Source organism: Haemaphysalis longicornis, unplaced genomic scaffold (assembly GCF_048455015.1).
Source record: "Haemaphysalis longicornis isolate Haplotype H1 unplaced genomic scaffold, Haemaphysalis longicornis Haplotype H1 scaffold_1, whole genome shotgun sequence".
In the NCBI taxonomy this organism is placed as follows: Eukaryota; Metazoa; Arthropoda; class Arachnida; order Ixodida; family Ixodidae; genus Haemaphysalis; species Haemaphysalis longicornis.
This window is the reverse complement of record NW_027526203.1, coordinates 60495206-60567294: the sequence shown is the minus strand read 5'-3', so window position 1 is coordinate 60567294 and position 72089 is coordinate 60495206. Positions and strand designations below refer to the sequence as shown.

The following is a 72089-nucleotide window of genomic DNA, read 5'->3' as shown; positions in this document are numbered from 1 at the left end:
AGTAACTGCCCCTTCTCGTTTCCCCTCGACCTCCTTCCTCTCCTCAGCGAAAACGAGGGTTGGGTCAGCTTTTGTTGCCGCCAATACGAACAAAGGGGCAGTGGCTGCTGTGGAACGCAGAGCGTACAATGCGCACGCGGAGACGTACAATGAGTTGCTCCCCTGCTATACACCATTTTCCATAAGCAGCTGGGAAAGGAGGAAAATACTCTCAAACCAGTTCTCTCGGCGGCCGACCAGCGTTGCCTGAGCGCGCTGGGCTGCTGACATCGCTCGGCGTGGTGTGCTCCACTGCGTAGTTCAGGAGTATTTCGCACCGCGTGCTTAGTTTTTGCGGACCTTTCAACTGTTTTAGCCAATGCTGCGATGCCGTTCAAGGCGCAAACGTCGCCTGGTCAGCACTGCGCGGTGGTGGGTTATTGAACAACCAGAGAAAGCGAGAAACAGTCGCTGACAGCACGCATGTGCACGACACTGCCTGGAGAAAATGCAGTGCGGTTGCGGCGTTATTTTGCGGCATCGCTTCCCAACGCACTCAGAGTTGAGATATCGGTGGATTCCGTTGATAAATCGCAACGACTTTGTACCAACGACCAACTCCAGGGTTTGTTGGGTGCACTTGGACGGCAAGCAGACGGATCAAAATCCATTTATCACACGCAAAGCTGCGACAGGGAACGGAACCCCCTGAAATGTTAGAAGCAACTTTATCCTTTGCAATACAGCATTGATTGGTTGGTTGATTGATTGATTGATTCATTCATTCATTCATTATGGTGTTTAACGCCCCGACGCTTCATGGGTGATGAGGCGCGCAGTAGTGGAGGGCTGCGGGTTAATTTTGACCACTTGGGGATCTTTCATGAGCGCCGATACAATACAACACTACAATAACTTCTGGTTCCTTGTAGTCAATTTAAAATGCCATATATTGTTTGGTCATTACAGCCGATTGGCATTAAACCATCCCCTTTTTATCTAATCTAACCTTTAAGATCAAGGTGTTTTGTTTATTTTTTTTCAGGCCAACGCATTACACTGCCAAACGATTTGAAAGGATAACTTTCTCCATCGCACACTGCTGGTCGATAGCAGGATAAGCAGGCAGCCAAATGTGGAAACGCAGCTCGAGGTACGCGTGAACGCTGCATTTGGAAAATAGCTCAACCTGTTCACAAAGCGGTCAAGGATAAGCTTTTACTCCTTTTGCGTTGCCACGGAATATAAAGTATTACAATTACAAAACAGTTACTGCTGATCGCGTAAAGCATTTGTGGCGAAAGCAGCGGTTTCACAAAGGTGGGCTCCGAGCGACAGGCCACATGCGCTGCGCAGAGTTAAGTCAATCATGATCACGATCATGATCAGCCAATATTAACTCGCCCGAACGTCAACCCTTTTGCTCAACCTTTGAATAGTAATTTGACTGGTTGTGCGGTCGCGTTATTTTTCCGCCCGGGTAATTTCGTTTCGTCAGTAACCGTCATAAGTCTAGTTAAGAAAGATTATATTGCATTACAATGCCAACAGCGTAGCAATCGCCTCGTCGAAAGTCCATCGCGAGCACGGATCACCGTGACCCACATATGCTATGCGCGCTCCGCATTCGACGTCCGCGCTTCCGTAAACATGACTGATCGGTGAACATAACAAGCACGGTGGCATCGAAAACACGTATTTACTCCCCGATATCGATTTCTATGTCAGTCGGTGCCATACCGGTACGTTTTCATCGCGGAACTGCGGAGCACCACCGGCACCACCACCACACTGCTACTGCTGCTGGTCTCAACAGCCGGGGTAGGAATTTCCCGCTCTGGCAGCAAATCACGACCTAAAATCCGTCCGCAGATGATGAAAACAAAACAGAACACACACACACAAGCACTGCAACCGCTAACTTAACGCCAAACCACTACGGCTCACTCGGTAATGCACGGATTCCGAGCAGACGCACGCGAAGAACGGCGCACTTAACAGCCCAGCGCGGAGGTTTCGGCGGTCGCTTCATAGACGGCGCTAAAATAAAAAGCTCGTATCAAAAAATTGCAAAATGTTTCTGCGGCGCAAAGCAGACATACCAAGACTACCCTGCGGTTTTTATTACCGATTTTGCTCTGATCGCATTCCGGGCGAACAGTATTTCCTTTGGGTTCGTAGCGCAGGCGTTGACTTTAGACTCGGTCACCGGTTTTAGCGCGTGCTAACGCGGTCCACTTTGGGAGAGATGTGAAAGCCTGTGGACGAAATGATCCGGGCCGACCAGTCTTGGAGAACTGTCAGCGGCAAATTCGGAAATAAATTATTCTTCTTATTATTTTTATTATTAATATTATTATTATTAATATCATAAAAATTGTAGGGCTACCTAAAAAGGAGCAAAAGTTTTACCAAATGTAGTCCCTGGCTTTTGCTTCTTTCATTTCAGATATCCCACATGCTGTAATAATTAAAGCCGTAGTATTTTTCCCGAGAAAGAGTAACGAAACGTGAAGAGAACCTCAGAGAGAGCAGTTTGCGCCCACTAAAGTGTTTTTATCAATGTTAAAATCAAAATATTTGCCCATTTAGGCGTTCCATAAAATCGTGCCGTTCTGTCGCTGTGCTGTTTTGACGCTGTGCTGTTTTGTCAACGTGCTGCTTCGTCGCGTGCGCTTTTGACGCCGTGCTGTTTTGTCGCGTGCTGTTTTGTCGGGTGCCCTTTTGACGCCGTGCTGTTATGTCGGTGCTCTTCTGTCGCGTGCCCTTTCGTCGTGTGCTGTTTTGACGGCGCCCCGCCATTTTGGTGCCCATGGCTGTGCCGTTAAGTTGGAGGTAGTGGCTATTGTCGAATTCAAAGTGATTGTACTCAAGGACGAGGTGGAGGAGGGTTTTCAGTGTTCCAGGGGTTACGTCCAAGCAAAAGTTAGAGTCACCGTAGCATGAGACTGCGGCAAGGATGCCATCAGAGTGAGGAATGTTAGTGTACAGGGACGTAACATCCATGGTGACGAGAAAACTGCCCGTTGGGACCTCGAGGCCTGAAACCTCGCGGAGAAAGTTACCTGTATCCTTTACGTATGAGGGGAAAGTCTGCGGGATGTCTTTAATTAGGTGGTCAATGAAACTGGATATTTTTTTCGTTGCCGTTTCATTGCTGGATACAATTGGACGACGAGGATTGTTTTCTTTGTGTATTTTAGGTAGGAGATAGAAACGTCCCGGCTGAGAGTTTTGGGGTAGCATCGCTTCATACATCCGATCAGTTATTTTCCCATCACGCAGCAAGGACTTTAGTGCATCCACAATTTCAGCTTCAAATCGCAATGTTGGGTCATCTGTGAGCTTGCGGTAGAATGTCTCGTCAGCTAGCTATCGCTGTCCCTCGGTCTGCAGGTTTTATTACAATGGCAGTGTCCTCACTCAGGCACTTCAGGGCTTCACGCTCGTCACTAGCGAGGTTGCTGCGGATGGGCAACCGTTTTTCGAACTCTTTGATTATATCTTTTTGCACGGCCGAAATGTATAGATTCAAGTGCTTATCCCGTTGCTCATTTGGTGTCCATATTTTGTCTGAAGGGGCAGGAAGTAGATTTTTTGCTTTCAGTTGGACGCCCATGAAGTATTCCCGAAGGCGCAGGTTTCTCGCAAAGTTGTCCAGGTCCTGATAAAGTTCGAATTCATTAACGTTTCCCGTTGAAGGACAGAAGTTTAGGCCCTTTGACAGTAATTTGATTTCCACTGGAGAGAGCTCCCTACTTGAAATGTTCACTACGTTAGAATGCGAGTGCTTGCGCTCAGCGGGAGAGGGCTGTTTATTTGGGAGGTTCAGAACGTTAGAGAATTTAGGGCTGTTTTTTGAGTCGCATAGAGTCTGTTGTCCTCCCCTGGCCTCCACCCCGGCAACCACCATCAGAGCGCCGTCGTCCCCGCGAATTGAAATTTTGTCGCGTTTGCATTTTTTTGCGTTTTTGTTGTCCACAATTTTCTGTTTTTTATCTTCGTATCTTTCCAATTCAGATTGTTCCAGATTAGAGAGAATTGCTTCCTGGCGTTTTAAGAGTTCAGCTAATCTGAGTTCCTCGGCCTTCCGACTGCTCTGCTTCATAACCAATATCATAACCATGCGGCAAACCGCGCTGTAAACTTTGTCCCCACATGGACACCACTAACATTGCCCAGGCCAGCAGGTCAACCTTTATTAATGAAATCAAAGATAACCTCAACTGTGACACCCCTAATGTAATCTACAATCTCCGCTGCCTTGTCTGTGAGGAGGAATATATCGGCCAAACAAAAACATCTTTCCGCAAAAGATTTAATAATCACACGTCACACGTGAAGGGCCTCCCCGACCTTCCGCTGTCGAGGCATCTCCGACTCCCGGGTCACTCGTTTGCAAAAATACAGGCCGTCTTAATTCAGTCCGGCTTCCGCAGTACATACGAGCGGGAACAAAGAGAATCCTTCTTTATACATAAATTTCGGACGTTAGCCGAAGGAATAAATGAGACCAAAGGGAGTTTGAGTTGCTTTCGAATTTGACGTAACCACCCTTAGATGTTTTGAGGGAGGGCGAAACGAATAATCATCCCATAGCAGTTTTTTTCTTTTTTTTTGTTCGTAGAGCACATCTTTCGCCCCTGAGGGGAACCACGTTGTGCCAGCATCTGTGAGACGAGGGGGTCGGTGGTGGGGGGGCGGGGGGGGGGAGGGGCAGACGGGAGGGCGGGTGGCGGTGCGGGACAGTTGGCGTGGCGATGGGTGTAGCACGAAAGAACCCATTCCCATTTGACCCCTTCCCGTTTGAACCCATTCCCGAAACGCCCTTCCCGCTTGACCCGTCCCGTGTGGGCCCGTTCCCGAAACGACCTTCCCGCTTGGGCGCTTCCTGTTTCAGCCCGTTCCCAAAACGCCCTTCCCGTTACAACCCGCTCCCAAAGCGCCCTTCTCATTTGAACCCGCATCGTTCCAACCCATTTGAATTTCTGAAAATATGCGTTACCGTCTTCGAAACTGTTCCCCAAAATGTGCTTACAAGCAATGCGTCACGCACTAAAAACTTGTATGCACCAAATTTTCCGGAATCGACCGATATTTCCGGCCGATAAAAGTTTCTGAATGCCTCATGCCGATACTGCCCTTTTGACACAAAATTTGTAGCGGCGAAAGTGTACTAGAAAGATACCCAATATCTTTCAATGACTTAGTAATGCACGCATTGGTTTTTTCTGCAGTTGGTGTTCGTACGTGCGGCAGAAATTTATTTATCAGCCGCTTGTATGCTCATTGTTTGGAGCGTAGCTTTGTCTTCTGGTTCGAGATATCTATAGATCAAAGATGTCCGTAGGAGAGACTTTAAAAAAGGCAAAAACACCTGCAGAAATCTGAGAATTGGCTACTAATGCCTTTCCTACGTGAGTAATAGGCAGATTTTTTATTTATTTACCGATACTTTACAGCCTGGTCGGGCTCATGCAGGAATGAACATAAAAACACATCAGTATTGGTTGGCATAGTTTAAAAACACCCAACACAAATAAGTAAAAGACATAAATATGTAATAGACGCAAAGAGGTCCGAACGAAAAGGGGTCTGAACAACGATATGCATTCGTAATGTATTCCTATTTTAAAACACGACGATTCAACCAGAACACACATTTCCAATACGTGGGGAAAATTCTTCTAACGATACCGAGTTCACTGTTCGTTCAGTTAACTTATTCCAGTAAGAAATTGCACGAGGAAACAAAGAAAACTTTCGAATAGTAATTCAGCTGATTGGCTGCCGAATATTCTTACTATGATGTCTTCTCGCTAAACGTCGGATAGGCCCTTTGAGGTAGTATTCCCGCGACAATTTTAAGTTTCTGTAGTAAAAAAAATTTAGGCTAGAGACGACCCTGCGCTGCTTAAGTTTCTGAAGGTTTGCTCTATTATGCAAATTGAGTACACTAGAGTGACGGGAATAAACAGAATCAATAAAACGCAAAGCTAAGTTTCTAATTTTCACCGCTTCTCATGACTGCGATTTTTTATAGCTACATGTGGCTATGTATCCAGATACATAGGGTTACTTTATTTTCATACATCTTTTTATCTTTTATAGTTTTCATCTGTTTCTTTTCGACATTTATGTACACTTGCGCTATTATAATGATTAAATGTGTTAGTCCGCGAAATACGATTTCTTTCAAAGTGAGGGTGTTTTTGCCATTTTTTATTTGTGCTTCCGACGCGCTTTTCTGGGCTTTTTGATTTTATAATTTTTGGTAACGGAGTATCAGATAGTTTTGTTTTATTTAGTTCACTTTTAACATTTGTTGTCTTTTCTGGGGGGGATTTCAAATATTGGTTTTTATCAGTTCTTTACTCGTCCTTTGAGGAATATCTTGAAGCTTGAGTTAAAGTTAGCTCTAGAGTGTGGATAAAATATATGTTTGTGCATAAACCTTTGGTTGATCGTGTGTGTTAGTAGTTCGTCCTCACACTCTTTCGGGACACGGCCATGATGGCGTCGTTTTAATGTAATAAAACTTAAGTGCCTGGTGTTTTGGGGGTGGATTTAAAGAAGCTAAAGACGAGAGTCAGTCGACCGAACAAGTGCAAACGAGGGCAGACGCAGGGCGACCCTCGCGACCTAAATACATTTAGTTAAGTGCATTTAGGTATTTTGCTGTTTTATTTTTCATAAGCGACGTGTTTGTTAATTTGTTGTTAACTTGTTTAATGGTTTGTTAATTTAAAATATTTGTTTGTTAATTTGTTAATTGTTAATTTGTTTGTCAGGCTTTGTTAATTTAAAAGGTTGAAAGATTTGTTAATTGGTATGACTTGATGGTAACCAAATGTAAAACAATAGGAAAATGTTTTTATAACGTTTCATAAACCGGGTATGTTATTCCGGGAACGGACTAAATAGGAAAATACGAAACGGGAAGGTTCTTTCGCCCCGGGTTGAAATGGGAAGGAACAAACGGGAAGGTTGAAATGGGATTGGGTTCAAACGGGAACGGGCCAAGTGGGAAAGGGCGAAACGGGAAGGTCGTTTTGCGCCGGGTTGAAACGGGAGGGAACAAGCGGGAAGGGTGAAATGGGAATGGGTTCAAACGGGAACCTCCCGTGGCGACTGCCCCTCCGGCGGCGGTGTGGTGGTAAATCCTTCTCCGCCTGTGGTTCTTTCCAAGGCGTAAATCGTTTTCTACGCAAACTTTCCGGACCGTTTCACTCAGACGGACCCGTACGAGCCTCCGCGCATTGGGGACTCACTGATCCTTTTTTTCAAGGCTGTCTACGAATGTTTCGTTTCCCGATCAGCTTCCTTCGAGCACCTGCGGCCATGTGGTTCTTGTCTCTGTCTAACGACGGTCTCAAACCGCCATTAACAAATCTCTTTTTCGTTCTTTTTTACCATTCATCACCAGTAGGCAGAGGTTGGCATGCTTCTCTGCCATCCACAGACTTCTCGTTCAGGCTTTCAAACTTCGACTCTCCAAATTTTATGTATCTCTCTCTCTCTCTTTCCGCACGCAGACGCAGCACGCCGTTTTCTCTGTAGACACACATTGATTTAACTTTATGCGTCTGTTTCCTGTCTATCAATGCCGCAACTGTGCCTCCTTCCCATTTACAACTTTCCTCTTTCCCTTCCTCTTTTTTTGCCTTTTCCCGCTTTCTGTAGTATAGTTACGACATCTTATTCTTACTCTCCCCCTCTTTTACTCTCCCCGAGAGCTCTCATTGACGAGGATGAGGAGAAAGGGAAGCCCTCGGAGGCAAAGTGTGTATAAACGTTTTTCTGTCTATTCTAAAATAACCCCTGAAGAAGAAAGGTTCTCATTTCGCAACTGTTGGGAACAATAAAACCCTTGTTCAGTGTTTTCCAAGTGTGTGCACCGAAGTTTTGACACACACACACACACACATATATATATATATATATATATATATATATATATATATATATATATATATATATATATATATATATATATATATATATATATATATATATATATATATATAATATATATATATATATATATATATAATATATATATATATATATAAATATATATATATATATATATATATATATATATATTTATATATATATATATATATAGGTAAAAGGTATCAAAACTATGTGGTTAAAATATTTATGACAAATGAGACCAACAGTTTCGAAAGTGGTACTTCCTTCTTTAGGGACAAACTTACAATGCTATGCACACTTTGCATAGGAGGGATTCATGTCCTCTCCCTTGTCAAATATGGGAATAAGCCAGATAAAGTGACCAATACGGTAACAAAACGGCAGTTGGGTCGCTTGGTGCTGAGAGGGAGAGGGCAAAAACGAAGGAGAGGAAGAAAGAAAAGAAAAAAGGGAAGGGAAAAAATCCAGGAGAGGAGGTGGGTTGAAGTGATGAAAGGGCACGGGAGGGCGAAGGGAGCGGGAGCAAAGTTTTGTATCGGCCTGCTGCAGCTGTGATGAAAAGGAAACTGACCAACAAAATACATACAACGCATGTGCACAGATTGGAAGAGCAGGGTGGTGGTGTAACTGAGGACGCGGTCTTGGCCCTGCCCTTGCTGCGTGGGTGAACCCAGGACAGAGCATTAGGCGGAGAGGCATTGCTTTTACCAAGAAACGGGTGATAATTCTACTTTGTTTGCCCTTTGAACGCCCGCGTCACCGCTATAGAAAAAGGCACCCGCGGCAGCCGGCGCCGAGAAGCAAAGCGGTCGGACCGCGCGAAAGACAGGAATCATGTTACACAGGGACGCGGTGAGTTCGGGGAAGGCGCTGAGTGTTCTGTCCGTCCTCGGCGGCGGCGTAGAACAAAGTAAAAGTACACATACGGCGCGACATGCGTGAAGTTGAATGGAGGGCCGTAGACAGAAAACCACTGAATTACGCCGCCGCTATGTCTTACAACAACGCGACAATTTCAAGGTGTACGGCCAGTCTGGCACTCCCTTTCCACATTACCTCCCTCTCTATTCTCAATTGTGCCAACGCGGACAGCGTTTGTCGCGCAGCACGTCCAGTGCGAGGCTTGGGCGGCTTTCTTGGGCGGTGCTCCCCTCGGTATGCGCTCATTGTCCGAGCTAATGGTGGGTGGTCCTGAAGGGGAAGACATCCCTTATATAATACAAGCAGGGTTGAAACAATGCGCATCCGTCGTGTCCAGTTGTCAATCAACGTACGTGGTCCTCCGGAGGCATGGCATGCTGCCAGCGCTATCGTTGATACCATGAGTCAGCGTTTTGAAGTTTTGAGGTGCGGTTCTTCCTGTTCGCTGTCCTATTTGGGTGAAAACCTGTCTCTAGCACAGTGACTTTTAATTGGTCGAATAAATGTTACGGGAGGCTGACATGTCTTTAATGGGCAAGTTCGGTTCTGTTTAGCATGAGAACGGTGGTTCTTAAAGCGTTTACCGAAGGTGGTTTCTCTTTGTCCGATGTACTGCATGCCACAGATGTCACAGTGAAGCTTGTATACGGCATTATGACTGTCGCAGTTTAGATGTGCATTTATTTTGAATAATTATTTAGATGAGCTGGCTTTAGCAGTTGTGGTGGTTGTGATGTGTGAACAGACCTTACAGCGCGCTTTCTTGCATGGCTGGCATCCGCGTTGAAGGCTGTCAATAATACTCGTCTTGGCTCTGACTAGACTATCTTTCAAGCGTTTTCCGCGGCGATAAACCACGCGGGGGTGGGGGTTGTGGAAGATTGTAGATACGCGTCTACTCTTTGGTCGTGTATTGAAATATCTCGAGAGAATAATATTAAGTTCAGGCAAAGCAGATGAGTGGGTGAGGACAAGGTTTGCCTGGCTTTCTTCATTCCTAGGATTTCTTCCATGTAGGATTTCCTCACAATTTAGGTTACGAGCAACAGTTGATGGAGTCCTCAACCGATGCTGCTGGGTACTTTTGATGAATGAGGGCATTTTTGAGTTGTTGGGAGTTGCGGTCAAAGTAGGCGTTATTAGAGCAAATCTGCGGTATCTCCGGGCCGGTGAATAGGGAATGCTCATCCTACAATGCCGTGGATGGTCATTTTCAAAGTGCAGGTACTGCTGCCGATCGGTGGGTTTCTATGTAGTGCTGTGGTGGTGGTCGTGTCCTCTAACCGAATGGTGACGTCGAGAAAATTTACCGCTTCCCTTGATATATTGTTCGTAAAAGATATGGAAGGGTGGGCGGCATTGAAGTTCGAAATAAACTTATGCGAACTTGGTTTATGTTGCGGCGAAACAAAAAAAGATGTAATCCAGAAATCACTTTATGAGCGGGTGATCGGGTTGAGCTTCCAAGAAGGGTCCCTCGAGTGACGCCGTGAACAAGTTGGCGTAACTTGGTGCCCTTTTCCTGCTGTGCCGCTAATTTTGACGGTAATGTTTGTTTTGAATTTCAAAATATTTGTAACGAAGCACCAGGTCGAGTATTTTAGCAAGGGCGTGCTAATTAATCTCTAATGGCATAACCGCGTTCCGACATGTTTACACGGAATACTTGATTCCGTCGGAATGGGGGATCGGAGTGGGCTTGGCAGCACCGCGTATGGATGGATGCTCATGAACTTCTATTTCTTCACCCAGTTTGCCCTGCTGGGGGCGGATTCCATCGGGGGGCGACCGGCTGACATCCCTTTATCGCAAGCAAGTTTCATCGCGCCTGCGCCGGAGTGTTCCTTCGATGGAGCGTCGTCGATGGAGCGGCAGGCTGCGCCTCGAGTGCTGTTTCGCCACCATCTCGCCACCAGTGTGACGTCAGTGGACACTTCCCGGATTTGGCATAAAACTCGGAGCCAGCTTCTGCAGCCTTTCAGTGGGCTTGGCAGAACCGCGTACGGACGGATGCTCATGAACTTCTATTTCTTCACCCAGATTGCCCTGCTGGGGGCGGATTCCATCGTGGGGCGACCGGCTGGCATCCCTTTATCGCAAGCAAGTTTCATCGCGCCTGCGCCGGAGTGTTCCTTCGATGGAGCGGCAGGCTGCGCCTCGAGTGCTGTTTCGCCACCATCTCGCCACCAGTGTGACGTCAGTGGACACTTCCCGGATTTGGCATAAAACTCGGAGCCAGCTTCTGCAGCCTTTCAGTGGGCTTGGCAGCACCGCGTACGGACGGATGCTCATGAACTTCTATTTCTTCACCCAGGTTGGTGACAAATATTCCGTGTATTCAATTAGGGACGATACCTTAACCGTGCTGCCAAGCCCACAGAGTCTGCTTGCTTCGTTGTGTGATTGCTTGCATGTTATAAAATTGCTGTTGTTAAAATCTGGAGACGTAGAGCTAAACCCCGGACCGACCTCGGATTCCGAGTCTGAAGCTAGCGTAAATAGCCAAATTCTGAAGAAAATACTAAAAGAGCAAACAAAAACCAATAAGACGCTCACCGCGCTTTCTGCCAATCTAAAACAGGTTGAATTAACTATAGGTAATGTACATGAAAGGATAACTTAGATGGAAAAGGAGCTTGGTCGTTTAAAAAAAGTGAGGATAAGCTGGCCGAGCACGAGGTACTCTGCAAGGGGACAAAGGAACTGGTAGAAGAGCTGTCAGCTAAGATCGAGAACCTGGAAAATCGTAGTCGAAGAAATAATGTTATAATTTATGGCTTAAGTGAAGAACCAAACGAAGACAACAAATTCCTGCGAAACAGAGTTGAGCAAGATGTATTTAAAGAGTTACTTGGCGTGGAAGTTAAATCAATTGAGCGGATTCACAGGTTGGGTTTCAAACATGCTGAGAAACACCGGCCGGTTATACTGCGGCTTTTTGATTTTTCTGAGAAAATGAAAATAATGGCATCGTGCCCTAAGAACGGAGATTTCAGTATCGGAGGACTTCTCAAAAAGGCTACGTGACTTGCGGGGTAAGCTGTGGCGTTCTGCAGCTGAGGAAAAGGCTAATGGGGCGAATGTTTGCTATCTTTTGATAAATTGAAGGTAGACGACAAAGTTTACACTTGGGACCAGCTTCTAAATTGCCGGGTAGAAGTCACGCGGCCTGCTGCGCAGGAGCTGATTGAACCTGATTCAGCTGCGCCTGCCCGTGTGACCAAGCGAAGGCGCGATAAAAAATGACAGTCTGTAACCAAAGTGCTCAGAGTTGTTTCGCTCAATGCGCGCAGCATCGTGAATAAATCTGGTTTAGTCGAAGACGTAATATCCTGTTATCATCCTCATGTCTTAGTAATTACAGAAACATGGTTGCATACAGGTGCGCGGGATTCGGAAGTCGTACCCTCTACTTATAAACTTATTCGTAAAGACAGGTAATCACGCGATGGGGGAGTAGCCATCGCCATTAAAAACAACATTGGTTTCACTATTTTGGGTGGCATTTGTGACCACGAAAGTGTATGGTGTAAACTTAAATTTCTTGGCAAAACTATACTTCTATGTGGCGTATACAGACCACCTAATGCTTCCCACAAATATTTAGAAGCCATGTTTAGATAACGATCCGAGCCAGGAATACAGCCTAAAAATCCTTCAGAGCGTCACAGATCTGCCATCTACAGAATTAATAACGACCACTCACTTAAATTTCATGAAACCGAATAATAAGCATGCAGGCCGTTTTTACCTCCTCCAAAAAGTCCACAAAGTCCCCGTAGAATTATTGTTCACTGCCGACATTCCTGGCAGACCCATAGTTTCGAATAACAATACCCCAACAGAAGCATTATCTCTGTTTCTGAATCATTACCTATCTGACATTCCGATTCTTCTTCCTTCATTCGTTCAGGACACCCACCACTTCCTCCGCATAATAGAAGAGATAAAGCAGGGTGGGCGCCTACCCAGTGGAACCCTCCTGGTTCCTCTTGACGTTGCCGCATTGTATGCAAACATCCCTTTCGTCGAAGGAATTGAAGCTATTTCAAAAGGTCTATCACAGAACCCGAACCAACATGCGCCAGAAGTGTACATAACTTTGTTAAAACTAGTTTTAACTCTCAACTATTTTGAATTCAACTCTTCTTACTTTTTGCAAGTTTTTGGAACCAGCATGGGTACTCCATCCGCGCCGACCTATGCCAACGTTTTCATGGGGCAACTGGATCCACTCTATTAAGCTCTTTTCCGCATAAACCTCAGGTTTACCTCCGCTACATAGACGACATCTTCATGATTTGGAAACACGGTCGCGCGACCCTAGAAACGTTTATATCTCATCTCAATTCTCCGCATCCGACTATTAAAATACTCCTGCCAGTATTCTGAAAATGAAGTGAACTTCCTAGATACTACCGTCATTTTAGACAACGGTAAACTTAAAACCACGCTTTTTAGAAAACGAACTGACAGGCAGCAGTACCTAGACTATAAAAGCCCTCACCTGAGACACTGCAAGCAAGGGATCTTTGTAGGACAAGCCACCAGGCTTAGAAGAGTGCAGTGATGACAGTGACTACGTAGAGCACCTAGATGAACTGAAGTCCACCCTTATTAACAGGAACCCATCGAAAAGCTCGCTCGATCAGGCGTACCAACGTGCATCTAATCTCAAAAGGGATGACGTGCTCAACAAACAGGGACAAAACGAAAGCGCCAGGCCGCCTGCCCTAATAACTAAATTTTCAAACGCCATCCCATACGTAAACAATATACTGCGCAAGTACTACCCCATTTTAGCCAGTAACGACCGACTTAGAAAGACTTTCACGGACGCCCCAAGGGTTACCTACCGGAGAAACAGGAATCTAAAAGATATTTTAGTCCATGCTAAAACAGGGCCTTCAAAGCTTCCAGTCATAGCCAGCTGCTCCCGCCCCAGATGCAATACTTGCAGGCACCTGCAGACCGACTGCATTGTAAAAAGCACAGCTAGTAATTATGTCCACAAGAATAATTTAAGTTTTACGTGCACTTCATCCAACGTTGTGTATATGTTGCAATGCTCAATGTGCCACAAACACTATATAGGCGAAACGAGTCAACCTATTAGCCTACGTCCTAATGGTAACCGGGCAGATACTCTCAGCAAATCCTCCATAGCTGTACCGCAGCATTTCAACCAACCAGGCCACAATTTTGATGACCTTAAGTTGTATATACTTCAGTCAAACTTCAGGTCTCCTAGGGACAGGAAATACCGAGTATCCTATTTAATTCACAAATTCAACTCCACGGAGCCTACTGGAATTAATGCGTCTAGGGGCAACTTGGAATCCTTGGATATTCACCGGGAATACAGAAATAGCAATGTCTTGCATATACCTTATCCAAAGACTGTTACCGCTCTCTCTGGTCCTTACATGGTCACCGAATTTCCTTTTTTTTTAATTCCTTAGCGTCTAGCTTAATACTCGCCCGCCCCTCAAACCTTTGCTTTTGAAATTCCATTTTATTTATTTTATTTCTCTCTTTTTTTACTCCGCGCCCTATGTCACTCTAACTTTTTCTTTTCGTTTTTGAGTGTCAGGACAGGCCAGTTCCAGGAATGTTGCCGTGGGTGACAGGTGCCATTTCAGTTGCCGGGTCATTGCCTTTTCTTTTGTGTGTGGATTTGTGTAGTTTCCCTCCCTATTTTTTTCTTTTTTTCTTTTTTCCTTTACCTAGTCATTTCCCCCTTCTCTATCTTTTCTTTTGACCTGAGTCTTGCAGATAGTTTGGGATAAGGACCCCACTCTCACCGTCTGGTCTGCTTCCGGCGGTTCGGAGAACCTTTCCGTATGCCCCGCGGCGGGTCAACAAACACCCTCTCATCCTTTCTCTCCAAAAATTCCCCGAATATCAACCACCGGCTGACTTCCCTGTGACCTACTTCGCGGCTTAAACTACACAACCTTCTTTGCCCCTCAATATCTCCCCCGACATACTCCCAAGCCAATCCGCTTTCTAAATTCCACTTTCTTCTTTTTTTTCCCCTCTCACCTGGGGACCTACCCCTAAATAAAGCGTGCCAGCCAGGCGAGAGATTGCCTGACGAAACCAAGTCTCTTTGCTGAAACGTTGGCAACAATCGTGCTTTTACCTTGTTCAAATTTTTATTTTCTTGTGTTCTCTACCGTCTTCAAAAGCTTCAACTTCTCCCTATATATATATATATATATATATATATATATATATATATATATATATATATCAAGGTTGCAGTCGTCATTGCCAGTGCTATTCGGCTTTTGTCGAAATATTTGATAGGGCCGAATGACGTGTGCTTGTCACGTTTCTTTGATTCATTGGTAAATAAGCGAAAATATAAGTCGAGAAAAAATCCGCCGTTTTTTCGGGAGCGGGACTCGAAGCCACATCTCCGCATAACCGGTGCGGTGCGTTCGCCATTACGCTATCCCCACAACGGCTTCTCTCTCGACTTTAAAGCGGGGGTTTATATTTACAAGAGCTCTGAGGCCGGTCAACTAGCGCCGCCCCTCGACTACCGCGTATATATATATATATATATATATATATATATATATATATATATATATATATATATATATATATATATATATATATATATATAAATGTACTTGAGAAAATGGTAGACGCACGATTAAAAACAAAGACAGTGGTGTACTGACGTGTCGACTGGAGTACCAGTCTTCATCTTGAGTAACATACTTTGTTTGAGCACGCGCGCTTATTTAGGTGCAGAGGGTGTGCTGCAGTGTACCCTTTTTTTTAACAACATTGGCGGGTTGGGGCGAGGGAACAGGGAAGGGAGGGCATTATACATGTGGCACTATACATGATGACAAACTCTTTTCTAAAAAGCCCAGCAATATTCAACTTCATCCATTAAAAAAAAGACAGGGTAGGGAGCTGTTCAAAAACACTTTTCATACGAATTACAGGAATAAATGAATGCTGCAGGGAACGTCTCGACACACGAAATGCAAAGTACACGAACAACAAATAAATACAGAACGGAAGCCGCCGGTGACACATCCATTCCTGAAAACACCAATTACCGGCCGCGTCAGGAATGTCAGGGCACTTTACACGTTCACAGAAGTCACAGAAGAGCGCACGTGCCAGCAACGCAAGCAATTATTAAGCCAGGTAGGAAGTAACTAGGTGTGTCCTGCGTGGAAGCAACTATTGAATCGGTCGCCAGTAAGGGTCAACAAGTTTCTGTGTATACAATAAAAGCATGTCACAGCATGATGGAGGCATGCAAATAAGTGAGTAATAATTGACAGTCCAAGAAGCGGAGGGGTGGGGGAACCGCGCAACATCGAAGAAAATGGTGAGTGACCGCGCGGACGGCGCGTTCGCGATAACAAATTTAACCCCCCAAAGGGGGCTGCCAACCCAGGGAGTGTAGGCGTACTTGGAATGCAGCTACTATTCCATGAAAAAAAGGGGAGACAGACAAGGGTGGGGAGGGAGGGGGGGAACGTGTGGTGGCTGACAGTGTTCGGTAGGGCGAATGAAACAAAAAAAAGAAAAAAAAGAAGCGAAACCGGTGAAAATGGCTGAGGTACCCACCAAAGACGATAATTTTCCCAAACTCTCAATGATGCCTGAGGATGCGGATTTGAACTTGTAAATGAGATACGATTCGCGGATTAGTCGATCATGGTGAGAGCGAAACCCAGATTCTAATATCGTGGCTCTGAGGTGGTCAAAAGAGTGCCCAGGAAGGTTAACGTGTTTTGACAACGGGAGAAATGACAGAGTTTTGGAATGTGACTTGTGATTATTAAACCTAGTTCTGAACGACTTTTGTGTTTGTCTGATGTATTGTAGGTGGCACACCGTACACACTATCACTATCACAGTTAAGGTTTCCTTTGATTTTTAGACGAAAGTCAGAGGCTAAACTGACCGCGGTATCCGTTGTGGACATGTGCGTGCATATTTGACATCGAGGCTTCACGCAAGGACTGCATCCGCCGGTCGTTTGAGTCCTTATTTTGGATGAGGTCAGGACATCCCTAATGTTTTTGTTTCTCCTGTACACAACCCGTGGGGGTTCGGGAAAATTATGTTTTAGGCGCTCACTTTGGGTAAGAATGTTATAGTGCTTTTTTAGTATAGACGAGACTTTGGGAACAGATGCGGAATGTGTTAAGACCAAGTTCGTTTGCGGGGTGTCGTGGGAGGTTTTGGTGCCTCTGAGAATGTCTGAGCAATTCAGGTTTCGTGCTCTGTCTATAGCGTTGTCAATTATTAAAACGAGATATTTTTGTTTCAAAAGTGCAGTGCGTAGCTCCTTACAATTATCATTGAAGTCCTCTTCCTTTGAGCAAATTCGACGAAAACGATGAGCTTGGCTATAGGGAATTCCGGTTTTGCAATGTTTGACGTGACTGCTTTGAAAATGTAGGTACTGTTGCTTGTCGGTAGGTTTTCGGTACAGTTTAGTGATCAGTTTGCTCTCTGAGAAGGGGACGTTTACGTCAAGAAAATTAACAGTAGACGGGGAATATTGGTAAGAAAAAGCAATGGAGGGATGCGCAGAGTTGAACGCGTCGATGAAGGTTATCAGGTTCGTCTGCCCGTGGGTCCAAATCAGGAATACATCATCAATGAAACGCTTATAATAAAGTGGCTTTAAGCTCTGGCTATTCAGAAATTCACCCTCTAGGACGCCCATAAATATATTGGCATCGTTTGGCCCTATGCGTGTTCCCATAGATGTGCCACTTATTTGGACGTAGTGTTTTCCATCGAACTCGAAATTGTTAAGCTCTAGAATTAGCCGAAGAAGAGTGCTTAGTGTAGAGCCATCAACAAGTTTGTCAAAGGTTGCTTCCCTGTAAGCGTGAGTTACTGCTCGGATTCCATCGTCGAGCGGAATATTTGTGTAGAGTGACGCAACATCCATTGTAACCAGGAGGGAATTGCTGGGAATATCCAAATCTAAAACTTCCGAAAGGAAGTGGTTAGTATCTTTAATGTAGGAAGGAAAACTAGGCGGTATGATGCTAATTATCGCGTCCACGTACCCCGAAAGGTGTTCCGTGACGGTGCCAATCCCCGCGACGATTGGGCGGCCGAAGGGAAGGGAACGAAGGGACGAAAGTAAATGGTCGTGAATGTACTTAAAGTACGTTCACGACCCCTTCCCTTCCGGACAACATTCACCATACATCAGCTTTCAAAGCGGTGCCAGAACCCATGACATCAGAAAACTCATTGACGCCGCCCCACGCAACATCACTCACTTCATTCTTCACTTTCGCACTAACGACTTAAAGAACAACCCCGCTGAAAGCACCATCGAGGCCATGAAAACTCTTGTTCACGACGTTCAGACCACCAGGCCCAAAGCACAGATAACCCTCACAACAGTACTTCCCAGGATCGAAAACAAGCACAAGCCAGACATGCCCCAGACACACAGACTTCAAGCTCACTCACAAAGGTCAGCTAAGCTTAACGACTTCCTCATGTACCTTGGACACAACAAAAGAAACGTTGACATCATCCACCACGCAAAAATTCACCACGACCCCCTAGGACACCTGGCCAAGGACGGACTACACCCTAACTTCCGAGGCGTCAGACTGATTTCAGAAAACATCAAGTGCAGCCTGAGGAACTCATTTAAGGTGACGCTGCCAACTTCACGCATCAGCCTCCCGTCTCCGGCCAGCACAGAACAACAGAACCAGCCCAACACCCCCAACAGTAGCGAAATGTCATGTGCACCTAAGAACAGCACATGTGACGCCAGCACACAAACCGTGGACGTGGCCGCAACACCAGCTGTACAGCACGCAGGCGAACAACAACCCGACCCACCAAAGACATCACGCTCATGGTTCACGCAGTCCCCAACACGCAGTATAACACAAACAGGCACCCAAACAGGCATCGATGTGGACCTCACCCCAAGCAGCCCCCCTAAAGAACTGACTCCAAGCAAAAAAAGTGTCACCTCGGAGGTCTGCTCGAAACAAACACAAATGACTACCACCGAGTAGACCGGATGCTCCAACCCCTAAATCCCGCTCTTTCCTCAAAGCTCGAAAACTAGCCGGCTAACAAACCAACTACAGATTTCATCTGAAAACGTACTCCTCGTATCTCCAAAGCAAAAAGATCCCAAAAGGCCTCCGCCTAAAAGTTAGTTGTGCCCTTGGTGAGCTCCCTCCTGAACTAGCTGCCAGGTGGCAAGGTATTCTCAGTAATGCTTCGCTTTCCTTCCTAGAAATTCTTAGAGACCACTGTACTAGCCAACTCAGCCTCTTCAACGACCAGATTGACGCTCTTTCGCTAACTGAGCAGGAGAAAATAGATCTCAATATTTTTATAAATCATAAGAAAAATGATCTTAGTAATAGGCCAGCGGTTAAGTTTAAACGTGACCAGCTTCCCTTGCGAATTACAGCTTGCACTGTAGAAAATCAGCCTCTCAATAGCCCGGACAATGGAGTACTAGGTCATGCAATGTTGCCCCTCGATACAGAGATTGCTTTAGTAGAACCTCCTCCCCCAGCCAATAATCCTATAGAAAAAACGAGCTCCCTCGCTACCGGCCCCAGCAACGTCATTGACATTTCCAGAACACTAACGGCCGACAAAAACGGTATCCTAGAACGAGGTCTAAGTTTCTGTTCCACAAATAACCATGTGAATGAATACGAGTTACATAAAGATCTCACTGAATTTTCTCAGAGAATGAGACTAAGCGAGTTTTTTTCCGAAAAGCAGGAGCAACCTGACATTAAAGGGACACTGAAGTGAATTTGTCAAGCTCCCGTTTTTGCTTGCACTGCGTAGACTGGCTCAAATTAGCACACTTTTCATCGTTTATACGGTTGACAAATCGGTAATTATTTTACAAAGCGCGAAAGAAGAAAAACTACCATGCGCGGTTTGCGGCGGCCGCACCAACTAAGGCTGTGACGTTGGGAGGAGGGGCGCCGTGATTGGACGATGCCCAAGGTTAGCAATCACACAAGTTTCGGTTTCGGTTTCAGTTCTGTAAAACATAACCAATGGCTTTGTTGGATGGGCATTCTCAATATCTCAGTAATCATCGTACCGCGCTTCTGCCATGTTGTCGGCTGTAAAATGCACAAGATAAGCCTCCCAGGACGGCTTGTAGTCGTAGCATTCACTAGCCGAGACCTACGCAGTGCATGAACGCCCTCCGCGTACCCGCAGACGCCCAAATGTCATGCGCTTTTCCCCCATATTTGGAGCTTGCCTCCCTCATGCCTGTATCGTAAAAAGCGTGTTCGCACCAGGCCAAGGGTCTGTTCATTCTGGCCTGTGCCCACTGCCTGCAAGCAGTCGGTGCTTATGGCAACAGCACGCCAACGAGAACTCGCTAGCGCGCCAGTGCCAGCCTGCGCGCGTTTTGTGAACTAGTTCGTGTAGCCATGAACGTTGCGGCCCCAAAAAAGGTGAACTCAATATAGAAAACATCGGCGGAAAACAAAAAAGTTAACTTCAAAAAAAAAAAAAAAAAGCACGTACCCGCGGGGATTCGAACTCGTCACTCGCAAAACATTCGCCGTGTATTCCTAGCGCCTCAGACCGCTAGGCCACGGAGCGGGACGCAAATGCTCTGCTAATATAGGGTATATATTGTACAACCGGGTTACACTTTTATTTAGTTTTGGCATTTCAAGCCGCTTAGGTGACTATTTGTTGTACTGCGATCGTGCAGTAAGCGTCGCCCGAGTTTCCACAGTAGCTCACGTCTAGCAATTGCATTTCGTAGACGGAAAAGCGTTCGCAGATGCGTAGTCGTGCTGCTGACCGCTGTGCTTGTTCGCCCAGCGCAAAAAAGTGCTTCCCGCGCCCTAGTTTTACGCTGTACGGTAAAAATATCAGTTGATTTTATTTCCTTACTACCTATATTGACTTCGCTGACTCTTCTCCCGCCTTCAAGAGGCCTTATATTTTCCTACTGGCGTACCAGTCAGCGAAGCGTCGCATGTGCGCTTGTGCAGCACTTGTGTGAAGCGACCTTGACTTGGAGCTAGATACAGTGTACGAACTAACCAAGTAAAGAAAGGCACATTCTTCCATTCACAAACGTGTCCTGGTTTCAACTGAGCGAACGAATTGCGACGACCCGTCGGCGGCCGGCGGACGAAACGCTGGGCCGACTGACTCTGTCGGCCGGGGAGCCGTGCAGTAGCGCAGCCGTGGCGCAGCCAATTGCCAGCTCATCCCCTCCTGACGTCACACGAAAACGCCACAGAAAATGGGCGAGCGTAAAGAGAGGAGGACAGCGTTTTCGAATTAGTTTTTCTACTAAATAAAATCGCGTAAACGCGCCTAGAGTGGTCGAAACATGGCCTGGGGACTCCGGACTACAATTTGCGCTAGTAATCCCACAATGTTTACATATCACTTCAGTGTCCCTTTAAGAAATGCACCCTCCACCCTCCTAGCACTTGGACTCCAGATGTAGATCAATCTCCAGAATTAGATGTGTACTTAAAATCAGTATCAAGAGAAATATTAGCAACAACCAAGCGATCAAACAAGCGCAAGAACCTAAGTCCGTCGGAAGAAGTTACCCTGAATAGCCTATCAGCCAGAACCGACATAGTCATAAAGCCAGCTGACAAAGGTGGTAGCGTAGTTGTTTTACCTATGGGGAAATACAAAGATGAAGCTTATAAGCAGCTCAATAACCCTTGCAACTACAAGCCCTTAGATAACGATCCGAGCCAGGAATACAGCCTAAAAATCCTTCAGAGCCTCACAGATCTACGATCTAGAGAATTAATAACGACTACTGACTTAAATTTCATGAAACCGAATAATAAGCATGCAGGACGTTTTTACCTCCTCCCAAAAGTCCATAAAGTCCCCGTAGAATTATTGTTCACTGCCGACATTCCTGGCAGACCCATAGTTTCGAATAACAATACCCCAACCGAAGCACTATCTCTGTTTCTGAATCATCACCTATCCGACATTCCGGCTCTTCTTCCTTCATTCGTTCAGGACACCCCCAGCTTCCTCAGCATAGTAGAAGAGATAAATATGGGCGGGCGCCTACCCAGTGGAACCCTCCTTGTTACTCTTGACGTTGCCGCATTGTATACAAACATCCCTTTCCTCGAAGGAATTGAAGCTATTTCAAAAGCTCTATCACAGAACCCGCACCAACATGCGCCAGAAGTGTACATAACTGTTAAAACTAGTTTTAACTCACAACTATTTTGAATTCGACTCTTGTTACTTTTTGCAAGTTTGTGGAACGAGCATGGGTACTCTATTCGCGCCGACCTATGCCAACATTTTCATGGGGCAACTTAAAGCCACTCTATTAAGCTGTTTTCCGCATAAACCTCAGGTTTACCTCCGCTACATAGACGACATCTTCATGATTTGGGAACACGGTCGCGCGACTCTAGAAACGTTTATGTCCCATCTCAATTCTTCGCATCCGACTATTAAATTCTCCCGCCAGTATTCTGAAAAAGAAGTGAACTTCCTAGATACTACCGTCATTCTAGACAACGGTTAACTTAAAACCACGCTTTTTAGAAAGCCAACAGACAGGCAGCAGTACCTAGATTATAAAAGCCATCACCCCAGACACTGCAAACAAGGGATCTTTGTAGGACAAGCCACCAGACTTAGAAGAGTATGCAGTGATGACAGTGACTACGTAGAGCACCTAGACGAACTCAAGGCCACCCTTATGAACAGGAACCACCCCAAAAGCTCGCTCGATCAGGCGTACCAACGTGTGTCTAATCTCAAAAGGGATGACGTTCTCAACAAACAGCGGCAAAACGAAAGCGCCAGGCCACCTGCCCTAATAACTAAATTTTCAAACGCCCTCCCAAACGTAAACAATATACTGCGGAAGTACTACCCCATTTTAGCCAGTAACGACCGACTTAAAAAGACTTTCCCGGAAGCACCAAGGGTTACCTACCGGATAAACAGGAATCTAAAAGATATTTTAGTGCATGCTAAAACAGGGCCTTCAAAGCAACCAGTCATAGCCAGCTGCTCCCGCCCCAGATGCAAGACTTGTAGGCACCTGCAAACAGACTGCGTTGTAAAAAGCACAGCCAGTAATTATGTCCACAAGATTAATTCAAGTTTTACGTGCACTTCATCCAACATTGTGTATATGTTGGAATGCTCAATGTGCCACAAACAGTATATAGGCGAAACTAGCCAACCTATGAGCCTACGGCTTAATGGTCACCGGGCAGATACTCTTAGCAAATCCTCCATTGCTATAGCGCAGCATTTCAACCAACCAGGCCACAATTTTGATGACCTTAAGTTATATATACTTCAGTCAAATTTTAAGTCTCCTAGGGATAGGAAATACCGAGAATCATACTTAATTCACAAATTCAACTCCATGGAACCTGCTGGAATTAATGCGTCTAAGGGCAACTTGGAATCCTTGCGATATTAACCGGGAATACAGCATTAGGCATTTTCGCGCGTATACCTCATGCAAAGACTATGACCGTTCACTCTGTTCTGTCCCTGGTCACCTAATTGCTTTTTTGTTCATTCCTTAGCGTCTAGCTTACCACTCGCCCTCATCCCTCCAACCTTTGCTTTTGGACTTCAATTTTATTTATTTTATTTCTTTTTTTTTACTCCGCGTGGTCTTGTGTCCCGTATGTCACTCTAAGTTTATCTTTTCGTTTTTGAGTTTCAGGACAGGCCTGTTCCAGGAATGTTGCCGTCCACACTGCAGGCTTTTTGTCTTTTGGCGCGCGTGCTTCTCGAAACGTCGTTCGCATCGAGAACATAGTAGATCCAAGAAGATTATTCTGGGCTGTTCACGTCAGATCGGAATGCTCTCCCTATCACAAGAGATAACACATGCGGCACAGACAGAAAGAATAGAACACGCGCTTCCCTTGGCGCAGAGATAACACAGATCGGCGCAGCCGGGCGGTAAAAGCAAAACACAAACAAACAACCACAATGCAAGGTTCGCGGCATCACCCCCCCTCTAAGAGTGCATCGACCCGATGCTAACATAAGCGACAGTCCGAACAAATGAAAATAAAAGTTCGTCATCCTCCGTACAAAGGTTTTAAGCGAACCACGTGGACGACTTCAGGCCGCGTGCGTTGTCGTGCTGTGGCGGAGTCACCATCGGGGATCACTTCGTACGTAAGTCGGCCAACACGTCGTAGAATCTGGTAGGGTCCGAAATACCGTCGCAGGAGCTTCTCACTGAGTCCGCGTCGTCGGATGGGAGTCCAAACCCACACACGATCCCCTGGTTGGTACTCGGCGTCTCGGCGTCAGAGGTTGTAGCGGCCCGAATCCACCAGCTGCTCCGTGGACGTCGGCGTTGAGGTCGTCGTCTTCTACGCGCGGAAGCATGGCGTCGAGCATCGTAGTCGGCCTTCTACCGTAGACAAGCTCGAACGGCGTCAGCTGCGTCGTCTCCTGGATAGCCGTGTTGTACGCAAACGTGACATACGGGAGCACTTCGTCCCAAGTCTTATGTTCAACGTCAACGTACATTGACAGCATATCTGCGATTGTCTTGTTCAGACGTTCTGTTAGTCCGTTCGTTTGGGGGTGGTACGCCGTCGTTCTTCGGTGATCCGTGTTCCTGTAGCGTAATACTCCTTGCATCAGCTCCGCAGTAAATGCCGTTCCGCGGTCTGTGATTAGGACTTCCGGGGCTCCATGTCGCAGCACAACTTTGGTTATAAAGAACTTCGCCACTTCTTGTGCAGTCCCCCTCGGAAGAGCGGCGGTCTCTGCGTAGCGCGTCATGTAGTCTGTCGCTACGACAATCCACTTGTTCTGTGATCGTGACGTAGGCAACGGGCCTAAAAGGTCCATTCCAATCTGTTGAAATGGTCTCGATGGGACGGCGATCGGTTGCAGAAGTCCGGCGGGTATTGTCGGCGGCGTTTTTCGTCGCTGGCAGTCACGGCAGCTCCGGACGTAGTGGGTGACGTCAGAGGTAAGCCTGGGCCAGTAGTACCTCGCCTTGATTTTTCAAATAGTGCGGGCTGTGCCCAGATGTCCGGAAGACGGGTCGTCGTGGCACGCTTCCAAAATTTCGTCACGAAGGTCCGCGCGGATGACGAGAAGGTAATTCGCTCTTGTTCCGGGGCTGAAATTCTTCTTCACAAGGACGGAGTTTCTCAGGCTGAATGCTGGTAAGCTGCATTTGAAGGTCCTAGGAACGGCAACGTTGCATCCCTCGAGGTACTCGATTATGACGCGCAAGTCGGGGTCGGCACGCTGCTGGGCGGCTAGGTCGCTCTCCGTCACGATCCCGAAGAACGCGCTGTCTTCATCAGAGTCTTGTGGTGGTGGGTCCACGGGGGCTCGGGACAGGCAGTCGGCGTCGGAGTGTTTCCTGCCGGATTTATAAGCGACTGTAACATCGAACTCCTGGAGGCGCAAGCTCCACCACCCAAGATGGCCAGAGGGGTCCTTCAAATTGGCGAGCCAACACAGCGCATGGTGGTCTGTTACAACCTTAAATGGCCTTCCATACACGTATGGAGGAAATTTTCAAATCGCCCATATAATTGCCAGGCACTCTCTCTCAGAGGCAGAATAGTTTTTCTCCTCTTTCGACAGACCACGGCTGGCATAGGCGATTACTTTTTCGCAGCCGCTTTGCTTTTGGACAAGGACGGCACCCAAGCCTATATCACTGGCGTCCGTGTGCATTTCTGTTTCGGCATTTTCGTCGAAATGAGTGAGCACGGGCGGGCTTTGCAGGCGTTTTTGCAGCTCGCAGAATGCTTTTTCTTGGTCGTTTTCCCAGCTTAAAGGGGTGCTATCTTTCGTCAAGCGCGTGAGTGGCTCTGCAATGCGTGCGAAGTTTGCGACGAAGCGCCGGTAGTATGCGCACAGCCCGAGAAATCTTCGCTAGCCCTTCGTGTCTTTCGGCCTAGGGAAGTTCGCAATGGCTGAAGTTTTTGCCGGCTCAGGTAGGACTCCCGCGGCGTTGACGACGTGGCCCAAGAACTTGAGCTCCCCGTATGCGAAACGGCACTTTTCAGGCGTCAGCGTCAACCCCGAAGTACGAATGGCCTCGAGTACAGACTCCAACCTTTCAAGGTGTTCGTCGAAAGTCCGGGCGAATACCACTACGTCGTCGAGGTATACGAGGCAGGTGTGCCACTTAAGGCCAGCTAGCACAGTGTCCATGACTCTTTAAAACGTCGCTGGTGCTGTGCACAGCCCAAACGGCATCACCTTGAACTCGTATAGGCCGTCTGGGGTTATAAATGCAGTCTTCTCTCGGTCTCTCTCGTCCACTTCAATTTGCCAGTAGCCGGTCTTCAGGTCCATCAATGAGAAGAACTTCGCGTGGCAGAGGTGGTTGAGGGCGTCGTCGATTCGGGGGAGGGGGTACACGTCCTTTTTCGTGATTTTGTTCAGTCGCCGGTAGTCAACGCAAAACCTAATGTGCCGTCTTTTTTCTTTACGAGTACGACGGGCGCAGCCCAGGGGCTTTTCGATGGCTGTATAATGTCGTCGCTGAGCATGTCGTCGACTTGAGTGCGGATGGCTTCCCGTTCGTGTGAAGAGACGCGGTACGGTGACTGTCGGGAAGGTGGGGCTCCATCTTCGGTTATTATTCGGTGCTTCGCTAGAGGGGTCTGAAGTAGTTTTGCGCTCGACGAAAAAAATTCGCTATAGCGACGCAGCAAAGCAAATAATTTTTTCCGTTGTTCTTGCGGTAGCGCCAGATTCACGTCGAATGGCTGCGGGAGCTTGAAGGTTTCTACAGGTGTGCGTTCAAAGTCGGCGATCGCGATCACGTCACCTGCTTCTTGCGTTTCTTCGAAGAATGCAATTGCCGCGCCCTTGTTTAAATGCTGGTACTCCTCGGTGAAATTAGTAACCCAAAATGTGGGATTGGTGTTCTTTGAAGCGCGCAATGCCTCTTGCGACAGACACACCACGGTCGAGAAGCACCCTCTGATCAGTGTCTACGATAGCGTCGACGTCAGGAGCAGCAGCTTCACAGTAGACTGCGACCACCAAGCTTGCGCGGGGTGGCAGGGTGACATGATCATCAGCAATCCTTACAGCAGCACGGCGTACGGGGTTCGGTTCTGGCGTCATGGAGTGATGGGGTGAAAAGTTATTGACTTAGTCTGCAGATCGATTATTGCACCGTTGTCCATCAAAAAGTCAATTCCAAGAATTACGTCGCGGGAGCAGTTAGGCAGAACGACGAACGCCGCAGGGTACGTTGTGCCGTCTATGGTGACGCGCGATGTGCACGTTCCACTTGGCGTCACGAGGTGGCCTCCTGCTGTGCGTATGTGCGGACCGTCCCCTCTCGTCATAACTTTCTTCAGTTTAGATGCAAATGGTCCGCTCATTATCGAATAGTCAGCTCCCGTTTCCACGAGGGCGACTACGTCAAATCCGTCGATGGACACCTTGACGTCAGATGCGGTCTTCCTCCAGTTCCGGGTTCGTCGGGGCGTCGTATGTCTGCTTGTACGTGTTGATGGTCAGGCACTGTGCATCGTCGTTGTCGTCGTCTTCTCAACGGACGTCTCGGTCAGGTCGGGTACGCGTAGCGCCGTGTAGCTGTCGTCGTGTTCGGGAGTCTCGTCAGGGTTAGGTCGGGTCATCGGGATGAGGGCATGTCGTGAATCACTGTCTTCAGCGCCTCCTTGCGTCGTTGGAGGGTTTCGAGTTTTTCGCCGTAGAGCAACTTCACCTCCAGAAGTTGCCGCCTTTAGTTTCCCCCGCGTGGGCTGGGAGACCTTCTACGTGCGAAGTCAGCACTGCTACGGCGATCCGGCGACTGGTACGGGTAGGGCGACGGCGAACGGTTGAAACGGGCTGGTCCACGGATGGTGTTCGGCAGGTATTCTTCAATCTCAGATGGGTGCTGGCCGGGTCGGGGGCGTGGTGCGTCGACGGAGAAACCACGTAGTCCGAGTCTCTTGTATGGGCAGCGACGGTAGCAGTGGTCGGCCTCTCCGCAGTGGTAGCACAGAGGACGATTATCCGGTGTTCGCCATACGTCAGTCTTCCTCGGCGTCTGGGTTTGTGCTACCGGGGGTCGGGCGGGCGACAGTGGGCGGCGGTAGGGCGGGGCCTCTTGATGACGTGCCTCTTGACGACGTATTGGAGCAGGGCGGGGTTGGTGAACAGCCGCGGAGTACGTCATAGCTTGGGGCTCGCAGTGTACTTCGGATGCCACAGAAGTTGCCAAAGCGTTTTGAACTTCTTCCCGGATCACGTCAGTTAGGCAAGCGACTTGGGGTTGCGGCGTCGTCGGGAAAAGTTTCCGCAGCTCCTCTCTCACTACTGCGCGGATGGTCTCGCGAAGGCTATCAGCCGGAATCTGCATGTTGTCGACGTAGTTCGCACTGGCCGCGCCAACAAAGTTCCGGTCATACTGCTTAGCACGCATTTCGAGAGCCTTCTCAATCGTGCTGGCTTCGGTCACGAATTCAGCGATGGTTTTGGGCGGGTTGCGGACAAGTCCAGCAAACAGCTCCTCCTTCACACCGCGCATCAAGAAGCCTAACTTCTTTTCTTCCGTCATTTCGGGGTCCGCGCGGCGAAATAGTTGTTTCATCTCCTCAACGAAGATCACGACCCCTTCGTTGGGGTGTTGTGTTCGAGTTTAAAGCAAAAGCGCAGCTCGCTCTTTTCTCACAACGGTAGTGAATGTCTTAAGGAACTCCCTTTTGAAGTGAGTCCAGTCGGTCAAAGAACTGTCATGGTTCTCGAACCAAGTTCGAGCAGCATCTTCCAAGTAAAAGAAGACATGCCGGAAAGTTTCTTCGTCGTCCCACCTGTTGAAGATGCGGACGCGCTCCATCTTCTCCAACCATTCTTCGGGGTCTTCAGCGGGGGCTCTCCGGAACGATGGCGGTTCCCGGGGCTGCTGCAGGACGATTGGCGACGTTGTTTATTGAACCATGGTGTTGGTTGCAGCGTTCCTTTTCTTGGGCCCTTCTTGCATCAAACCGAACTCGGGTGGTAAATCTTGCAGGCGGAAGCTGGCTCTTGTTGGACTGGCTTGGCGGCTTCCCGAAGTTGTAGTGGGCATGAAGGGTGCGTACCCCGCACCTCCACCAGATGTCATGAAGACAAGGACGATGCAGTTGTCTTGAATGAGAAACACGCTTATTGGAGCGAAGTTGTGCTCCCCTAACAACTCAAAAGAATATAGAGGCGGCGAAGCAGCGATCAACAAAGTGACTTGCACAGGCGAGTGTCGTCGAATCGCATGCCCCGGCGTCCGCACTGCAGGCTTTTTATCTTTTGGCGCGCGTGCTTCTCGAAACGTCGATTCGCATCGAGAACATAGTAGACCCAAGAAGATTATTCTGGGCTGTTCACGTTAGATCGGAATGCTCTCCCTATCACAACTGATAACACATGCGGCACAGAAAGAAAGAATGGAACACGCGCTTCCCAAGCAAAACACAAATAAACCAACCCAATGTATGGTTCGCGGCATAAATATATATATATATATATATATATATATATATATATATATATATATATTTCTAGAGAGAGAGAGAGAGAGAGAGAGAGAAAGGGACGCAATAAAAAAAACCTAACAACTTTACATCGAAGGCTTCGGACGGGGACCGTCATTTATCAAAAGTAATATTTTAGAGAATGGAAGTGGTTTATGTACAGTTCAAGCCAACACCACCTAGGTGGTGTTGTTCAAGCGCTTGACATGGAAAGCGGTGAGGAAGAGGGAAAAGGGCAATAAAACGTGAGAGAGAAAGCCAGCAGTAAAGAAGGACAAACCTGAAAAGCATAAATAAGTGAGAGAGGGGGATGGAAAGAGGAGAGTAAGGGAGAACTAAACTGAGAGAGAAAGGCGGCGGTGAGGAAAGGCAAACTAAAAAGTTGCAAAGAACCGAGAGGATACCACAGAAAGAAGCTGAGGAGCGAAAGGGGACACATAATTGCGTGGCTGACAGGGGTGGCGAGTTGTAAACGCCCGCGGTCAGCGCTGGCGAACAATATGCATGGCGTGTTATACGTGCGCGCGCTTTGAATACTTCGGGTGCGGGGGGCGCGTGTTTTTGTCGGTTCTCAAAGACGTTCCACCGTCCACCGTCCACTTCCTCCTCCACCTTTCCTCCTCAGCTCGCGCCGGCGCCAAAGCCGTAATGTTTCTACACGTCCGAGAAACCAGGGAAGAAACAGGCCGCCCCCAGTCGCGCCGGCGACAAGAGGGCTAAGCTGTCGGAAAGTTGAAGTGAGAGTGATGATATCTGAGTAGGGAGACATGAATCGCCTTGTATGTAGAGGCAGCGAAAATAGTAAGTCAACACGGAGGGAAAAACAGCAATGGAGGTTTCAGGACTGCTGCCGCCCTTGGGCATAGCGGAGGAAGGGAGATTGAGAGATAAGATGCGCGGGCCGCGGGGTCGCGCGCATTGCCGCCCTCACTTCTCATAATGGCCGCCGCCATAATTGGTTTTTCTTGGGGGGAAAGCGGCTTCCCTTTTTGGATGCCTCTGAATGACGCGCCCTTAAGTGCATCCGAGGTCACCGTGTCACTCTCACGGTGCCTATGCCGGGACTACGTTCTTTGTAAGCGCCACCCCTGCTTCTCTTTGTGGCCGCCGGCCTAGTCCTGAAGAGCCCGGCGCCCGTCTTCAGATGCGCCGATAGGGCGCGGCCAATTAGGGCAGTAAAACGCCGCTTTGGGGTTGCGTGCCTCGGGGCCACCGTGTTACGCTTGGAGTGCGTAAGCCCTGGCAGCGGCTTTTGAAAGTGCCGCGGCGCCTAATGGCCTCCCTGGCCATGTCAAAGCTGCCCCGTACACGTGTACGCGTCCTCCGTCTTGGGAGAGGAGGTAAGTGCACGAAGTTGGGAAGGCGGCGTTTGGCCCGACGATTGGTGGAATTCGAGATGTCGCTCTGACCAATCAGGTGTGCTGCCCGGCTCACAATGGACACGAGGCATTATAATCCCGGGCATAACGGTCAGCGGGAGACTTAGCTGAGACTTAGCTTCGGCTGGGGACCAGCGAGCCGCCGTGCTTAGTGCATGTAAACCTTGCCGTCTAGGGCGTAACCCAGAATCGATCGGTAAGGTATGACACCTAGGGAGTAACTCGGAGTGTCGATCGCTAAGACGGCCATGCATAACCAACCCTGTAATCAACTTTCTGTAACCAACTTCTGTAAATAACCGTAAATACAGTTTTCTTCGTTTTGCTCATTGAATCTGCCGTCGCCGTTTCCTTGTCTCATCCTTGGCCACCACCACCACCGAGCACCCGCAGCGAAGGGCTCCTTCGCCACCGTCGACGAACCATAAATCCTGAAGGAGGGGTTTCTACTGGCGCAGCCACGACAGAATTCGGCACTTCGGAGCGTCAACGACGAACGACTGAACCCGCCCTGCAACGGCCCAGACGAGGAGACAGCAGCCTTGGCAAGCATCCAGTCTGAAGACCGAGGGTCGAAACCCGCCAGCCAACAAGCCATCATCGAAGGCGACCACCACAGCACCAAGCACCGGGCTTCGGGCGACGGACCGTCGAGGCGTCTGCGTCGGGTGAGTGGGGTTTCTTGCGTGTATTAAAGGTTGGCATGGCGTGCGGGTAGGAAGGCGCATAGTTGTGACACGAAGTAAGGGGGCTAGCATGGACAAGGACAGTAATGCGGACGACCCGCCAGGGCCGCAGGAAACAATCGGAAATGGTCCGGAACGGCAGGCGCCCCCGGGCGTGGCAGGAGGTGAGCAGGAGACGCTACTGCCAACAGTAGCAAGTAAATCAGAAGCCATGACGCTGAAGCGTATGGAACTTAGGATTAAAGAATTGGAGCTCGAGTCTGAAAAACTCGCTCTTCGGAGAGTCGAGCTCCAGAGTTCCACCAGTGGGCCACCAAGCACGGGTTCGGAAGGCAGCGATCGCCGGCAGGCGAGCTTGGACCCCGTTTCGCAGTGCTCCAAGGTGTTGAAAGGCTACCAGTTGCCATGCGATGCGGACGCGCAACTGTGGTTCGGTGAGGTGGAAAAATTGTTCGCAACATTTGAGGTGCCAGATAACAGCCGCGTACACCTCACCATGCCGGCGTTGAACGAACGTGTCCGATACCTACTGCGCAACCTCAGCCAGCAGGAGTGTATGGACTATGAGGCAGTTAAGCAAGCTGTCTTGAACGAGCTGCGACTGACACCGGCAGAGTACCTGGATCGGTTCGAGAGTGCCGCTAAAAGAAAAGACGAGACTTGGGCGCAATTCACTTTTCGGGTGAGAACGTATTTTGCGTACTACCTACAGGCGCGGGGGGCAGACTCCAAGGAGACCCTAACTGAACTAATGGTAGTGGACCAGATTAGGGCTAGTCTCAGCGCCGAGGGCCTCGAGTACGTGCGGCTTAGAGAAGGGGAGAGTTGGCTGAAACCAACCGAGGTGGCGAAGGTGCTTCAAACATTCGAACAGGCGAAAGGAAAGGGGCGCGCTTCGAAACCGGGAACCCCTCACGCAGACCCTTTTCCGCCGAAACGGGCGAACGCAGACAGAGGAGTCCCGCGGTGTTACCTGTGCCGCGGGCAAGGTCACATCCCGAAAAATTGCCCCACACCCGCCGCTGGAAAAGGACGGCCACACCGCCCCCCAAACACGCAGGTACAGAGAGTTCCGACAATAGCTGTATCAGCGAGCGGGGGGACGACACGCGCAGATAAAATGCTAACAGCTAAAGTGGCAATGTCGGGCCCGAACCTTAAGCAAGGCAGGTCAAAGCTGCAGGTCGTTCAGCTCGTCTGGGGAGAGCAGCGTTTGGAGGCGGTACTGGATACGGGCAGCGAATCACCGTAATTCGTGAACGTTTCTTGGCCCCTGTGTCGAGCGAACCATCCGGCACGGTCAGGCTGACGTCAGCTTTCAGGAAAGCTGTCGAAGCAAAGCTAGCCGCATTACCCCTGAGCATGAGTGTGCCAGGGGCGGTGAGGGAGCCTGAAAAGGTTGAGATGTTATGCGCTCTTACGGACGAACTAGCCGAAGGAGTCAATTTCTTACTTAGTAAGGAGGACTGGGAGCTTCTCAGGGAACATAACTACGAGCGCGCACCACTCGCGACGGCTGATCCTAGGGCGAAAAGTAGCACCGACGCGTTCGACAAAGAGCAGGAGGAAAGCGGCGAGCTTGCATGCGACGCTAACACCCAGCAAAGGAGCAGCCATCACGTGGAGAAAATCCCCGATGCGTTAGACGCGGCCCATTCAGCCAGCCAGAGAAACGCTCTTCAGACTTCCCAGACAAAGGAGAGCTTAACGAAGGCGTGGGAAGATGCCAAGGTTGGCAAGTCGGGCACGTTTATGGAAGACGGAATCCTCTTTCACTGGGACTCTATAGCTGAAACTAGGGTGAGGCAACTGGTACTTCCCAGAGAGAGACGAAAAGAGGTACTCCAGCTAGCCCACGAGTCAATGTGGGGGTTTCACCTGGGGTTAAAAAAACCAAAACAAGGATAAAGTACAACTTCTACTGTACCGGCATGGAGAGGGACGTGTTGGAGCATTGTAAATCCTGCCACGGGTGTCAGGTGCGGTCAGTTAGACGTCAGAGCGACAGGCTGCCGATTATTTATTTATTTATTTATTTAATACATACTGCGGACCCTAAGGGGTCCAAGCAGGAAGGGCACGTCACGCATACCACAAAAGTAATGACATACATCATACGAAAATGAAACTTTGGTTTACATGGTACAATACACTTCGTTATATATCAACAATGCGTTTCGTTCTATACACCACAATACACTTCGCTATGCGTTGCAACAACACACCTAGTTCTACAACGCTACATTACCCTTTGACAAGAAGTAACGTACGCCAAACAAAAACAATACATTTCATTCTACATATGTTACAATAAATGAGGTTCGCATAACTTGTTCCAGTCCGACACTGTTCGCGGAAACAAAGAATACATAAAGCGTCTCGACTGGGGCCAGTTGGTTCATTCTGATCTTAAACAACAGCGCAAAAGACAAGGACTAAGAAACAAGCACATACAAGCGCTGACCAAAAAATCTTCCACGAAGCGGAACACCTTCACGACGTCTGATTCCTTGAGGGCCTCATCCAGTCTTCGATCAAAGCGGGCCAACAAGAGGTTGCTGAGTGCGGGTGCCAGGCATGAACCGATGCACACCCCATCCTTCTGGATGAATACTTCATTATCGAACTTCACCATCGTGGACTGTAGGTAAAATGACAACATGCTGACGAAGTCATCCGCACTGATGCCAACAGAATTCTGGAACCCAATGGTTCCGCCCTCGTCAATTCCATCCTTGACCGCATCGAGAAGCAGCGTTTGTGGCATCGAATAATAAAGATCCTTCACGTCCACTGAGAAGGTGCTTAGACCTTCCTGGTTTTCCTGGTCGAAAAATTCGGATACCGCCAGCGCTCTTTTTACTTGTTGGCCCGCTTTGGCCCGCTGGAGTACCTCTTTTTACAGCGCTCTTGTTGGCCTGCTTTGATCGAAGACTGGATGAGGCCCTCAAGGAATCAGACGTCGTGAAGGTGTTCCGCTTCGTGGATGATTTTTTGGTCAGCGCTTGTCTGTGCTTCTTTCTTAGTCCTTGTCTTTTGCGCTGTTGTTTAAGATCAGAATGAACCAACTGCCCCAGTCGAGACGCTAATTCAGTTCATTTCATGCCAAAGGGGGGCTGTTTTTTCGTCCTTCTTCCTAAATCCCTCTTTTTGCGTAAGCTTATTAATAGTGGCAACATGCCGTGCCAGGCTGTATACCTTTGCTATCACTCAAGACTACGTCCCTCCGGAGCTGTTGTATCTCGTCGGACCACTTCCGCCGTCCAGTAGGCTGAACCGAGCGTCTGCCGGGCCTTGAGGTCGGAAGCCTGGAGGCAGATCCAGCTGTGCGAGGACAGTCTTCGCACGAGGTGCCACCAAGAAGGACCACCCAGCAAAGGCATCCAGCGGTTCCAGACAGAGCTCAAGACTGCGGCACAGATCTCGGAGGTTATCTGGAGTAAGATGATTGCCTTCCTGCCTAAGCGGAGAAAATCTAGAACTTCAGGTCAGGCCATTCATCACATTGGGAACCCTGTAGTGCCAAGAGAAGTAGAAGAAGTGTTGCAGTTAGGTCCGAACTTCTGCACTCAGCCAAAACTGGACAAGCCTGAACTCCTGTCGCTTGTCAGAAGGGTAGCTGCGAAAGCTAGCTCTGAAGATTTCAGCAGATGCGACCTTGAGAGGGTTGATGGCCTTCCTCAGTCCTTGCAGGGAGGGTCTACTATACGCACCCGACAGGTGGTGGAGTCACTGAGGAGGGCGGACTTGAGACTACTGATGTCAGACAAGGAAGGAGGCTTTGCGGTGATGCCAGCTCAAGAGTATAAACGCAAAACTCGTGAAGCGATGGAAGAAAATTTCCGAAAGGAGGAGAGAAGGAAGCCAGAGAAGCTAAAAAAGAAGGCAATCAACCTTTGTGAAAGTTTGGGACTGGACAGCCTAACAAAGTCAGTTAAGTCGGCAAGTGGACTCAGCTTGTGCGCATTCTTTTCGGCGAAGACCCACAAAGACGGCTGTCCTCTTCGGGTGATTGTTTCTGAAAAGCGGTCGTGGCAAAACGTAATGGGAAGGTACCTGCAAAAAGGCTTGCCCCTCATCCCAATCGTGGACCCCTTTCTTGTAAAAAGAGCGGTGGCGGTATCCGAATTTTTCGACCAGGAAAACCAGGAAGGTCTAAGCGCCTTCTCGGTGGACGTGAAGGATCTTTATTATTCGATGCCACAAACGCTGCTTCTCGATGCGGTCAAGGATGGAATTGACGAGGGCGGAATCATTGGGTTCCAGAATTCTGTTGGCATCAGTGCGGATGACTTCGTCAGCATGTTGTCATTTTACCTACAGTCCACGATAGCGAACTTCGATAATGAAGTATTCATCCAGAAGGATGAGGTGTGCATCGGTTCATGCCTGGCACCTGCACTCAGCAACCTCTTGTTGGCCCGCTTTGATCGAAGACTGGATGAGGCCCTCAAGGAATCAGACGTCGTGAAGGTGTTCCGTTTCGTTGATGATTTTTTGGTCAGCGCTTGTCTGTGCTTCTTTCTTAGTCCTTGTCTTTTGAGCTGTTGTTTAAGATCAGAATACATAAAGGCATCGGTTCTCGCAAAAAATGGGGTTATCAAATGGGGATGATGATGTCGTGTGTTCCTTGTTGCTAGAAAAGATAAGTAAGGCGATGAATCGATGGCGAGTTTACCATTAAGTAATAATTGAAGGAAATCCAGCCGTTGTTCGCGTCTGAGGGATTCAAGGGTCTGAATGTCGTTTGCAGACATCAGCGCGCAAGGTGAATCCGACGGTAAGTATTTTGAATATATAAACCGAACAGCTTTCCTTTGAACTCGCTCAAGTAATATTAAGCTAGTGTAAGTGTCCCATACAACGCTGGCGTATTCCAGTTTAGGTCGTATAAAAGAATAATAACTAATAAGCTTTACATTAGCAGGACAGGTACGCAGTTTATGTCTTAAGAAACCAAGTTTCCGAAAGGCAGCTGAACATATGTTGTCTACATGCAAATTCCAAGATAAATTATTAGTTATAGTTAGGCCCAAGTATTTGTAGCTTGTAACCTCTCTCAGAGTTGAAGACCCAAGCTGGTACATAATATTTAGTGGAACTTTCTTACGTGTCAAACGCATGCAGACACTCTTTTCTGCATTAAGGATCATTCCCCACTCATTGCACCACTGATGAATATTATGAAGGTTTGAGTTAAGTTCATTTTGATCATCGAGAGAGTTAATAACCCGGAACAAAACACAATCGTCTGCAAATAATCTAATTTGTACAGAAGGGGTGATGACATTTACTATATCAGTTATGTATAAAAGAAAAAGCAATGGCCCCACGACGCTTCCTTGGGGTACACCTGATGTGACCGGAAGAGACTGCGAACGGTGTTCATTAATAGCAACGAACTGTTCACGGTTATTTAGATAGTCTGCAATCCAGTTTACAAGAATTTCGGGAAGGCCAATACCCTTAAGTTTTAAGATCAATTTGTCGTGAGGAACCCTGTCGAATGCCTTACTGAAATCCAAAAATATTATGTCAGTTTGCCTATTGTTATCCAGGTTAAGTGCAAATGAGTGAATTATTGTGACCAGTTGTGTCACTGTCGAATATCCCTTTCTAAAGCCGTGCTGAAAATTGGTCAGGATTGAATGTTGTGTCAAGAAATTTCCAATTTGTGTAGCAAAAATGTGTTCTATTAATTTGCAGCAAGGTGAAGTCAAGGATATGGGTCGATAATTTTGAGGCGACAAACGATCACCTTTCTTGAATACAGGACTTACGCGTGCGGCTTTCCAGTCACATGGTAGCTTTGATGACAACAATGAAACACGGAAGATTTCATGCAGGAATTTACCGACATGTTCGGCAAATCTTCTTAGGAACACATTTGGGAGATTATCAGGTCCACACGACTTTTTGGAATTAAGATTCAAAAGCATCGAACAAAAACCAGAATAAGACACGAAGGACGCTTCGCATGGGTCGAACACTTTACCGTTTGGAACATAAACACTAGAGCCAGAAAACACACTGTGAAAATAAGCATTAAAATGATCAGCAATCTTTTTTAAAGCAAAGCTTTCTACCTCTACCCCCCAAGGGTTCTTTCGCGACCGTTGGTGTCACCAGAAAACTCCAGCGAACAAATAAAAGAATTTACTGGCACCGCCGGGAATCGAACCTAGAACCAATCGCCTAACAAAGCGAGAGCCCGTTGTCTTACCGATTCAGCTACGAGCCCACATGAACACGGGAAGACAAATGGTGTACTCACCAAGCACATCTACGGGTTTACCCCCTGCATTCTCGCTGAATGCCACGTGAAAGTGTCACGCGACCACTCACGCCCGTCTAGCGGCCCTGTGCGCACATTTCTCATGTGCTAAGAGTTACAAAAATTAAAGGAAGCTCACACCAATCGATGGCATCTCTCTTCTAGTACGCCAATGTGCTAAAGCCTGTGGCCTCCAGTGTTCACGTAAAAAATCCCAGCTCCTTGTCGTCCGCCCTCACGCCAAATCAAGGAATACATTCAAATACTCCTTGATGACCAGGCCATCACTCCAAACCCCAGCATCAAGATCCTGGGCCTACATTTCCAGGCCAACACCAAGAGTGACGTCTCCTTGCAGCGCCTCAAAAACAGCATTAATCTAATGATACACATGATCAGGCGAGTTGCTACCAAGAAGTGAGGACTAAAAGAATCCGGTACCTTTCGATTAATTGAAGCTTTTGTCGTCTCGAGTGTTACTTACGACAAACCCCTATCTTCTCCTCGACGAGGAAGACATAGAGATGCTTTATATAATGATTAGAAAGGCGGTTGAGCAGGCCATGGGTCTTCTCATGAATGCGTCCACACTGAGGCTGCTTAGCAAGGGCTCCAAAACACGGTGGAAGAGCTGATAGAAGGCCATCTTTCTAACCAGAAGGTCCGACTCAGAACTGCGGTGGGTAACCGCATGCTTCACCAGATTGGCTGGGCAGCCCAGAATGTCACGCCGCTGGACGTACTCCCAGACTCTTGGCGACTAAAACTAAATATGCTCCCTTTGCTTAGAAATATGAACCCCTCGCATGACCAGGGTCAACGAAAAGCACGGGCTCAAGCGCTAAACACCACCCTCGATGGGGCTCATACAGTTATCTACACAGACTTCTCCTAACATCGAGGGCAGCAACACGCCATCATCGTGGCTACCTCCAGAACCAACCTCCTTGTGTGTACCTCGCTTAGGACCCAACAAATGACGGCAGCAGAAAAGGCAGCCATCACCTTGGCTCTCACTCAACCAGGGGTTCGGAGGGTAGTCACCGATTCCCAGCAAGCCTACTGGAATTACCAGTCGGGTTGGGTGTCCTGACCTGCACTGTGCGTGCTAAAAAACCACTCCCCAAACGGTTCCATTCAGTTCATCTGGACACCGCCTCACGCTTCAATGGAGGGCAACAAATACGCCCACCCAACAAGCCTGCGCTTTTACCTCCCGTGCTATGGAGCTGCATGAGGACAGTCACCGGCTTGTCATGTCCAGGGAGATAATCCAGCATTATCGCCTTCTGAGACAGACCGTACCTTCGCCTTACCCTGACCTTTCCAGAGAACAACAAACTACCCTACGGCTCATACAATCCAGGCTCCTTCCCACAGCCTACGCGTCTTCACGTAATGCATCCGAATCGCTAGGACGCTGAATGTAAATTTTTCTCAGAAGTAGAAATACTCCGCCCCGTAATCGGTGTGTGCGACGTTAGCCCTGAGCACCCTTCTCTCTTTCCGTCAACTCCCCAACAAGAGAAATGGGAGATGCTGCTGTCCAGGCCCTCTCTACCTACCCAGCTTCAGTGGGTGGACAGAACACAGGCCGCGCGTACTGCATATGGGCCCCACAGAAGAAGGAACCACTCCCCAAGGCTGCACTCCTGGGCCGTTCAGAAATCTGAAGAGAAGTATTTCTTCCTCCTCCTTCTCAGCCGCAAGTCTCGTCGCCTCCGTCCGCGGCGTAGAGACGGAGAAGTCAGATCGTCTAACACCGGGTAGGAGCTTACTTAGATTTTATAAAAAAAAGTTTCCACTCTTGCTACACCAATACAACTCAACCAAACACCGTTCAAGCATCATGCATTGATGTAACCTTACCAAGAATATCTCTTTGAAGTAATAAATGGTGTGGTTAAGTGCATTTCACTTCTCTCTGGTTTTCCTATCTGTAGAGCGATGTGAGTGATTTTAAGTGACGTCGCATGAGTAATCGTTATGGGTGCCGCTTACAGCTTTGCTTTCCAACCACATTCACGGGGTGGATTGGCGCGATTTTTTTGATCAGTTACAATCACGCTATCAATTGCCATTTCGGTCAGAGGTTTCTTTCTGTCACCAATGTAGTTCCAGAATGTAATCGGGTCAGTTTTCATGAAGTTGGGCAGCAGCGTCCTAAAATAGCGATCTCTGGATGAGCGTATAGACCGCGCAAGGCTGTCTTTGAGGACTGAGAGGGTACGAGTCTGCGCATGCTTCTGTCTTAACCGTTTTATCTTTCCTTTTAAGTCAATTATATCTCGCGTTATCCAAGGAGTTGTTTTGTGCACTTTTTTATGTTTATTCGCTATAAAACGATTGATACAATGATGACACATTTCTTTAAATTGATTCCACATTGGCTCGACATCGCCCACCTCAAAGACAGCAAAACACGACTCCATGTATTCTATTACAGATACGTCATCTGCTCGCGAGTAGTATTTAAAGGTGCGCACTGAAGATTTTTTAGTACTTGGAAAATTGTGAAGAGGAAGAGAAACGGTAACCAATTTATGATCGGACAGGCCCTGTTCTACTGGAACGGTATGCAGCTCGAGTTCGCGGCTTATAAATACTAAATCCAAAATCGAACTAGAGGATCCATGCAGACGAGTTGGCTCCCTCACAACTTGCATCAAGTTATGGGTTAGCATGATGTTCAACTCAATCTCAGTCTCTTTTTTGTACAATGGTCCTGTCGTATAACGCTCCCAGTCAACAGAAGGTAGGTTAAAATCACCTGCTAACAAAATTTTGTTGTTGCAAAATTGAGACATATTCAGCTAACTTTTTCATGGATTCAAACGTAGCCTCTGGGGGTCTGTAAAGTGCATACAAGATAAAAGTGTGGCTCCAACAAGACAGTCTAATGCATACACATTTTAAGTCGTCAATGTAACCAATTAACGAGGCCTGCAGTATTTCTTTCACAAGGATGGCTATTCCACCTCCCCTTGTAGTTCTGTCTTTCCTAAACACCTTATACGAGGGTGGAAATACATCATCATCAGCTATTTCGGGGAGCAACCATGTCTCAGACACAACTGTTACATGTGGATCGTATTGAAGTAAAGCAATTTCCATTAGTTCAGTTTTGTTACTGACGCTTCGGGCATTTACGTTAACCAAGTGAAGGCATTTTTGTTTAACGCCTTGTTGACCGGTGACGAAAAGCTTACTTTTCGTTAAATTATTTTTTGAAGAAAGTGCGAGTTGTTTTCTTACGTTTGATTCAGTGATTGGGCATACCGTCTGGTGGTTGGGCGGGTTTTGAGTCCGTCGTTTTTTTTGCCGGAATTCTTTCGCCTTTATCACTGTCCCAGACATACGCTTGGTTATCGATATACAGTCGAATCCACTTATAACGATACCGCTTATAACGATATATCGGATATAACGATGGACAACGATTGCACCGTCCAATTTTGTATGCTTTCTATGGTAAAATAACCCGCTTATTACGATGCTCCCGAGCCCCGATATCGGATATAGCGATTGAATCCGCTTACCGCGCACGCCGAAAATGCGAGCTGCCGCCGGCGCTGGCGCCGGCACTCGGCGCCGACAGCACGCGACGCGCCTTGCATCCCGTCCACCCCTCAGAAAACGAGTCGACTGCGCCAAGCGAGAGGAGGAGCAGCTTTCTTCCCGACTCCCCTCCCGGAGCCGCTACTTTGGCCTCGTCCGCGTGTCCGGCCCGAACCAACGTTCGGCTGGTTCGGCCAGTTCGGCTCGCACTGCTCGCAGCAAGCTTATTCTAGTAACGTTGGCTCGCAGCTCGGAAGTTTCCCTCGCCTTTTCTGCGCGCCGAACTGAGTGCTTTTTTTTCTCCGCATCTGCCTCCGTTCAACGTTTCACCAGTTTCACTGCGGAGTCGGACTGAACGTTCGGACGTCATGGCCGATTCGCCTGCGGCGCTGCGGCGAGCATCTAATTGCCTGGAGCAATTAGATGCTCTCGAAAAAGATGTGCGTCAGCTTCGCGTGAAGCAGTCAAAGCTGACTGACTATGGCTTTTCTGCAAACGAGTAGTTGCACTACCTCACTTGCATGCTAATAAAATGTTTTGATCTCTCTTGTGGCTTTTTTTTTCTCGACCCGCTTATAACGATTATCGGTTATAACGATGGGATTTTCTTGGCACTTGGATATCGTTATAAGTGGACTAGACTGTACAGCTTGTCAAATGCCAAGTTTACTTTCTCATTGTTATCTCGGTTAGCTTTCGCACTTGCCCAAAGCTTTCTTCTAATATCTCGTATCTTCTGAGAAAAGTCTTCCCCGATAGCTAGCTAGGTATTTTTAAGTTTGGTCCCGTTTTTAGTATTCTAGCTGTGTCTCGCCAATCAAGCAATTTGAAAATGACTGTCCTAACTTTTCCAGTTTCAGGTCTACCTATACGATGAATACGCTCGATACTGACAGGTTCAAGTTCCATGATATCATTTAGAATGTCTTTGTTAACGGCACTTTCAAGTGTTTCGCTGTTTTCATTTGCTGCCTCAGGAAGACCATAAACGATTAGATTCGACCGGCGACTATGGTTCTCCAGTCGATCGATTTTAGTTTCTAGAACACTTATTGTTTTTTCCAACGAGGACAGCTGCTCCTGACAGGCATTTACCTTCCTTTCAAGCCCAGATAGGGCATCAAGCTTGTACTCAATATCTGATAGTCGCTTTTCTTTAATGTCTTTGACATCAACCGCTATGTCTGTTAACATTTTGGCAATCTGTTCCAGATCCGGGCCTGGGTTCGTCTCAATATCGCCACACAGTAACAATAACTTCCGCAGTACAGTTTCTGCGCGGCACAACAAACAACTGAGCCATGGGTACGGCAGCACCAGCAAAAAAGGATCATCAGAGCGAACACATTTTCCATACTGCTTTCTTACCTGTACAATGAACAGGAACGAATTACAGACGGTCCGCATGCTGGTACAGCCGCCGTGCCCAATGGTCGAGATGACCGCTGGGCGCGAACTTATAGCCGCGCTGAATGGTGCTGGTGCCGCCATCTGCCAGTGATCCATGGCGCATGCTGTCGTCGAGTGACGACTCAGGCTCTTCCAGGACGACGATGCTCGCAGTTCAGGCGCATGCCAAACCGAAGAATCACAGTCATGCGCAGCAGGCGTCGTTCCACAGCTTCCTGAGCACCCGGCACGAACTGGCGGTAGTAGGGTGATAATCTGTACAATGAACACGAACGGATTACAGACGGTCCGCATGCTGGCACAGCCGCCGTGCCCAATGGAACACCACTGACAAGGCTCGAACGCCCCTTTCAGGTGGTAAATGTAGATGTGATAGGCCCGACTGACACGCCATCTGCGAGGGGACACCGCTACGCACTACGCCTGGTGGACCTGTGTACCCGCTGGCCAGAAGTCGTATGCCTACGCTCCTTAACCGCGAAAGCCACATGCCATGCCTTGCTCGACATTTTCAGTCGTTTGGGCATTTCGGAGACCATCTGTTCATCTGTTCCGACCAGGGAACCAACTTTAAGTCCCAGCTCACACAGATGATGTTGCAGAAACTGGGATGCACCCTCAGGTTTTCTACCCCAGACCACCCAGAGAGCAATGGGCTGGTAGAGAGATGGAACCGCTTCCTTAAGAATATGCTGTTTCACGTGATTCAAAATGACTCCAAGAACTGGGACAAGCTGATACCATTCGTGTTGTGGGCATACCGCGAGGTACCTCGCGAAACCACTGGGGTAGCGCCTTTTTGATTGCTCTACGGGAGAAACCCGACGGGCCCACTCGCTATTCTCCAGCAAACGTGGACAGGAGAGGTGGCGATACCGGTAACACTGAGAGAAAAGCCGGCGAAGTACCTCGCGCAGCTAAAAGAACAGCTGTAGGGGGCAGCGGATGTCGCCGGGCTTACGAGTGCCACGCGGCACGGCAGTTATGCCGACGCGTATAATCGCACCGCGCGAAACAAAAACTTAAGCGTAGGTGATCAGGTGCTTCTCTTCAACACCGACCGTGTGACAAAGATGGCACCTAGGTGGCTGGGCCCATTCACAGTCTTGGGGCGTGAGAGGCAACATTCCTCCCGTATTCAGACAGGAGAGGGCAAAACCGCCGTTGCGCACGCGAACAGGCTAAGGCCGTATTATGCCCGGGTGAGCCACGTAGGAGTCGCGTTTGACGAGGATAGAGAGTTTGGAGAAGTGGAGTACGCACCGCGGGCTTTCCCTGCGGGTGGGGGAAAGCCCGCGGCGCAAAGCAGCGCGACGAAGTTACCTTGGTGTTCGAGAAACACAGCGGTGTTTTCGACGGGAAGCCGGGAATTGCCAAAATAGGTCAACATCGAATCGAACTGGAGGAAGGAAAGAAACCGCAAAGGTCGTTTCCGTATAGGGTCCCCGAGCTGTTAAGGGAGGAGGTTAGCCGCCAGGTTAAGCAACGTCTTGGACTAGGGCTCATATACGCGGTGGAAAGTGAATGCGCGCATGCCGTCGTGTGGGTCGCGAAAAAAGACGGCACCCTACGCATGTGCGTCGACTACCGGACGTTAAACGCCATTACCCGCATAGACGCCTTTCCTATGACGAACCCCCAGGAACTGATCTACGGCGTCGGGCGAGCACGGCATATTACGGTAGTCGACCTCAAGCGCGGGTACTGGCAGGTTCCCATGGACCCGAAAAGCCAACTTTTCACAGCCTTTGTGACTCATGAGGGGCAGTATGCTTGGCGCGTGATGCCATTCGGGTTTAAAAACGCCGGGGCGACGTTCCAGAGAATAGTAAACAGGCTCCTCTCCAAGCATCAGGCATACGCCACAGCGTACTTAGACGACATCGCAGTCTTTTCTGAGACGTGGGAAGAGCACCTCGCACGCCTAGATACCATTTTGCTGCTGTTGGGCGAGGCCGAGCTTAAAGCGAGTCTGGAGAAGTGTCAAGTCGCTGAAGCCCACATTCGCTACCTCGGACACGTGGTTGGGTCAGGATCCCACGGGCCAGACCCCGATAAGGTAGCTGCAATTCGAGGTTTAACCCCACCGCAGACTAAAAAAAAAAAATCGCGCCAATCCACCCCGTGAATGTGGTTGGAAAGCAAAGCTGTAAGCGGCACCCATAACGATTACTCATGCGACGTCACTTAAAATCACTCACATCGCTCTACAGATAGGAAAACCAGAGAGAAGTGAAATGCACTTAACCACACCATTTATTACTTCAAAGAGATATTCTTGGTAAGGTTACATCAATGCATGATGCTTGAACGGTGTTTGGTTGAGTTGTATTGGTGTAGCAAGAGTGGAAACTTTTTTTTATAAAATCTAAGTAAGCTCCTACCCGGTGTTAGACGATCTGACTTCTCCGTCTCTACGCCGCGGACGGAGGCGACGAGACTTGCGGCTGAGAAGGAGGAGGAAGAAATACTTCTCTTCAGATTTCTGAACGGCCCAGGAGTGCAGCCTTGGGGAGTGGTTCCTTCTTCTGTGGGGCCCATATGCAGTACGCGCGGCCTGTGTTCTGTCCACCCACTGAAGCTGGGTAGGTAGAGAGGGCCTGGACAGCAGCATCTCCCATTTCTCTTGTTGGGGAGTTGACGGAAAGAGAGATGGGTGCTCAGGGCTAACGTCGCACACACCGATTACGGGGCGGAGTATTTCTACTTCTGAGAAAAATTTACATTCAGCGTCCTAGCGATTCGGATGCATTACGTGAAGACGCGTAGGCTGTGGGAAGGAGCCTGGATTGTATGAGCCGTAGGGTAGTTTGTTGTTCTCTGGAAAGGTCAGGGTAAGGCGAAGGTACGGTCTGTCTCAGAAGGCGATAATGCTGGATTATCTCCCTGGACATGACAAGCCGGTGACTGTCCTCATGCAGCTCCATAGCACGGGAGGTAAAAGCGCAGGCTTGTTGGGTGGGCGTATTTGTTGCCCTCCATTGAAGCGTGAGGCGGTGTCCAGATGAACTGAATGGAACCGTTTGGGGAGTGGTTTTTTAGCACGCACAGTGCAGGTCAGGACACCCAACCCGACTGGTAATTCCAGTAGGCTTGCTGGGAATCGGTGACTACCCTCCGAACCCCTGGTTGAGTGAGAGCCAAGGTGATGGCTGCCTTTTCTGCTGCCGTCATTTGTTGGGTCCTAAGCGAGGTACACACAAGGAGGTTGGTTCTGGAGGTAGCCACGATGATGGCGTGTTGCTGCCCTCGATGTTAGGAGAAGTCTGTGTAGATAACTGTATGAGCCCCATCGAGGGTGGTGTTTAGCGCTTGAGCCCGTGCTTTTCGTTGACCCTGGTCATGCGAGGGGTTCATATTTCTAAGCAAAGGGAGCATCTTTAGTTTTAGTCGCCAAGAGTCTGGGAGTACGTCCAGCGGCGTGACATTCTGGGCTGCCCAGCCAATCTGGTGAAGCATGCGGTTACCCACCGCAGTTCTGAGTCGGACCTTCTGGTTAGAAAGATGGCCTTCTATCAGCTCTTCCACCGTGTTTTGGAGCCCTTGCTAAGCAGCCTCAGTGTGGACGCATTCATGAGAAGACCCATGGCCTGCTCAACCGCCTTTCTAATCATTATATAAAGCATCTCTATGTCTTCCTCGTCGAGGAGAAGATAGGGGTTTGTCGTAAGTAACACTCGAGACGACAAAAGCTTCAATTAATCGAAAGGTACCGGATTCTTTTAGTCCTCACTTCTTGGTAGCAACTCGCCTGATCATGTGTATCATTAGATTAATGCTGTTTTTGAGGCGCTGCAAGGAGACGTCACTCTTGGTGTTGGCCTGGAAATGTAGGCCCAGGATCTTGATGCTGGGGTTTGGAGTGATGGCCTGGTCATCAAGGAGTATTTGAATGTATTCCTTGATTTGGCGTGAGGGCGGACGACAAGGAGCTGGGATTTTTTACGTGAACACTGGAGGCCACAGGCTTTAGCACATTGGCGTACTAGAAGAGAGATGCCATCGATTGGTGTGAGCTTCCTTTAATTTTTGTAACTCTTAGCACATGAGAAATGTGCGCACAGGGCCGCTAGACGGGCGTGAGTGGTCGCGTGACACTTTCACGTGGCATTCAGCGAGAATGCAGGGGGTAAACCCGTAGATGTGCTTGGTGAGTACACCATTTGTCTTCCCGTGTTCATGTGGGCTCGTAGCTGAATCGGTAAGACAACGGGCTCTCGCTTTGTTAGGCGATTGGTTCTAGGTTCGATTCCCGGCGGTGCCAGTAAATTCTTTTATTTGTTCGCTGGAGTTTTCTGGTGACACCAACGGTCGCGAAAGAACCCTTGGGGGGTAGAGGTAGAAAGCTTTGCTTTAAAAGCTAAGGAGTTCACTCGGACTATGCGGTTACTACCGTGAGTACGTTCGTAACTATGCCGAGGTAGCAGGTCCGATAACCGTTCTAACAAAACGGGGGATACCGAACTCGATACCGTGGCCAGAAGAGGCCCAGCGCGCATTTGACGAGCTGAAGGAGTCACTCTGCAAGGCGGTCGCGCTCAGCACTCCGAACCCCAGTCAGCCGTACTGGCTTTTTACTGATGCGTCCGCGACAGCGGCAGGTGCTTGCCTTGCACAGATGTCTGAGCACGGGGTAGAGAAGCCAGTAGCCTTCGCCAGCCATCGGTTTGACCCGACCCAGGCACGGTGGTCTACCATCAAGCGGGAGGCGTTCGCCATCATTTGGGCGCTCAAAAAGTTTGATCACTGGCTGTTCGGCACGGAGGTGAATGTTGTTTCGGACCCCAACCCATTGTCTTACCTGACAACTAGTACTCCGCACGGGGCAAAGCTGGCAAGGTGGGCGCTGGCTTTACAGCGCTACAATGTATCGGTGAGACACCGGAAGGGAACCAGCAACGGCAACGCCGATGCCCTGTCTAGGCTCCCCAATGCTGCTTGGGAGCATTAGCACAGCCATGCCGGCCTTGATGAGCGTGAATGTTCCCGCTCGTCCGCGCACAGTGGGGTGTGTGGGGACCCGTCAAGGCTCGGACACTGGTGCCGTGATTGGAGTGCTACAAACGCAGGGCAGTGGTCGACCTAGGATGCCTTTCCGCGGGTGGCAATGTGTGTGGGTGTGCGTGTTTGCCCTATTTTTATAGGTGGACCGACAACGTACTATTATGTGCCACAGTCCGCGGGCATGTTTTCAAATGAATTGGGTGGATCGCCTGCTTACGCCTCACAGACATGGCGAGAATACTTTGTGTTGGTTTTGCGGGCAGGCGCGTGCCTAGGTGTTTCGTTTGCTCTCGACGAAAGTGTTACTGTGCAATGTTATTTTCACTCGCGGTTATGCTGCTGTTTTCTTTTTTTAAAGCAAAGCTTTCTACCTCTACCCCCCAAGGGTTCTTTCGCGACCGTTGGTGTCACCAGAAAACTCCAGCGAACAAATAAAAGAATTTACTGGCACCGCCGGGAATCGAACCTAGAACCAATCGCCTAACAAAGCGAGAGCCCGTTGTCTTACCGATTCAGCTACGAGCCCACATGAACACGGGAAGACAAATGGTGTACTCACCAAGCACATCTACGGGTTTACCCCCTGCATTCTCGCTGAATGCCACGTGAAAGTGTCACGCGACCACTCACGCCCGTCTAGCGGCCCTGTGCGCACATTTCTCATGTGCTAAGAGTTACAAAAATTAAAGGAAGCTCACACCAATCGATGGCATCTCTCTTCTAGTACGCCAATGTGCTAAAGCCTGTGGCCTCCAGTGTTCACGTAAAAAATCCCAGCTCCTTGTCGTCCGCCCTCACGCCAAATCAAGGAATACATTCAAATACTCCTTGATGACCAGGCCATCACTCCAAACCCCAGCATCAAGATCCTGGGCCTACATTTCCAGGCCAACACCAAGAGTGACGTCTCCTTGCAGCGCCTCAAAAACAGCATTAATCTAATGATACACATGATCAGGCGAGTTGCTACCAAGAAGTGAGGACTAAAAGAATCCGGTACCTTTCGATTAATTGAAGCTTTTGTCGTCTCGAGTGTTACTTACGACAAACCCCTATCTTCTCCTCGACGAGGAAGACATAGAGATGCTTTATATAATGATTAGAAAGGCGGTTGAGCAGGCCATGGGTCTTCTCATGAATGCGTCCACACTGAGGCTGCTTAGCAAGGGCTCCAAAACACGGTGGAAGAGCTGATAGAAGGCCATCTTTCTAACCAGAAGGTCCGACTCAGAACTGCGGTGGGTAACCGCATGCTTCACCAGATTGGCTGGGCAGCCCAGAATGTCACGCCGCTGGACGTACTCCCAGACTCTTGGCGACTAAAACTAAATATGCTCCCTTTGCTTAGAAATATGAACCCCTCGCATGACCAGGGTCAACGAAAAGCACGGGCTCAAGCGCTAAACACCACCCTCGATGGGGCTCATACAGTTATCTACACAGACTTCTCCTAACATCGAGGGCAGCAACACGCCATCATCGTGGCTACCTCCAGAACCAACCTCCTTGTGTGTACCTCGCTTAGGACCCAACAAATGACGGCAGCAGAAAAGGCAGCCATCACCTTGGCTCTCACTCAACCAGGGGTTCGGAGGGTAGTCACCGATTCCCAGCAAGCCTACTGGAATTACCAGTCGGGTTGGGTGTCCTGACCTGCACTGTGCGTGCTAAAAAACCACTCCCCAAACGGTTCCATTCAGTTCATCTGGACACCGCCTCACGCTTCAATGGAGGGCAACAAATACGCCCACCCAACAAGCCTGCGCTTTTACCTCCCGTGCTATGGAGCTGCATGAGGACAGTCACCGGCTTGTCATGTCCAGGGAGATAATCCAGCATTATCGCCTTCTGAGACAGACCGTACCTTCGCCTAACCTGACCTTTCCAGAGAACAACAAACTACCCTACGGCTCATACAATCCAGGCTCCTTCCCACAGCCTACGCGTCTTCACGTAATGCATCCGAATCGCTAGGACGCTGAATGTAAATTTTTCTCAGAAGTAGAAATACTCCGCCCCGTAATCGGTGTGTGCGACGTTAGCCCTGAGCACCCTTCTCTCTTTCCGTCAACTCCCCAACAAGAGAAATGGGAGATGCTGCTGTCCAGGCCCTCTCTACCTACCCAGCTTCAGTGGGTGGACAGAACACAGGCCGCGCGTACTGCATATGGGCCCCACAGAAGAAGGAACCACTCCCCAAGGCTGCACTCCTGGGCCGTTCAGAAATCTGAAGAGAAGTATTTCTTCCTCCTCCTTCTCAGCCGCAAGTCTCGTCGCCTCCGTCCGCGGCGTAGAGACGGAGAAGTCAGATCGTCTAACACCGGGTAGGAGCTTACTTAGATTTTATAAAAAAAAGTTTCCACTCTTGCTACACCAATACAACTCAACCAAACACCGTTCAAGCATCATGCATTGATGTAACCTTACCAAGAATATCTCTTTGAAGTAATAAATGGTGTGGTTAAGTGCATTTCACTTCTCTCTGGTTTTCCTATCTGTAGAGCGATGTGAGTGATTTTAAGTGACGTCGCATGAGTAATCGTTATGGGTGCCGCTTACAGCTTTGCTTTCCAACCACATTCACGGGGTGGCTGGCGCGATTTTTTTCTGTCGCGTTTGGTCTTGTGTGTCTGCAGTTCGAATCATAAGGGCCTAAGCGTGGAAGTTGTGTTTCCGGCATGTGCGGCTGCGCAATACCTTATGCTTCGCCCGTGTTTGTTTCCTAGACTTCCCGTTGCCGCCCTGGGTGTAGGCGCAGTGAAGATATCGGAAAACGGAGGCTCGTGGTTCGTAGCGGGTATAGTTAGGGTCAGCAGTCCTTGTGGTTTTTTTTTTTTTCGCATTACAGGCATTGGTTCTCCCCCTGTTATGCTCTTTGGGAGGGACGTGTAGGACTGCTGACGCCCTTGGGCATAGCGGAGGAAGGGAGATTGAGAGATAAGATGCGCGGGCCGCGCGGCCACGCGCATTGCCGCCCTCACTTCTCTTAATGGCCGCCGCCATAATTGGTTTTTCTTGGGGGGAAAGCGGCTTCCCTTTTTGGACGCCTCTGAATGACGCGCCCTTGAGTGCATCCGAGGTCACCGTGTCACTCTCACAGAGCCTATGCCGGGACTACGTTCTTTGTAAGCGCCACCCCTGCTTCTCTTTGCGGCCGCCGGCCTAGTCCTGAAGAGCCCGGCGCCCGTCTTCCGATGCGCCGAAAGGGCTCCGCCAATTAGGGCAGTAAAACGCCGCTTTGGGGTTGCGTGCCTCGGGGCCACCGTGTTACGCTTGGAGTGCGTAAGCCCGGGCAGCGGCTTTTGAAAGTGCCGCGGCGCCTAATGGCCTCCCTGGCCATGTCAAAGCTGCCCCGTACACGTGTACGCGTCCTCCGTCTTGGGAGAGGAGGGAACTGCACGAAGTTGGGAAGGCGGCGTTTGGCCCGACGATTGGTGGAATTCGAGATGTCGCTCTGACCAATCAGGTGTGCTGCCCGGCTCACAATGGACACGAGGCATTATAATCCCGGGCATAACGGTCAGCGGGAGACTTAGCTGAGATTTAGCTTGGGCTGGGGACCAGCGAGCCTCCGTGCTTAGTGCACGTAAACCTTGCCGTCTAGGGCGTAACCCAGAGTCGATCGCTAAGGTGTGACACCTAGGGAGTAACTCGGAGGGTCGATCGCTAAGACGGCCACGCATAACCAATCCTGTTCTCAACGTTCTGTAACCAACTTCTGTAAATAACCTTAAATACAATTTTTTTCGTTTTGCTCATCGAATCTGCCGTCGCCGTTCTCTTGTCTCATCCTTGGCCACCACCACCGCCGAGCACCCGCAGCGAAGGGCTCCTTCGCCACCGTCGACGAACCATAAACCCTGAAGGAGGGGTTTCTAATGAGGTACAACAACGAAAACAGAAACAGGGAGAAGGGCAAAGCCTTTAGACGCGCACATGCACATACAAGCAATAAACATGCACAAACGCACAAATGGCCATGGAAAGAAGTAAAACGACGAATGACTCGGCCGATTAACCCAAACAACAGAATCAACCAAATGGGGAGATAAAACAACAAAATAAACTGACAAGACACTTTTTTTGGTGCGCGGGTATACGGGGCGAGACCAAACATTATCAATGGTCTCAAGAAGAACGACGTATAGAAACAATTATGTGCTTATACCTACACACGTGTACAGGGACAACACCTGAAGAATACAATGTGTACACGAAATTACATTGACCAGATTTTTCACATCACCATCACCGACCGACTCTTACATTGTATGTATCAGTACAAAGGCGACAGATGTGTGTGTTACGGTGCGAAAACAAAAATTTGCCATCTTGTTCATTTATTCCCCCTGCAACTGTGTTGAATTTGGTGATTAGAAATGATTCAACCATCTGTCTTTCTTTCGTGGTGTGTTCTCAACTTCGATTTTAGCATGGTCACGGTAGCATCTATATATTATATATATATATATATATATATTTATATTTATATATATATGTATATATTTATATATATATATATATATATATATATATATATATATATATATATATATATATATATATATATATATATATATATATATATATATATATATATATATATATATATATATATACAGGGTGTTTCAGCGAACACTGCCAAAAATTCTTAAAAATAGGCTCTTCGAGAAAAAAAGAAACCCTCTTCAGAAGGAGATTGCTAGCTGCGGCGGACGCCAGATAGTATCAAGGGTGTGCACATTAGTTAGGTGGGTAATTAAACTCTACTAATTAACTTCTTAATTAGCAGAGTTTGGTGGTTCTTGTCAATGGTGATTTTGTAGCCCCGGGGAAGACGATTTCATATCAGGTTTTAAAACAACGAAAAAGTCGGTGTTTAAAGCCCTGTAGCGCGAGGAAACCTGCGTTTGTTTTGCGCTCAAAAACGAAACTCCCCGCTCGATGAGCGCTGGAAGTGCTGAGCGAACGCAACGTCCGCTGGTGACGTGTTTCAATAGATTTGGCGGCCAATTCGAAATGTAAGTGCAATTTTCCCTAGCTAGGGAGCCTCGATGCGAGGCATAGGCAGCAGTGCATCATGCGCAACTTTTGCTTACTCACTGGGCGGAAGCCAAAGTCTAGTAATCGCCAACTACGTAGCTGCGGATTTTGAAATGCTGTTAGGAGCCAACCTGGGGCTCCGCCAGTGCACTTACCTCCGGAAGCAGCCTTTAATTACCATTTACAATGCACTAGCTTTGTTCAAAGAATAAAGGCACACTTTTGTGCCAGTGCAGAGCTTGTTTTGCGGCGCCGGTATTGCGGAATGCAACACTCGAGTTATTTTTACGTGGTATCGGCTTGACGGCTAAAATCGTAGCTGACAACTTTTTGGAATTGCAGCGCGACATTGTTTTGTACCAGCTTCCGTTCCATTTGTTGTAAGAAGTGCTGACATAGGATTAGTAAATCCTGACCTCATACTTTTTTTAGCTGTTTTGAGTCATGTAACAAATATCAATGAACAAAAATGGTTTATTTCAATGTTTCATTTGGTTGTAGGCCTATTTGGGCGCTCCACAACAGTAATATTTTGGACGACTGCACAGAATATTTTACATGATGTGCTCAAATTGTTTTCCGTCCATTGCAATGCACAGACGAAGGCGCTCTTTCATAGAGTTCATAGTGGATAAAATCATCTGTCTGGGAATGTTGTCGATGGAGCTCCTCACACGTTGCTTCATATCCTCGAGGTTGGCCGGCTCAGTCTTGAAAACCTCATTTTTAACATATCCCCAGAGGAAGAAGTCCAAAGGTGACAAATCGGGTGACCTAGGCGGCCATGGTGTGGTTCCACCACGCCCAATCCACTGGTTGGGAAAGGACTCATCGACGAATTTACGAGCCAGTGAGGAAATAAAAAATTAGCGCCAATCCACACTGTGAATGTGGTTGGAAAGCAAAGCTGTAAACGACACCCACAACGATTACTCATGCGACGTCACTTCAATTCAGTCACGTCGCTCTACATATTGTGAAACCAGAGGGAAGTGTAATGCACTTAACCACACCCTCTGTTACTGTAAGAGATATTCTTGGTAAGGTTAAATTAATGCACGATGCATGAACGGTGGTTGATTGAGTTGTTTGGTGGAACACATGAGTAAAAACTCATTTTTTAAGAAATTATAGCTCAAACCCGGTGTTAGACGATCTCACTTCTCAGTCTCTGCCTTCGCGGACGGAGGCGATACCATCGGCTGCAGAAATGGGGGAGGAGCAAGAGAGGAGGGAGAGCATCAGTAAATGCTTAAATTCAGATTTCTGAACGGCACAGAGTGCCGCCCAGGGGAGTGATTCCTTCTTCACTGTAGCGCATATTCAGTCCGCGCCGACTGTGCTCTGCCCAGCAGCTGAAACTGGGTAGGCAGAGAGGGGCTGGACAGCAGCATCTCACATTGCTCTTGTTCGGTGGTTGACGGAAAGAGAGGAGGGTGCTCAGGGCTACAGTCGCACACCCCGATTATGTGGCAGAGTGTTCCTACTTCTGAGAAAAATTTACATTCAGCGACGCAGCGATTGGGGTTCATTAAGTGAATGCGCGTCGGGTGTGGGAAGGAGCCGGATTGTACGAGCCGTAGGGTAGTTTGTTTTTCTATGGAGAGGTCAGGGTAAGGTGAAGGTAGGGTCTGTCTCAGAAGGCGATAATGCTGGGTTGTTTCCCTGAACCAGAGAAGCGGGTGACTGTCCTCGTGCAGCTCCATAGGATGGGGGGGGAGGAGGTAAAAGTGCAGACAGGGTGGTCGTATTCGTTGCCTCCTATGGAAGCGTTTGCGGGTGTCCAGATGAGCTGAATAGAACCATTTCGTGAGTGGTTTTAGCACGCGCAGTGCAGGTCGGGATACCAAAACCGACTGGTTATTCTGGTAGACTCGTTGGGAATCGGTGACTACCTTACGAACCCCTGTTAGAGTGAGAGCCAAGGCGATGGCTGCCTTTTCTGCTGCCGTCATTTCTTCGGTCTCTAGTGCGGCACCCGCAAGAAGGTTGGTTCTCGAGGTAGCCTCAATGATGGCGTACTGCTAGCCTGGATGTTGGGAGGCGTATGTGTAGATAACGACATGATGCTCACCGAGGCTGGTGTTGAGCCTTTGAGCCCGTGCTTGTCGGCGACGCTCGTCGTGTGAGGGGTTTATATTTCAAAGAAAAGGGAGCATATTTAGTTCTTGTCGCCAAACGTCCAGGAGTATATCAAGCGGATTGGCATTCTGTGCTGCCCAGCTAATCTGGTGCAGGATGCGGCGACCCGCCGCAGTTCTGCTCATTCGGTGCTTCTATACACAAAGATGGCCCTCTAACCGCTTTTCCACCGTCTTGTAGAGCCCCGTGCGAAGCAGCCTTTCGGTAGACGCACTCATGGGAAGACCAGTGGCTTGCTCAACCGCCTTTCTAGTCATTATATAAAGCATCTTAAGTCCTCCTTGCCGTAAAGAAGGCAGGGGGCTGACGTAAGTGATTCGCAAGAGGACAAAGGCTTGAAGTAATCGAAAGGTATCAGATTCCTTGCGGCCTCGCTTCTTGGTGTTAACTTGCCTGATCATGTGTATGATTTTATTGATAGTGTGAGGCCCTGCAATGATCTGTCACTCTTGGTGTTGGTCTGAAGATGTAGGCGCAAAATCTTGATGCTGGGGCTTGGAGTGATGGCCTGGCCATCAAGGGGTACTATGTTCCTTGGGGTGTCGTTTGACGTGAGGGCGGACGACAAGAAGCTGATAATTTTTACGTGTTTACTGGAAGCCACAGGTTTTAGCACACTGGCGTACTAGAAGTGAGGTGCCATGGGTTGGTGTGAGCTTCTTTTAATCGCTATCACGTGGCATTCAGCGAGAATGCAGGGGTTGAACCCGTAGATGTGCTTGCTGAGTACACCCCTTTTCTTTCCTATCTTCGCATGGGCTCGTAGCTAAATCGGAAAGATAACGGGCTTTTGCTTTGTTACCCGGTTAGTTCCAGGTTCGATTCCTGGCGGTGCAGTAAATTCTTTTATTTGTTCTCGGGAGTTTTCTGGTGACACCAACGGTCGCGAAAGAACCCTTGGGGGGTAGAGGTAGAAAGCTTTGCTTTAAAATGCGGCGGGGCTCCGTCGTGCTGGAACCACATTTTTTTCAGCGCAGCCAGTGGCAACTCTGAGGCAAACTCGGAGACGACGCCCTTTAAGACGCACTCTGTGTACTTCTTTCCGGTAAGGTTTCCGTCAATGAAGTAAGGACCAACAATACAGCCGTTATAAATACCACACCATACGTTTACTGACCACCTTACCTGGTGCTTATGCTCACGGAGCCAGTGGGGGTTCTGATCAGGCCAATAATGTGCGTTGTGCAAATTGACATTCGAATTCCTACAAAATTGGGCCTCGTCAGTCCAAAGCACTCTGTTGAGGAATTCCCGATCTTCGTCGCATTGAATAAGGCACCAGTTGCAAAAATCAAGCCGTTTTTGAAAGTCGCTTGGTCTGAGCTCTTGGTGAAGACACACATGATATGGGTGGTAGCTGTGTCTTGAAAGTGACCTCCAAACTGAAGCTGGGCTCGCTCCATATGCGCTGGCAATTTCCCTGACGCTTGCTTCCGGCCTGACAGCGACGTATGCCAGCACATCGATGTCAAAATCTTCGGTTGCACTGGCTGGCCGCTTCCTTCTCTGAGCATGGCCTGATCCAGTGGTTCTAAACCGATTAAATATCGATACAAATGTGGCGCGAGCTGGCACACGACGGCCAGGATGTTGGGCAGCATACAGCATCGATGCCAGTTGCGCGTCCTTTTGCGCGCTCACATAAGCCAGTAAAATGTCCACTTTCTCGGCAACGGAGTACTGGAGTTGAGCTGGCGCAGCCATTTTCACAATAATAACGCGGTGGCTTTGAAACCTTGATCCTCAAATGGAAGAGGTGACACCAGTGGTACGGTCTTGGCTATGTCGCACGCACACTGCGTAAAGAAGCATTTTAAAGCGAAAAGCCGCAAGCACTACGCAAGGCCGCAAGCTATAGCCGCGAAATCATTCCTGGCTCAGCAAACAAGCCTTTCCTTTATCTGAGGCGCTTTCTAACACGCAGCGATTATAAACGAGCAGCAGATAAAGCTAACGAAAAAATGAACGGATGGTGACGTTTCGCACTTTGCACGTCTGGTAGCCACTTAAGATGTGGTCAAGACAATAAAAAAAAATAAAAGCAAAACTGTCGGCAACGTCCACTAGGGCTGCCGAAACGGGCGACCGTGTAGTGGGCGATGGCCTTTGTTTCTTGCGCCTACCAACGAAAGAAATGATAACGCTGAAAAAATACAGGAGGCGATGGCGTTGATATCAGCTGGTTCCCTAGCGTGGGGAATCACCAGCCCCTTCTTGATTTGGGCGACACAGTCACAGCAACACGTCATCAGCGGATGTTGCGTTTGCACTACACTTCCGGCGCACCATGTGCGCTGAGTTTCGGTTTCATGGGGGAAAAATGCTCGATTTTTTGCGGGCTGCAGGGCTTTACAGAGTGCCTTTTTCTTTGCTTTGAAAACTGATCGGTTATCGTCGTTTCCGTGGCTACAAACTCGCCATTGGCAATAACGGCCAAACTTCACTAATTAAAAAGTTAATTAGACAATTTTAGTAAATAACTATGTAATTCGCATGTTTCTTATAACTGCTGACGTCCGCTGATCCTGATAGCTTGTTCCTTAAGAGAATTCCTATTTTTCTTGAAAAGCCTACCTTCAGGAATTTTTGAAAGTGTTCACTGAAACACCCTGTATATATATATATATATATATATATATATATATATATATATATATATATATATATATATATATATATATATATATATATATATATATATATATATATATTTTGTAGAAGAGAGACGTACGGGACGAGGTATTCCGTAAGGACACATATCTAAGTTGCAGTCCTTATTGCCAGTGCTGTTTGGCGCTTTAACAGTGTTTTCATAGTGCCGAATGAGGTATGATTGCCTTTTTTTATGCAGGAATAAATAATTGAAAATTCAAGTCGAGAAAAAATGCGCCGTTTTTTACGGCGCATTTTTTCTCGACTTGAATTTTCAATTATTTATTCCTGCATAAAAAAAGGCAATCATACCTCATTCGGCACTATAAAAACACTGTTAAAGCGCCAAACAGCACTGGCAATAAGGACTGCAACTTAGATATATATATATATATATATATATATATATTGTAATTAACCAACGTCCGATGCCTACGACGCCATCTTTATTCTCTACAAGAACGCGCTCCCCGCTTCTTCTTCCTCCTTTTCCAGTCGGCAGCCGTTCTCTTCGCTCTGTAGGTGGATTGCCCACTGACCGCGCTTCGCGCCTTTACATTCGGCCACACTGAAAAGAGGCGCACCAACAACCTGTTTGTGTGTTCCGCTGGCTCTGGTCTGATGGCAAACCCACGAACAGATGAAAAGCCTCTTGTATGTTTCCTTCCAGTGAATGCTTCTCACGGCTCGTTTCAGGTCTTCCTTTCCGGTTTGTAGCGGGGCTAAGATTTCTTCCATTGACGGGGAATCTACGATGACTTCAGGAACAATGTCTTGTACGTTGAAGGGGCGCGTTATTCGGTTCTTGCAGTAGGTGTCCGTTAGCCTGGTCCTGCCGCTATTTTCTTGGTCGAATTTTTCTCGCCTAAGTGATTCCAAGTTTTCTTCTGCGTCCTTATGATCTCCAAGTTTGTCGACTGCTTCGACCAATGTCACTGGACCATGCCCGTCTAAGACAGGTGGGTTCTCGTTTGCCGCACGCTTTGCGCTATCCGTTTGCAGGCTTGACACGACCCCATCACTGTCTTCCGCCGTCACATCTTTACGTTCGGTCCCATCGAGCGGCTCTGAACCGATTGCTTGTTCTATGCCGAACATATCAGAGACGTTAGCCCATGGGCGGCTCGGGGTGTGGATCTCGTTCTCGTTTTTACTCAGAGTGATGGACGTGAGCGACAACACTTCCGGGTGCTGTTCTGGTGCACCTCTGGAGGCCGACTCAGAAAACTCGGAGCCGCTAGCCTTCCGCGTTCCTTTGTTGCGGTCCAGCAACTTCCCATCTTCCCATCAGAAATTTCCCATTATCTGATTCGGTATATATATATATATATATATATATATATATATATATATATATATATATATATATATATATATATATATATATATATATATATATATATATATATATATATATATATATATATATATTTTTATTGATTGATTTATTTATTTATTTATTTACAAATACTACAGGCCCTATTCGGGCCCAAGCAGGAGTGGGTACATACATAGTACAGATACATTAATTGCAACTACCGCTGACATATATTTGATTAGAAAAAAAGTGCTTCGCAATTCGGAACACGCCAGTAATACAGCAGTAATAATAAAAAAAAAAAATATATATATATATATACAGAAAGAAACGCCGGCAGTCTACAACGCCAAAGAGGGCATAGGGGAATGGTTTGAATATTTTTTTTACCGTTAGTGACGTTAAGTTATTATTTTTATTAATTACGTGAGTGAAGCAGAAAGTGAAGTGAAGCAGAGTGAAGCAGAGAGTGAACCAGAAAGTGAAGCAGAACACAGTCGCCCAGATAGCCGAATTGGTAAGGCATTCGAGATCTAATCGAAAGGCGTGGGTTCGGTCCCCACTCTGGGCGCGTGTTTTTCTTTCTTTCTTTCTTTCTCACGTAATTAATAATAATAATAATTTAACGTCACTAACGGTAAAAAAAATATTCAAACCATTCCCCTATGCCCTCTTTGGCGTTGTAGACTGCCGGCGTTTCTTTCTGTATTTTCTAACGAGCCCCTCATTTCCAAACCCTATTATCGTGCGAAAGCTTATCGAGGGCCTCGGTTCTGGCAGCCTTGATGCCAAGGTAGCATAAGAGGGCTTCCCGCCGGTTACCCGCTTATGACAGGCTGTAGACGTTCGCGTCACGCCCCGGGGGTAGAAAAGAAGGTCCCCTTCTCCCCGTGTAGTCTGAGTGGCGCTGGCTACCACCCTCAAGCGTCAGATACAGTTGTGGTAAATATAAATACCCCAGAAAGTGAAGCAGAACACAGTCGCCCAGATAGCCGAATTGGTAAGGCATTCGAGATCTAATCGAAAGGCGTGGGTTCGGTCCCCACTCTGGGCGCGTGTTTTTCTTTTTTTTTTCTTTCTCACGTAATTAATAAAATAATAATTTAACGTCACTAACGGTAAAAAAAAATATTCAAACCATTCCCCTATGCCCTCTTTGGCGTTGTAGACTGCCGGCGTTTCTTTCTGTATTTTCTAACGAGCCCCTCATATATATATATATATATATATATATATACATATACATATATATATATATATATATATATATATATATTTATATATTGCCGTGAACCATGCGTGGGGTCTGTTTATTTATGGTTCGTTTTTACTGTCCGCTGAGGCAGGCTGTTTTCTCTGTGTTCATTATTTTTATGCCACGCGGGTTATCTCATTCGGATAAGGAGGGCGTTTCGCCCTAATTTCACTCGCCTGGAATAATCTTGTTTGGTCGATAATGTTCTGGATGTAACCCGCCGCGGTAGCTCAGTGGCTAAGGCGTTGCGCTGCTGAGCACGAGGTCGCGGGTTCGATTCCCGGCCGCGGCGGCCGCTTTTCTGATGGAGGCGAAAAGCAAAAACGCCCGTGTGTACGAGATTTCGGCGCACGATAAAGATCCCCAGGTGGTCAAAATTAATCCGGAGCCCTCCACTACGGCGCGCCTCATCGCCTGCGTTGCGTCGGCGCGTTAAACCCTACAATCAATCAATGTTCTGGATGTAAATCAATGGTTCGAGAAACACTCGCACCGAAAGATAATAGCCTGCCGAGCGGACGCCGCCGTATTTAAATCCCCGACGCCTGCCTGCGCACATCACTTTGTTGACTGCTGCTTCGCCGCCTGTGCATTCGGAGTTATTAGGGGAGCAGAAGTTCGCTCCAATAAACTTGTTTTCCTTGAAGACAACTGCGCCATTTTTGGTTCGTGACATCTGGTTGAAGTTCAGGGTAACGCACCCATAATGCTCCCAACGACCTCTGGAAGCCGCCAAGCCAGTCCAACTAGAGCCAGCCGCCGACTTCAAGGTCTGCCACCCGACTTTGGTCTCCAGCCCCTCCCCCCATCGTCATGAAACAGCCCGGGAACCATTTTCGTTCCGCCGATCTCCCTCTGAAGACCCTGAGAACCGGTTGGAGAAAGTAGAGCGTGTTCTTATCTTTAACAGGTGGGATGACGAATAAACGTTTCGGCATGTGTTCTTCCATTTGGACAATGCAGCTCGAATTTGGTTTGAGTACCATGAAAGCTCTGTGACTGTCTGGACACTCTTCAAGAGCGAGTTCCTTAAAACCTTCGCCGTCATCGTGCGAATGGAACGAGTCGCACTTTTCCCCGAAACGCGCACGCAGCACCCCAACGAAGGGGTAGTGATCTTTGTTAAGGAGGTGAAGAGGGTGTTTCCACGTGCGGATCCGGAAAGACAGAAGAAGAGAAACTAAGGTCGGTCATGCCAGGGGTAAACCAGGAGCTTTTTGCTCGCCTTGTCCGCAACACTCCTAGGGCGGTGGCCGAATTCGCGTCTGAGGCAGCCGCGATGGAGAAGACGCTGGAAGTTCGAATGAGGCAGTACGATCGCCCGGTCAATGTGCTGGTTTCCGAAACGAGCGGTGCCGGGGCTACAAGCTCCGACAGACTGCGCGAGACCATCCGAGCAGTGGTCAGGAAGGAGCTTCGCAAACTTTTTCCAACGACGCCGCAACCTCAAGTGGCTTCCTTGACTGAGGTCATCCGCGAAGAGGTCCTACACGCCTTGGGCACTTGGATGCCATACGAAGCCCTTATGAAAATTTCTATGTCCAGTCAAAAGACAGTCTGCGTCCCGAAGGAAACAGACTGCGTGCGTCCCGTGTGTTTCCTCTGTGTTGGAATTTCGCCACCGACTTTCTGCGTCCTCCAAGTGTCCCGTGTGTTTCCGTCCTCCATGCGTTCAGTCTATCTCCCAAAGGCAACATAGACACCCTACGGCCTTTGTGTGTCCCCTATATGTCTTGAAGGCAACAGACCGCATTCGTCCCTTGTGTGTCCCCTGTATTGAAATTTCGCCAGCGACTTGCTGCGTCCTCCAAAAATCCTTTATGTTTCCGTCCTCTACGTATCCCACAAGCTTCCACCTTTTGAGTGCCCTTCGCATGCTGTCAAATAACAGCGCCCAACAGCCAGCTGCATGTGGAAAATGTCAGCCAGCTCCACAGTCACCGTTTCATGCTGCAGTTGTTTCTGTAAGAGCAAGCTGACGAAAATCACATGAATCACATGACTCTTGCAAACCTGACTATTTTATTCAGGTTGGATCCATAGGTGCTGCTGCCGCCTGCCACGCCAGGTGTCTCCTCATCTTTACCCCTCACAGGACGGGATAGCCACTGCCACACTTGAACCTGAAATGACAAACGCATTGATCGCATATGAATGGGTTTAAACAAACACGTCTCAAACATTTGCTGGTTATGCTTATAAATATAAAGGAGTGTTCCCATACAAAACTAAACCAAGTATCCTTAAAGAGAAGGTACAACTTCTAGGTTGCAAAATTAGCCACAAAATTTAGACCACATAAATTAACTAATGAGCTGACGAACATCAAATATGGCATACTGTTACATAGGCAACACAACCCAGAACTAAGTACTGTTTAGATTCATGGCTTCCTCATGACGGTCATTTATACAGCCTCGCAAGAACATTTGAGAGATAAGATTATTGCAGTAGCACTGTGGGAACAAAGCAATATGGGGGGGGGGCAGGGAAGGCAACATAAAATTGCATGAACATGCTAAGACAGGCATTGACCAGTCGTCATCAGGAGTAGTTGCTTGTGTCTACGCGTTCTTTGGAACCTATAAAGGCAGCAGTTTTTTGCGCATTTCGTTTACGAGACAGCACTTGCATTGTCTAGTTTGTTTGTCTGTGCTTGCTTACAAAAAGCAAAATGTACATCACCATGAACTGACCAACCTCTAGGTTGGCTCCTCACTTTTTATATTTCCTTGTGTCGATGGGTAGCAGACACAGAAACAGAAATAAAAAACAACCCTAGAAAACCGTGGTGGATAGCACACTTGCACCCATTATTGCACGCGTGTCACGTGCTCACTCATCCCAACAGATGTACAGTGCACGGAGTGACCCCCAAGCAGGGAAAGCTGAGCGTGGTTGCTCTGTACTTTGTGAAAATACAAGCTACTAGAAAGATTTGACAGATAGCACAAACAGTGCAGGTGCACCAACTTTGCACCATGGCACGAATTTTTCAACGCACAACAGAAAACGCACCGGTATGTCAGTGACACCGTGGAGGAGAAATTCGAAGACAAACCAGGACATCAGTGACAGTGAAAGGGTTAAAGCGGTCGAAAACAGCAAATTTAATTTCAGGGTTTATGCTTACCAGCAATGAGGAAAGCTACCGCAGTAACTTGAGCTGACTACTCTAACATGCACTCAAATGCTAAAAACACACAAGCGTTTTTGCATATGTTTGCACACAGAGCATTCATACTGTTTGGAAATAATGCACGTTTTTCCTACTATAAACATCATTATATTGCCCCCAACCACGCCATTTGATTTGTTTACAAAATGTTTTGTTACAAGCACCTGGCAACACCCTGCAATCTTATCCTTTTTTAAGGGAACCGACTTTTTCCCCTTTTTCCTCTGTATGCTGCACCACCAGACTTGTTTGATATAGAAAGGGTGACGCTTTGCGATCCCTATCCTAGCTTTTCCTGTTTTTATTGAAAATGTTATCGATCTAAATGAATGAGTGCAAAAGAAACACTGCGACATACAATTCGCCAACGCTCATCAATGCACGTCCCTTTGCTGACTCCTTCGAGGTTTGTGTTTTTTTATGTTCACTGCGGAGCACAAGTGTGCTCCGATAATCTTTTTACAAAAACCCTGCATTATCCGTGGCTACATAACAATATTCCAAACAACGTCTGATACACAAACCAGAACCCCCCACAGCTCTTTCTTCAATTGCTGAGTAGCCTTCTACAATTTGGACCCTCATTATATTTGCTAGAGTAAATAGCTGTTTGGGGGGGGGGGGAGGGGGCTACGATGGCCAGTGAGACTCATTACACTACAAGAAACAAAGTGGCAAAAAGGCACGCAATGCACCCTTTTCACTGCTAGGCACAAGTTGCATCTAGGGCATTGAAGTGAATTCACTTAAATTCTATTTCTGGGTGCATGGAATTGTTTCACTCATGTAATGTAATCCGTAATATGACTTTTGAGTAGAAGACTAAAGATCTAGTTCATCTGTGATAGGCCGTAGAAGAAAAATCCCCACACACTGTCTGTGGCCACCACGCAACTACCACAGTGAACAAGGGTGACAGTCGTTATTCATTAATTCATGGAGTAAGGACGCAGCTCTGATGCGACAAAAAAAAATAAGAAAGGTATCAGGAAGTTTCTCACCCTCATCGGTTCCTTATTTTTTGTCCCATCTCTGCAATATTCTTATGTCTTAATATCACTAAGGTACCACAAGGATGCCACAATGGTTTTCTATGTTTTCATGTTCTCTCAGCCTTCAAAATCGAGATTTTCATGCATTTCACAGCCGTAATGAACTCCACTTACAGGTCGTGCAGGATAGATAGAAACAGGAGGCAGCCAATTCTTCTGGTAGCTCACAACGTACATCCTCCATGTCAAACACCTGGCCCTGTAAAAAATGGAAGTTCAAGTAGTAAACAAGCCGTAAATATGAGGTATAATGCCGTGAAATACTCTCTCTGACAGGACATGACAGAATTTCTTTTTTGTAGGTGCTAAAAAGGCACCTTCCGTTCTTTCAAGCTAAAAAATAAGTAGAGTGCTCACTGATTGAAACGCGACACTGCGAGCGCGTGGCCGCCAATACATGCAGCGCCGTCCATGGACACCCGTGGAAGTTAGGTGTTACATTGTATACTGCGAGGATGAGAGCGTGTTGACCGTAGGCTTACTGCTTCCGGTTGCCAATACGCGGGACTGTGGTTCCCCGCAGCGACAGCAGGGCGCTGCGAGCCTGGAGCGCTTGTAGCCAGGAGCGAGCCCCCAACCGTTAGGCCTGGAGCGAGCCCGACGGTTGTAGCCCGGCTGTGCGCGCAGCCGATTTCGCGACATAGTAAGCGCACGCTCTTGTTATGCGTGCCCTTCCGATGTGGCACAGTAGTGTTCATGTAATGCACAGTCACGCTCATCAGAATAAAAGAAACTTCTGTACGCAGGAACACCAAACTTTATTCCAGGATGTAAACTAAAACAGGAAAGACGCCTTTGCAGGCACGTTTGCGTGTGGTGCGGTGCATTAGTACTTCGTCGGCTCCCTCTTTTTTTTTAAGTTTATATCAGGGAATAAAGTTGGCTACTCTTTCGTGCAAATGCTCGTTTTATTCAGATAAGCGTGACTGTGCCTTACATGCAAATTATCTGTATCGCATCGGAACGGCACGCGTAACAACAGCGCGCGAGCACACGATGTCGCGACATTGGCTGCGCAGAACGCCAGGCCGCTACCACCGCTGCACAAACACACTCCTGCGCTCCAGGCTCGCAGCGCACCGCTGTCGCTGCGGGGAACCACTGCCCCGCTTATTGGCAACCGGAAGCAGCAAGCTTATGGTCAAAACACTCTCATCCTCGTGGTATACCACAATGCAACACCTAGCTTCCACGGGCGTCCACTGGCGGCGCTGCATGTAGCGCAGGCCACGGATTTCCACTGTGCAAGCATATTCTCTGGTCTAGAGGGTGCGAAACATGGTTACGGCTTTTAAAGGAGCCATGAAGAGGAAACACAAGTTTGGTTCATTCAAAGAATTGCGTTGCTAGAATCATGCTGACACCATTTTTAATGTAAGCTCCACTCAAATAAGCTACAAATTAGGAACAAAGGAAATGGCCATGCGACCCACTAGCTCATTTCCCGCAACAGAACCTATGTCATACCAGCCAGCTCTGCAGTTGGCGGAGGGTGGCAACAGCAAACGCGAATTAGGCAGAGCCTATAAGCTTCCCGAACGAACTATTTGCGCTTAAATTTAGGGCACATTCTTTTTACAGTAGTAAGAATGGTACAGTAGTAAGAACAGCAAAGGTTAGGAAAGCACACGTAAGCATAGAAGTACCGATGCGTACTGCTGTTGGTACTGCGCGCACTATGCTTGGTTTAGCTGCACAGGACTGCGGGGCTTTGGGGTTGTCTCGGACAACACTAGCCGATTGACACAAGCAACGGTGTCTTACGTGACCATATTTGTGGAGCGACAACTATGTTTCTCGAAACGATTATTTTCTCGCTGAACAAAAACAAGCCAGGTTTAAATACGGTAAAAACAAACCAAAAGCAGAAAGCGGCTTGCCACGGTTATGGTGGCACCATCTAGGTTGACTAACGGTAAGGAAGGCTTCCCAATCGGCTGCAGAGCGGTCGGTTCCTTTGATGTCATTGCAGACCACAAAAACGCACAATTTAGCGAGAAAATCAAAATTTTAACTGAAATTAATTTCTCAGTGAATAAAGCATCGCTAGCATTTGGACAAGTGCTGGGGGCACCATAACACACGAAATCTTTCAAATAACACAAACTTGTATTTTGTCTTCATGGCGCCATTACAATTCTCTGAGGCACATGGTGAACGTCTCAGCGTGCCAATACTACCAAGGGGTAGGCAAGTTGAAATGCTGACAAAACGAAAAAATTCACCCGCATTTCCCCGAAGGGGAGCATGGGGAAGTGCGAATGCACGGGTGATGCTATGAGGGGGAGTTATGTTGAACTGTGTTGGCATTCGCCCGTTAGTTGCATTTAACACCCCCGCGTGATCAAGTGGGGATTCACACACCCCGTTAGTCGTTCTCTGGAAATCTTGGTGAATTAAAGTGTATGTTCGAGGAGATCACACACACACGCAAGTAAAGTGAAACGACAGTATTCTTTATTCAGCACTTGTTGGTGTTGTTGTAGTTGACGGTCATTATGACCGCCTTGTGGTCACTGAAATGTACGGTCAAGAGTTGTTGCAAGACCGCGCGTATCACACAGTTCCTCGCAAAGGCCAGGTCGATGTAGCTGCCGTTGATGGTGGCGGGAGCCTCTAGCGGTAGGCACGTCATGGAGTGGTTGGCGAGCATGTATTCCATCAACCACTCGCCGCCCTTTCGCACGTCCACGCTAAAGTCCCCAACAACCACGACCGGGTCCGAGGGCTTTACGCGCCTGGCCACACTCTCCATCGCCGCGTCCACGTATTCGACGACGTCGTCGCGCGAGATGTTTGGCGCGAGGTAGAGGGTGACGACCACGATTCCGTCGCCCGAGTACGCGTCGGTGTAGACGGCACTGTACGGCGACTCGTCCCTGACCGGCGAGGTGGACACGGCGTGCGACACGAGGTTCGCGTAGACGTGACCGACGAGGTAGACGCCGCAGTACTCGCCCCGACTTCCGCTCCTGGCGAAGCAGCAGTCGTCGATGGAAAGTGGGAACGCACGGGTGATGCGAAAGAATTCTTCTTGGCCAATCGCGCTAAGTGGGTATGTGCTAAAGAAATTAGGAACTCTTCTTGGCCAATAGCCCTAAGTGGGTATGTGGTGCGGATGGACGGACGGCGGTGGACGCGTGATTCAGGGTCGCTTAAGAAGTGCATTCGCACTTAAAAATGGGATGGCGAAGGAGCACGGTGGCAAGCCCACGCCCTGTTCAATCTTTTTCGCACCGTGATTGTATCCCCATCACATGTATATTTGCAAGAATCAACACGTTCAACCCATGCTCAACATGTTACGGTAAACACAATTTATGCAAGCCAGCTACAAATAACGTCACACCACACAAGAATTTCTGTCTGATCATGACGATGCTGGATGAGCTTAGGAAGGTGTAAAAATTTCTTGCATTTAAACAGTGAAAGCTGCCCTGTGACTGCACCAGCAATGCAGGCTGCGACGTCTAAACAATTATCTGGTCAAATGTTCACTGCCTAAAGACCTTGTGCATGCGGTACTACTTATAAAGTTGCTAGCAATGCTTAAATCTTGAAAATTCAACGTATATGCAACTCTTACGTATTATAACTACAAATGTAATGCAGCCTCCTTGCATTTCTTTACACGTAAACTAAAACTACCCGTTAGAACAATGCTAAGCTGCCTACGTCCTGTAAAAAATATAATGTGGGTCAACTGTCTCCTAAAAAAAAATCAGGGAGTGGGCGTTTTGTTGTACAACCATTAACGCAGTTTTCTTTTTTTTTCATGCAACAAGCTTTAGCGGTCGAATCCACCCAAGCCAAGCGGCGGCCGCTGGGCCGTCAGCATAACATTTTCGTTGCCGGCAATGGCAAGGGGGTCGATCACTCACACAGCATACTGGCCGCCGCTCCTAGAAGCCCATTCATGTGACCGCGCCGACGCAGCCGCTAATTTACAATAAAAGAAGCACGGAGAGCCGAACACCAAGAAAAATACTCAACACGTTTAACAAAACGGAGCTGCGGCAACGCGTAAGAAAATTTTAACATGCACCACGATAAACAATCACTTACGGCAGAACACGCAGCATTTTTCACACGTCGCGTCGACAGACTGGAACTTGCAGTAGAGACTCTTGATTCACGTAGGCACGCACAACTTGTCAGGTCAAATGTCAATGGCGACTTGTCAAATGGCGACCTCGATGTGCGTTTGCTACAGCAGCGCAGTACGGCGACGACACAGGCGCTTCGCCAGCACTCACGTTGTTTTAGGTGGCACAAGAGCACTAACACGTAATATTACGGCAGGAGGAGCACGTACTAATTTACGTAACACCAGCAAATCGAAAACAAACCACCAAAACCACGCACAACGAATCAGCCACGACTTTTCTTGCGCACCTATAACAATGACTGCATATATGCTAGCCTAGACTAGACTTATTACTACAGTTAGCTATCTAGCAGTCATAGAGTTTTAGCAATTACTTGGTTACTTCATGATCACCCCTGAAGCAAACTAGGCAAACGCCATTATAGTATTTTGTTAAAGTTGATAATTGCCAACATATATAAAATGGCAGTATATTTTCTTGATGCGGGCAACGTCTTTTGTTGTCGTAAGTTGTTGCTACTCAAAAGCAAATAAAAAAATGGATTAACAAACAAAGTTATTATCATCGTCATCTACATCTAAATTGACTGTTTTGTGTTTTGTTCAGCGTCCAAGCATTCACTGTTTGTTGGCTTTTCACAAACAGAACGGCCGGATAAAAAAATTCTTCCCCGCAGACATACGCAAACACACGCGCACACGCATACGCCTACACACGCGCGCGCAAACACACACACACACACACACACACACACACGCACGCACCCGCACACACGAACACACGCACGCACGCACGCACGCAAGCACGCGCACACACAAAAGCACCGTGCGTCAAATCCACGCAGGCAAACAATTCACTCAAATGGAGCCTTAGCAAGACTATGTAAGCTCAAATATTTATACCTACGTTAAACACACGTCATATTCTGGTTCGGTGGCTTGAGGTTAAGTACTCGCCTACTCACCGAAAGGGCCGTGGTTCGAAACCAGCTAAGTAATTTTTTTTACCGTGTTTTACTTGAAGTTTTTTAGCCTTAGGTTGTATTTTGACATTGTTGCTGCTCTTGTTGCTCTCGTCTGGCTGTGTCCCTTTTTTTTGTGGCAATATATTTCTACCGCAAGCTCTACCCCAATAAACAGTACACCGCTTCAGCATTTAGTTGCAAGGATAAGCCATTTTAGAACGACCCTGAAGGAAAACACAGACTAGGACAATCGGAATCCACTTTTTAGGTTGTTTTTGTTTTCATTGCTTTGTTTTCTATTCGGCTTTTTGTTTTCTTTTTACTTTTTCTGGTCTGTATATTCTTCTCCCTCCCACTTTTTTTTCGTAAGGGGAGGGACGAGGCACTTCGAACAGCCTCGTTCAATATGTATCCTTCTTACGCCACTGTTTCATACAAACGTACCAGTTCGTAAAATTAATTCTGCGAATTTATCAGACCTCATTAGCACGAAATAACGTATACAGTGCTGCAGAATTTCCACAAACCATCGGCATTGTTTCTTACCATCTCTAGCCAAGCCAAAAAACTTAACCTTTCGAGTATAATTAAGGCTTACATGCTCGACTCTATGTTTGCTTGAGGAAGCACAGCACGATTGTTTAGTTTACGGCTCTTCAAAAAAAGAATGTAAGGCAACAAATAGTTATACTTCCACCCAATGTACTAGAGGCAACACAAAAGACACAAGTCAGTCTTTTGACTTCATTTTGCCTTCAGTACATACATAAGCAACAGCATTACGGCACATGTACAGAAAAATAATTACGACAGCAAATTCAAGTTCTATCTTCCACCCTTTGTCCTAGAGGCAACAGGGGAAACAGGCCAAAGTCTTTTGACTTCAGTTTGCCTTGAGTACACACATGGGCAATAGCACTGCGGAACTCAGAAAGAGAAGAAAGCAAGTGAGTTTTAAAGTTTCATACTTCTCGTCCGAAATAAAATCTTCGTATGAAAATTAAACTTCGTCTTTACCATAGTACATATAAAGGTAAAACATCATTCGGCGTATAGCAATTAAAATCGCCTTTAATTTTTAAGGAAAAGTCAGAATCTGTGCTGTTTACTGTTAGTGACGTCGTCATATGAGGGCACACTTTGCAACGAGCTTTTTGGCAAGGAGAACACCCATGCGAAGATGGCGATGCGATCGTGGAAGAGGTCAGCATGTTCCGTAGGTTTTTTGAACGGCTATAAACTACGCGCGGTGGCTGTTTTAAAAATTCTTCTGAGTAGCCGGCTTTGCATAAGGATATTAGGATGCTTCTTTAAAACAGCTGTGACTTTCGGCGCAGACGCAGAGCGTTTGAGTACGAGATCAGGTTGTGAATAAGCCGTTCAGTTATTCTGCTGTTCGAGAAGCGTTTTGTGCTCCAGGGAATCCGCGCGCTTTAGAGCATCGTTAATTAATTCTTTAGGGTAGTTTTGCTTGGTTAGAGATTCCCGGAGTTTGCCGCAATTATCAACAAAATCTGATTGCTCAGAGCATATTCTTTTGAAACGAAGAGCTTGGCTGTATGGTATACTAGCTTTATTGTGTTTAACAAGGCAGCTTTCGAAGTGCAGATACTGATGCCTGTCAGTGGGCTTTCTTTAGAGCTTAGTCGACAATTTTTCATTAACTAAGGACACGGTTACGTCGAGAAAGTCAATTGTAGATTCTGAGATATTGTGCGATAAGTTAATAGACGGGTGGGCGTTATTAAAATCAGCGATAAAGAAATAAAATTTAGATTCCCTATGTTGCCAAATTAACAAGATATCACCGATAAAACGCTTGTAGAAAAAAGGTTGAAGGGAGCGGTCAGCAAGAAATTTGTCTTCTAGGACACCCATAAAGATTTTTGCATAATTAGGGCCTATTCTTGTGCCCATAGAAGTTCCACTTACTTGAAGGGAGTGCGAATCGGAAAATTGAAAATTGTTTACTTCAAGTATTATTTTGAGCATGGTTGCTAGCTCTGAACTGTCAATCGGCTTGTCATCATCTGAGCGTTCATATAAGTGAAGAACAGCCTTTATACCGTCTGCGTGCGGGATGTTAATGTAAAGCGATGCCACATCAAGAGTTACAAGAAGCGAACCATATGGAATGTTAATATCCGCTATATCAGATAGGAACTGGTTCGTGTCTTTAATGAAAGACGCCAGAGTTGGAGGTATTTTGTTAATGAGGTTATCAACAAAGCGCGAAAGATTCTCTGTCTCAATGCCTATTCCAGAAATAATGGGACGCCCGGGGTTGTCTTTTTTATGGATTTTGGGTAACAGATAAAAACCATCAGCAACAGGGCTGAGTGGGAGGAGTGATTTAGCAAGATGCGAAGTTGTATTCCCGGTCTCTAAGAGGCAGAAGTTATCTAAGTCTCTAAGAGGAAAAAGTTATCGACTTGGTCAGCAGATCGAATATTGCGCCGTTGTCCGTCAAAAAGTCCATTCCGAGAATTACGTCGCGGGAGCAGTTAGGCAAAATGACGAGCGCCGCTGGGTACGTCGAGCCGTCAATGGTGACGCGCGATGTGCATGTTCCCCTTGGCGTCACGAGGTGGCCTCCTGCTGTGCGTATATGCGGACCGTCCCATCTTGTCGTAACTCTCTTTAGCTTAGACGCGAATCACCCGCTCATTACCGAGTAGTCGGCTCCCGTGTCGATG

At 47.9% G+C, this 72089-nt stretch overlaps 1 long non-coding RNA gene and 1 pseudogene across 1 annotated transcript; one reads left to right on the top strand and one right to left on the bottom strand.

The window, feature by feature from the left end:
• The first annotated feature begins 31504 nt into the window (after positions 1–31504).
• LOC144174082 (uncharacterized) lies at positions 31505–47627 on the top strand (annotated as a pseudogene).
• Positions 47628–62102: 14475 nt separating this feature from the next.
• Positions 62103–68485, bottom strand: LOC144164284 (uncharacterized). The gene is made up of 3 exons (XR_013321135.1): positions 68386–68485; positions 64435–64519; positions 62103–62213 (listed from the first exon to the last, which is right to left on the bottom strand). It is a non-coding gene; the product is annotated as an uncharacterized LOC144164284 (long non-coding RNA).
• Between the last annotated feature and the right edge of the window lie 3604 nt (positions 68486–72089).